Genomic DNA, 72089 nt, shown 5'->3' on the forward strand with positions numbered 1-72089 from the left:
AAAGTAGCTCCATAATGCCACTATACTTGGAGTCCCCCAACACTCCTCAATGCCTATATCAAGCTTTACTATTTTTCCCTTGGATTTTCCCAAAGGCTCCACCCAGGTGAGGAAAGAGTAAAATGTTCCATATAGCAAGGGGCCAAATAGTCACTGCACCATCAATAAACTAACCGGGGTATATTTTCTCTTCTTGTTGTCGTTAGATTCTGATACTCCTCAGAGTTATGTGTAGCACGAGCAAACACAAAACAGTCAAGGAAAAGCAACTGCCAAGAGATTGTGCTTTTTACAGGATTAAACAGAAAGATCATGGAAGATAAATGTCACTTTTCTTTTGAAATTTATTACTTCCATAGTAAAGCAGGAAAAGGAGAAAATCACTATTTAAATAAAGGTTTATTATTTCATCTGTGCCTACAAATACTTGCAATTTTCCAATATTTTTATATATGTGAGAAACTTGCATAGGAAAAAACACTTCTACTAATACTTTCTCTGAAAGGACAGGGAGAGAAAAAGGGAGAAAAGTGGGGTCAAAACAAGCTGTCTGCACTGTATAACTGCAGTATTCCTAAACATGCTGAATTTTGTCTAACACACACCCAAACACACACAAAGGTAGGTTGATAAAACTACTATATTTTTTCATCCCTTACAGTTATTATTTCAACAAATCCAGTTTCTAGGCAGCAACACGCATTTACCCTAACCATCCCAATACTTTTATAGCCTTCTTTATAGGTAGGGCTGAGCACCAGCTGATTTAATGAGAATAATGTGAGTGGATCCATTGCAAGCACTACACCAGGATTTATTACTGACACTTCTGTACAGCATTTGAACTTCATTGTTTTGGTCCTTTACTGCTTTTTTCCTTGCCATCTCCAAATATTCTGGCTTCTTCTCGATTCCTCTTTTATACTTGTGTTATGATCTTTTTTAATGTACAAGTCTTTGTGTTAAGTCTCCGAAACTCTTCTCTCTGTGGATTTCAGAGGAAAAATCTCTGTTTTGGGACAGAAGGGCAGGAGAGGCAGAGAGCACTTCCAGGGGAATTTGCTGCATGTGGAAAAGTGCTGCACTGACAAGTCTCCTGTGTTCCCCCATGGCAGACAGTGTCACATCCCGACTATGTACCCAAGAGTGTCTTTAGCACAAGGGGGTAGCTGTCCACTCAGCCAGAGGAAGGTGAGTTGAAGAAACAGGCAGAGATTCCCTGAAAACTCTAGGCTGAAGTACTGTCCACAGTGGGCCTGCAAGGATCAGGAGATAGCAAGGACAGAAGAGAAATCTGCAAAAAAAAAAGAGGGGTCTTGAAGAAAGGTAGTACCTCTACAGAGAGGATACTACTCAGCTGTAGGTTTGTCACAAGCCCTGCAGGACAGACCCCCAGGCAGAGAGTAAACAGGTAGCCATTGTTACGGAGCAAATCAAAAAAGCCATTAGGTGGCTCTGTGCTCTAGGCTTTCTACCAGATTGTAGCCAACATCATGTTTTTAGATCAATTGCAGTTAAACATTTTCAGTTCCTTTAACTTGTTTCCTTCCGCAGCCTACAAGAAAACTTTCCAAACAGGCATGAAAAAGTCAGCTCTTTTATATTTTAATGGACAAGGAAATTTTCCAATTAACTCAGCTTTTTCCCAACCCTGTTGGGACCAGAGTTTGGCAACATTATAATACGAGAGAAAGGAATAACGATGAGTGTTTTGCATCAGGTGTCAGCAGAGTTGTGTTCTCAGTGAACAATGGGAACATTAGGCACACATACCACTGGTCTAAAGTGCTTCTTAGGAAACAATGTAAGAGGTCAAATCTAAATCTTCATTTCTACATATTTTTCATCCGTTGTCTCAAATAATTATCTAAACCCAGTGCTTTATTAACAGAACAAAAGGCAGGCAGCCCCAGACTAGAAAGGGGAGATGGTCAGTGCTGCTCATCTAGAAGATTTCTCCTTGGTCTCAGAACTACTTGTTTGGTGAAATTGCTTTGTCGCTGTTGTGGGGAACTGACCACAGCAGTCTAAAATGAGATCTCCAAAGCCATCAAAACTTGTCTGAGCAGTAGATGGTGTGAAACGGTAGAGACAAAGGGATCCTACTGCACCTCATACATTTCCTCCTTCACAGGAAACACCTGTGAAATGCCTCAAAGGAATTAGGATGTGTTTCTCTAAAAAGGTGACACAGTTGATGACAGCCCAACTTACGTGCCTCTATACCAGTGTACACAGCATGAGTAACAAACAGGAGGAGTTGGAAGCCACTGTACAGCTAGCAAGCTATGATCTAATTGCTATCACTGAAACATGGTGGAACAAATCACATGACTGGAGGACTGCAATCGATGCCTATAAAATGTTCAGAAGGGACCTGCAAGGAAAGAAGGGTGAGGGGGTTGTCCTCTGTGTAAAAAAATTGATTGACTGCACGGAGCTGCCTTTGAAAATCAGCAATGAACAGCTCGAGAGCTTATGGGTAAAAATTAGGGTCCAAGCCAACAAAGGAAACCTTGTGGTTGGTGGTTATGCAGGCTGCCCGATCAAGGGGAGTTTGTTGACCAAGCATTCTTATTTCATACTTGTAGGCTCTGATCCTGCTGCGAGACTTCTGCTGGAAAAGCAGCACAGCAAGCTGTAAGAAATACAGAAGACTCCTGGAGTGCACCGAGGATAATTTCTTAATCTAGTTGATAGACAGCCCAACTGGAGGAGAGGCGTTACTAGACCCGTTGCTTACCAACATGGATGAACTAAACAGAGATGTCAAGATTGGCAGCAACCTGGGCTGCAATGATCATGACCTAGTGGAATTCACAGTCTTGAGGTATATGGGTCAGGTGAAGGGTAGAGTCAGGACACTGAATTTTAGGAGAGCAAACTTTTAGTTAAGGAATGAGTGGATGGGATGGGACCCTCTGGGCAACTGCCCTCAGGGATAAAGGCGCTGAACAGAGCTGGCTGCTCTTTAAGGACGTATTTCTTAGAGCGCAACAGCTCTCAATTGCCATGTGCAAGAAATCAGGAAAGGAAGGCAGGAGACCAGCATGGCTGAGAAGGACCTCCTGGTCAAACTAAAGTGTAAGAAGGAAATGCACAGGCAGTGGAACCAGAGACGTGTATCCTGGGAAAAATATAGGGATGCTGCCCAGCTGTGTAGGGTTGGGATCAGGAAAGCTAAGGCACAGTTGGAGCTGACTTTGGCAAGGGATGCGAAGAATAATAAGAGGGGCTTCCACAGGTACATTGGTCAGAAAAAGAAGATTAAAGAAAATGTACCCCCCCCATTAAATAAGACAGGAGAACTAGTGACAACCATCATGGAGAAGGTTGAGATACACAACAAATTTTTGCCTCAGTTTTCAATGGTAATCTCTCTTCCTACACCTCTCAAGCCACTGAACCTCAAGGCAGGGACTGGGGGAATGAAGTCCCTCCCATCAAAAGTGAAGATCAGGTTAAAGACCACTTGAGGAAACTGAATATACAAAAGACCATAAGACCCAACAAGATGCATCCCAGGGTCCTGAGGGAATTGGCTGATGTAGTTGCCAAGCCACATTCCATCATATTTGAAAAGTCATGGCAATCAGGTGAAGTCCCCAGTGACTGGAGAAAGAGAAAGGTCACACCCATCTTTAAAAAGGGTAAAAAAGAGGATCCTAGGAACTACTGACCAGTCAGCCTCACCTCTGTGCCCAGTAAGATCATGGAACAGATCCTCCTGAAAGATATGTTGAAACACAGGGAAGACAGCAAGGTGATAAGAGACAGCCAACATGGCTTTACTGAAGGCAAATCATGCCTGACTAATTTAGTGGCCTTCTACAATGGAGTGGCTATATCAGCGGACAAGGGAAGAGCTATGGATTTCACCTACCTGGACTTATGTAAGGACTTTGATATGGTCTCCCACAATATTCTTGCCGCTAAAATGGCAAGATATGGGTTTCACAGATGGACTATTAGATAGATAAGGAATTGGCTGGATGGCCTTTTCCAGTGAGTTACAGTCAATGGCTCAGTCTCTGAGTGGAAACCAGTAATGAGTGGTGTCTCTCAAGGGTCTGTACTGGGACCAATACTATTTATATCTTCATCAATGACTTAGTGGGATTGGGGGCACCCTCAGCAAGTTTGCAGATGACACCAAGCTGAGTGGTGCAGTTGATTCACTAGAGGGAAGAGATGCCATCCAGAGGAACCTTGATGGGCTTGAGAAGTTGGCCCGTGTGAACCTCATGAAGTCCAACAAGTCCAAGTGCAAGCTCATACACCTGGGTCGGGACAACCCCCAGTATGAATACAGACTGGGGGATGAAAGGGTTGAGAGCAGCCCTGAGGAGATGGACTTGGGGATACTGGTGGATGAAAATTGGATATGAGCTGGCAAAGCGCACTTGCAGCCTAGAAAGCCAATTGTATCCTGGGCTGCATAAAAAAAAGTGTGGCCAGCAGGTCAAGGGAGGTGATTCCCCCCCTACTCCACTCTCATGAGACCCCACCTGGAGTACTGCATCCCTTTCTGGGGTGCCCAGTACAAGAAAGACATGGACCTGTTAGAGTGGGTCCAGAGGAGGGCCTCAAAAATGATGAGTGGGCTGGAACACCTCTCCTATGAAGAAAGACAGAGAGATGGGGTTGTTTAGCCTGGAGAACAGAAGGCTGCAGGGACACCTTATTGTAGCCTTTCAATATATAAAGGGGGCTTATAAGAAAGATGGAGAGAGACTTTTTACCAAGGCCTGTAGTGACAGGACAAGGCACAATGCTTTTTAAAGTGAAAGAAGGTTGATTTAGATTGAATATAAGGAGCAATTTTTTTACAATGAGGGTGGTGAACCACTGGAACAGCTTGCCCAGAGAAATTGTGGATACCTCATCATTGGAAGTGTTTAAGGTCAGGTTGGATGGGACTTTGAGCAACCTGCTGTAGTGAAAGATGTCCCTGCCCATGGCAGGGGGGTTGGACTAAATGATCTTTAAAGATCCCTTCCAACCCACACTATTCTGTCATTCTATGATACCTCAACTGAACAATCTTTTTTGTGCCTCAGCATGAAAAGGAGGCATAAAGGGACACAGCGCTGAGAAAATAATGACTGCCAGCCCCTGAAACATAGCACAGAAAAAAATGACAAATGAAGAAAATGGGTGGCAGCTGTACAACACTTTTGCACAGGGATGAGAAAGGAAGCATTTGGAGCAAGTGCTGGTGCTCTTCCCTGCTTTTCACGCTTGGGTCCAGACAAGTCCACTAATGCCCTCGGGGTAAGCTTCATTGAGGGTAAGCTCTGAATATGCTGCTTTTGGAGCAGCTGTCAGAACTGTACAAATCAAATGCCCAGGGAGGCTGGTGTGACACTAGTTTCAGACTGGATCACCATGTTGCTGCAATACTATTATTGGTGTGGGAATGTTAAGTACTCTTGGTTGTCTTTGCTGCAAAGCACGAAACTAAAAACATGTTTGCCCTTTGTAATGTTGAAGAAAGAGACCCTTAGTAAGTGTACATACGTAGCTGTTGATAATTGCAGTCCATTGGAGTTGGATAAGGTCACGTATTGTGTTTTGAGTGATGTTTGAACATTATACTGATACTTCAACAGTTTTTCAGAAGCTGCCACATCCACACAATGCACATCTTAATACCTGTGACTAAATCATACAAGGAAAATATAACAGTACAAAAGTCAACAATAAGTTACAAGAGTGCTTTTATTGACACCAAAACTCCGCTAAACAGACTCTGTCGTGATAGCAGTTTCTGCTGAGCATGCAATGTATCAAATACAAGCTACTGTTTTGCATTTCATCCCGAAGACTAGTGCTCCGCTTTTGTAAATGGCATAGCTCCACTGAAATCAATAGGCAAATCTCTAGTCCTGTCACTTTCAAGCAGTTCAGGATTGTAAGTACTAAAAACTAGAAAAATATTGATAGCAAAATAGCTTATCCTTTCACTGTGTGCAGAAGGCAAACACATTACATATTTGAGAGCAAACTGAGCAAAAGTTAAGAGATTCCTACATAATAAAAAGCTAATGATTATGTTCATCAGACTAAGATTGCAAAGATAATTTGCAGTTTCATTAATGAATTGCAACCAAATGGATTTTCTTTATATCAGGATCTAGTAACTGATGTTTCAGCAAGGAAAAGTCAAAGATTTTTACTCCTTATAGATTCACTTGAATCAAAAGCAGAATGCAAATGATTGTTCTGAAATTTATTGACATATTTAAAAGGTGTGTATATAACCTCTAAGATCAATCAGTCCAACATTTGCAAAATGTAGAAGTCCTTTACCCAGTAATCTTATTACCTAACAGAAATTGGACTGGGGGGATAGAAAAGCAGCTTTCCAATGCTTTTCTGTACCAAAAAATCAGTACCTAAATGCTATGGCTACTAAGAGTATTTATGAGTTCAAGTTAATGACCAATTTCCACTATCCATTGAGCTTAGAGAGGAATTAGCTTCTTCACTGTAAATTACTGAATTACATGTGACCCAGACACAGCAGAATCTGTCACTGTGTAGGAGGAGTGCATGCAGCAATCAGAACCAAGGGGTGGTGGGGACAAGTTACCACACCGCTTTACTCTCCATCTTCTAACACTCTCACTGAAGTGGAGGTTTGGGGCAGCAGAGTGAAGAAGAGCATGCCAGGAAAGAGTTCTGCAGATGATTACTGTGCGCAAAAGATTTTTGTTCCAGTTTATCTAGCTGAACAGACTGTTGTTGTATCCAATGGAGCATGTAAACTAAACCTTTGCTGCTGCACTAATGGTAAGGTCTGGCAGCCAGGAAAAATTCAGCTCAAATTCGTAACTATTCTGTTGCAATTGGAGTGCTCTCACTTAGGTGGGCAGCACACTCTGTGACATGACTGCACAATCGTTGTGATCTAATTAGACAGAATATGTAGCTACCAATTGACTTAATTGGAGAAACATGGGCTGCCAGTAGCAAAAATAGTTTCATTTTTTTTTCTTCCATTGAGTCTTTGTCAGTTAAAGAATTTACAACCAAATCTCAAGCCTCATGCTGAAGAACACTCTGAGTAGGTTAAGCCCCAGATTCATGGTGCCTTTTCTTTATTTGGTGGCCAATACTTGTTCTCCAGCTTCTGTATACTTAAGGTGTTGCACAATTAGGTCTTCAATGTTGCTGCAGCTCAAAGTTTCAACCTCACCTTAAGTAAATAGTGAATTACAAACTGAAAAGGAGATCTCTCTAAGCGTTTGCTGATTTACTTCCTGGAATATTTATAGAAACATGCAGCTTGTCAATAGTAATGGCACAAGTGATGCTAAGATGGGAAATAGCAACGTGGCACAGTGGGAGAGCCAAATCTTGGAACTTGAATAGAGAACCAGGAATTCTTTCTTTTTTCCCTTTTATTTTATTCATGGAAAAAAACTGCCAAAATTCACTTCAACATGGAGCTGCAGTCACGAATAGTTCTTAGGACACCAGGAAAGAGTCAGATTGCTAAAAAAAAAAAAAAGGGGGGGGGGGATAGAAGCCTTTTACATACAACATTAATTTGGAAGAGTCAGTATTGCAACCAGTCATGACCACCATTGTGAAGAGTAATGAAAGCCAAATGCTGAGTGAAGACAAGTTTCTGTTCTCCATGTGATGAGACATGATCCAACTAGAAAAAATAAAAAACAAACTAATATTGATTGAGAAAGGTAATCAACTACCTTCCAAAGAAAGTAAATACATAGGAAAGAAGAGCTGAGTAGTTCCAGCATCTAAAAGGAGCCATTAGTTGAGACCCCAACATGATGTATAAGCATTATGAGCCTGACAATACCCTGTATGCCATAACCTCATTGCACAACCCCAGAATTCCCATTACTATCAAATATTGCAATCACCCGTGACCACTCATGAGAATATAATGGTGAATGAAGACAAGCCATTCTTCTCTCTGTGGAGAGGCTCAGAGGCTTCATATATAGGTTTTAATTTAATGGACCTAGATATGCCCTTCATGCTGGATTATGGCTCCCTAGTGGGAGCTGTATCACTGATGGAACTGTGCAGCTGCTGGAGCACTTCCTCTGGGTTCCCAACAGGCAGCCCTGCCCAGCCTTTGGAAAGCAATCAGAGCATCACCTTCACCTACAGTGATCTCCTAGGAGCTGCCCATAGATGTCTACAGAGGGTGGTCTCTGTAATGTAAGACTAGGGGAAATAGAGCTAACAGTGACTATTCAAGACTTTACAAGCAGATAGTTGGGACATAGTCTCCCCTGTCCTTTCTCTGTGATGTATATTAATCCTTATTGTACTTAGTGAAGAAAACTAAATTATCTGCAAATACCATTATGATGAGCCTAGTGAATTTTCTGTGGTCCAGGCAGCTGCATTGTCATGTATGAGGCCTCCATCAGGAAAGAGTTACTGACTAACTCTGGTAACAATGTCAAATAAGCCTGTTCCCAGGAACAGAATTAAATCAGATCCGCAGTAAACATCCTTGAGTTGTGAAGCAATGTTAGTTGTTCTTTTTCAGCAAGCCAGCTTTCTCACCTATCTCTCCTCCTCTTAAAGGAATAAACATACAAATGGTGATGAGTGGCTAGAACACACTCATTTTACAGAAAAAGTGCTGAATCCTATGGTATTCTGGAACAGTGTTGAATTCCCAAGTTGCAGAGGCAGAACGTGTGGTAGTGGTTAACACTCCTCAGAGCTGTCTTTTCAAACTTTCTGCAGGCACTTGTAAGCCCTGCTTATGCATTATCAATATTTCAAGCTTTTTATCTCTAACATCCCACTATTGTCTTGAAAAACACCCCCCCAAAAAAAAAAAAAAAAAAAAAATTAAACCCAAGCTTTTGCAGAAAGGGATAACTTCTGAAACAAATCAGCTTCTGAAGCAGATTTATAAAGAGAGTGGTAGTTTCTCTCCTTTATTATACTAATCCATGATCCAAACCCAAAAGTGATATGCTTTTTGTGGAAGTGGTTATTGGTGTTCTTCTAAGTGGTGTGTCATTTACTCTGAGACCAAAGCCATGAAGGAAGATGAAGAAGAGAAGGCTGTCTTCCTCCTCTGTAGTCTGCAGCATTTGAAAACAGGCAAGAATAGTAGGAATTTCATTTGTGCTTCTATGACCTTCACCCACAGCAAACAGGACAGGAGGTTCAAATACCCTTAAAGAGAGGATGCTCATCTGCAAGTATTTAACCATTTCAGGAAGAGACAACAGCTAAAAAAAGTAACTGATCATAATTCAGTACTTACATCTGGTAACCTGGAATCGCTAATCATAGAACACTTGGTAGCTGAAGTTGTCAGACTTGATTCTGAATTTGTATCTTCCTGTCTTCCGCTGATACTGGAAAATGAGAAGGCTTGCAACTCCCAGCACAAAACCAAACACAGCAAAGGAAATGAGGATGATGTATCCAACTCCCATCCCAGCCTCCTTCTCTCTCTTCAAATCAGAGGCTAAAAAAACATGAGAGGCAAAAGAAAGAAGTTTTGAAATTCCTAAATCTTTTCCTGGGGTAAGAAACAAGCCTTGCCTACAAATTAGCCAACATACAAGTTGAAGCACAGAGCTGTGACACAGAAGTGAATCAACCTTTTGGGGAGGGTGATTCTCATGGAAAGGTCTAGTGAGCCACAGTCCAAGTTCTCTTTTTACATACAAGAGTAAAGCCCCTGCAGACATGAATGTGATGTGTCTTTGGAATTTGAGTCTACAATTTTCTGTTAAAGTAAGAATTAAAGGATTGGTGACTTTTTGAAATGCTGCCTTACTTTCAGAATTACCCTAGACATAAAGCATTCTCCCATCTTAGTCCTGCCCCCATTCATCTATGATTATGAAAAACCACTTGATTTGCTTTTATCTCATATGTAACACTTCTTTAAACACAGAGTATTTAGGGAAGGATTCTCCATGTGTGCTGGGTCTCCCATCTCCCGTTCTAGTCAGCAGAGATCTGGCTGGGGCAGTCAGTGGAGGAAGATATGTGAGTCACTCTGTAGCCTGAGCATAGGCATATAGTGCCACCTGAGAAGCCCAAGGATGTCTACAATATCTGCACAGGTCTGGCAGACATGGCATGGGACTTGCAGGAGACCTATAGTCTTTTGGAAAAGCACCCAGACACTGAGGGGAAGTAAAGAATGGGGCACCATGGGTCATGATCACCAAATGCCTGTGTGTGGGCAGGAATCAAGTCCCTTGTTGCCAGCTGTCTCCCTAGGCTCCACTGACTATCGACAGAACATGTTTGCCTGGTTCAGATGTAGACACTTCCATGTATTTGTCCAAATCTGCAAGCAGAATCCCCTCTCCCTTTAACATTATGCCTCTCTTCATGTTTGTACATGTACTCTTGCACGCTTCTAATTCATTCTTGTAAATGCTTGATGCACCTACAAAAATATCTGTTTATCTGCATACATTTTCAGGACAGCGCTTATTTAGCCAAGCACTTGTGCAGTACCTGAGGTGCACAGAAGACAAATACTAATGCATACACGCCTATAATTAGAGGCAAGATCTTTGGCCAAAGGGCCCTGTTGGCAGCCACAGAGGTATGCAATAGCAGTGTCCAAGCTATGTAACATCCAGGAAATCACTCCAAGACAGGCCAAAGCAGTGTTGCATAATATATTTAGGCTTATTTTTGAATTTCAGTATGAAACAAAGGAATAAAAAAGAAGATGCACAGTGGAAATGACAGTCTGTATCCAGACACAGGTAGAACAGGCCTTCCTGAGCACATGTATCAGTGGTCTTTGCTATATAGCATGTGACCAAGCAGTATAGGCAGAGCAGGTAAAGCTTTTTTCATGTTTCACTGCAGCAGTTTACCTGATACCATAATTCATGTTGTCTCCTTCAACACAGAGATGCATATCACTGTCTAGGTCTAGCCTCACACTTAAAATGCAATGTGAGTGTCCAAATTGGAAATAGGAGACAACATCTAATAGTGCCACCTTTACCTAGGAATCGATGTAGTACAAGCCAAATAAAGCTCCCCTCACCAGAATTCCTTTTGCTGTACAAAGAAAGAAAGCTGTATTAATTGCTAAGTTTTAAAAAAAGAACTAATTCAGAAATGAACACTGAAGGCCTATTCCAACAGACTACTACTTGCATATAATGGAAGAAAAATACAATATGCTAAGTCAGAGCCAGTTTCGAGGTCCAAAAGAACATTGTGACCATCACAGCAGAGGAGAAAAAAATACCTTTAACCCACTAACTGTCCAGCATTAACTTATCTCCACGGTCAGAGGAGCGTTAAGTGACCAGCAAAACAGGCAACCAGCAGGAGGAAAGGGGGTAACTTCTGTCTATTCACAGTAGCCATGTGCTAAAACTCTGATATTGGTGTGTACAAATACTCTCAATGAGTGTTTTACGCCAATAAGATATGAAGGTAAATGGCTGGAGGAGGCCAAATGACCGAAGATGTTAGAGGCCACAGGTGTCCTTGAAAACATCACTTGGGGTAAATGCAGAAGGGCCAGATGCATAACAAATTAGACCTTGCTTGTACACAGTGCTGGTGTTTGCTCTCTATTAACCTGTACTGTACCACTCCACCAGATTAACCAAGGTGCTGTGCATCAGCTGTGCTCTGCCACTTTCCCTTACAGTAGTAATTAAGTCAATACCAGGGAGTCTAAGGAAACACAACAATACAATCTCTTATCTCCTCTGATTTTGGACTTCAGAGCTCAATATAATTGCGATCTAAAAACAGTGTAGAGTAAACACTTCAAAAACTGATTGCAATCTAAAAGACTCAAGCTGCTTTCACACTCTACAATTGTAATAAAGGTTTGGTTTTGTGGCTGTTGTACTTGCTACCCTGTGCAAATAGCTACATGAAGCACTTTATCCTCTTCCTTTTTACATTTCTTTGACAATCTGACAGTCACTTCAGCGAGGAGGGCACATGCTTTTCCACACTGCCACATGGCTTCAGTAAGAACGCCTGCTCCTCAGAAAAATATGCAGAAGAGGACCAAAACCTTGTATCACAGGTCTTCAGGTTCCTTTGACAGTAAAAAGGAATCTTGAAATGATAGTTACTCTGCGTCCACTTTTTGTAAGCATCTATTCATAACTCACCAGCCGATTTACATAGGGGTCCCCAGGATGTTCTGTACGTAGTGATGGTTTCACCAGTCTTCAGGGATCGAACTGCATGGCATCTCTGCAACAATTAATTCAAACCCCAACAAGTAATATGGCTTACTAATGAAAAATACAAAGCATTCTGATGAGCATGTGAAAGCCCAGTGGTATTCTCGCTCATTGGGGTTTTTGTTTCTTAATGTTATGCTTTGTTAAACTGAAATGAGCACCAAATGGAAGTTCAAAAGAAATGGCATTAGGGAAACATCAGTATAAAATCTGTAATTAGTCACACTGGAAAACACTGCTGTGAGCAGACATTTCACACACACATTCACTTTCTTTTCATTAACTTTCTGTTTGTTTTAGAGAAACCTTATGGGAGAATAAACTTCTCACTAATTCTATATGTCAGGGTTTTGCAAACATTTTTGTTTGGATGTTTCTACTGCCCATGGCAGGCATAGCAGATACTACAACCAGCACCAGCAAAAGCAGCAGCAACTTTCAGCCCCTGCCAGGCTGTGTGTCATTTTGAAGCAACGCACAACTCGTCGGTGACATGTGAACTACTAATCTGGGAACTACTAGTTTGAAAGCCCTGTCCTGTGAAATGCTGGGGATTAGCTGCTTTAGCTTTATGTGAGCAGCACTTGCAGAACACATAGTACACTCATCTTCTGCACGCTTCCTCGGTAGCACCATTCAGTTTGTTTGCTACTTTTTTGTTTTAAGTTGCAACCTAAAGGTCTTTGATGGGAACTGTTGCCTGTTGAGGTTATTCAAAAGATACTGTGGCTCTCCTGGAAGTGCACATAAACCCAGAGAAACTGCAGTACCATACTATAATCAGGAAAAGAAAGCAGGGAAGTGCAAGCGTGTCTCACCAGCTTGTCTACACAAGAATGTCTCACCAGTGCTACCTGCCTGGTTACACTGAAAAACCTCTACAGTCCACTGTCTTTAGCTGGATCAGCCCCCAGAAAAATACCCATGTAGCTGTGACTTTGACCTACCCTTGAATAGCTTTCCCAGCTAGGCAGATCCATTAGAGAATACGGTTAAATAGCTGCTCCCTGATGTCAATGATTTTTTGGTTCCACGTGGCCAGGGAGCAGCCACAATCCACCAAATATATGCATGGTGGTGATACATCGCTCCTTCTCCCATTCAAAGTCATGTTTCTTACTCATTTCTTACTACATTGCTCCCCAGCCTGTCTACTTTTTCCTACTCTAAACTTCAGAGCACCTTACTTTCTCTTGCCAAGAAAACAAGGAATAAAAAGACTGGGTAAGAAGAAGTAATACAAGAAGGAAGCCTCAATTTCGTGGGCAAAGAGCTGAAGCAAATCTGCCCTGAAGCAAATCAGTATTCTCCAGAGTAGCAGACAGATCAGAGGATCATATCCCAGACCCTGGGCACTTTCCCAGCCATCTCACATTATTTCCAAATATAGTCTGTTCTTGCTCCAATTTTCCTTGATCTTTGCACCTCCTGCAGCTCCCCCTCCCTTCTTTGTAAAAGCCATTGTCATCCTGTGTAGATGTGCCTAGTACTTGTCTTCTCCGCATAACATTTTAATCTCAATCTAATATACTGAATTCACTAACTTTTCATAGGGGGTAATTTCTGCATAGGAGAAAGGACAATATATCTCATGTATATATGAATAATATAGAAATTAATAATATAGAACACATGAAAGAAGTGGGCCTCACTGATCAACTCTGCTGTGCTTTGTTTGCTGCAAATGTCAATCTCCATCAAACCTCATCTTGGGCTAGCATAATTACCCCATCACAGACCCCTGTAATTCAGATCAAAGCCAGTCCTTTAGTTAACCATGTTCCTAAACTCTAATCCATACAGCTGAAGCCTGCTCTGACAACAAACTCAGCGGCTCCTAGCAAAGCAACTGTTTGATTCCTTACAGCAACCATACGAGCCCACACAGTCCCTGTCCTGCTCATCCCTCTTATTCCCCTGCCTTGCACCCACCACCATGTCCTTCCTCAGCTGTGCAGGACATACAGTGAACTCGGGGAGGGCACTGCCTACTCCAAAGGAGGCCATAGGCTGGGCCCTACTGAAGCACTGATTTTTAACACGCACATTCAGCTGTGAAAACTGGAGCCATCTTTCCATCTGTCAGTCGTATTTCCTGTCCCTACTTTTTTTTTTTTTTAATCTGGAGGAAGCTTTATACTTTGGGAAAGGAAACAAGTATCTTCTGCTAGCCATTTTTAATCTTTTAGGAAGAGATCGTTTGCTTTATAATGGGTTTAAACTGAGTTATTTAGAGCTAGAGGAAAGTGTTAAACAATGGAGGAACACCAAACTGCTAATGAAAACATCCTTGATAGAAAAAGAGCTGGGAAGGTTGGCAGAGGGAGAGGAGAATTCCTATGTGTCTGCTATCAGCAAAACCTATTTTTTCTTATTTCTATGGTAGCAACACATTTTTAGATGAAGCAGTGTGTATTACTTAGAAGTAAAAAGAAACAAAGCAATGCTTTCAAACACAGACAATTAGAAACTGAGGTTGTTATCAAAACATTGCTTTGTTTATTGCTTTAAAAAGCAATAGGGTTTTAAAAAGCCATAATAAACTCTATTAGAGTCACAGCCCTAGAAACTTAATGCCACCGAGCTTCCTTTCCTGGCACCTAAACTCTCACTTGGAGAAGCAAATCTCTAGGGAGGGAAAAAAGGACAGAAAAACAAATCAATTTACTCAGACTTCCCTGCTGACACAGCCAATTTGGGTGCTCGCTATTTTGTGACATGTCCATCTGAGGTGGCACATTTCTGAACAGCCTAATTCATTGTGACTTCTGTTCATTGCCTTATAGCCACCTCTATGCAGAGGCAAAAGGTTCAGTTCTCAGGTTCCCCAACTTTGATTTCCCCATTTCTGTGCAAGCTCCATGCTTTTAACTATGAGGATGAGGAACAGCAATAAAAGCAAACACTTCCATATGGTTGTAGTTCTTCCCCACCCTTCTCTGCTCTCAGCAGAGAATGAAGGAAAACTTCAAGACCTGTTTTAAACCCTGTTTGGAAACATTAGTCCTCCAATTCAATAGCAAGACTGCATATGTCATGTAGGAGAAAAGCAGCATATCGGAGCAAAACACTTACCGTCCTGCAGGTGCTTCCTGGTCTCTCCATACAAATGCGTATTTTGCAGTGCAGGTAAACCACAGAATTGTTGACAAAGGAAAAAATTTTCATCTTAAACTGCGCTTTGCTTGAATTCCCATTCTCTAGCAGTATGGTGTACGTATTTGGGATGGGACAGCTGAAAAGGAAGAGAAAAAACATACATAGCAGCTAGGGCTATAGAAGGCATGTTGTGGTTATAGTGCATAACTCAGGTTGTAAGGCTCCTTTAGAAAGCCGCAGCCAGACCTGCCATGAAGCAACTCTCCAGTAGTGCAGGGGTGATAAGAGGCTATTTGCTGCTTTATTCTCGCAGTATCCAAAAAGAACAGGAGATTCGCGAAGTGGTTGGAGAGTTGGAAAAGAAGGGAAGGAGTGACAGAAAGAAGGATTTAAACTTGGCTTCACCAAACACAAAGTGAAAGAACATCATATTAAAAGGAATAGCTCTTGTTACCGAGCAAAAGGATTATCCTGTATGTTAAGGTGGCAGGTGAGTCCAGGGAATATGATATCAGCGTGAGATCAGGGATCCAGACAGGAACAAAACTCCCCTTTTACCAGAGGCTGCATTAATATTGTCTGTGAGTCGCAACACATAGGAATCAACTAACATACACCTTCATTGACGCAAGTCACGTAAGCTCTTGGTAATATCTAAACCACAGAGAAATAGATAAAGCACACACTTCAATGTTCTTTCACTACTGACTGCCAAAACCACCTATTTCTTCAGGTCAAAAGTACAATTCCTTTACAAAACTATGGGGAAGACAGCCAAACTCAAACAACTACCACATGACCGTTTGAAAACATTTTCTTTTTATACCTACCTTCCTTGTTCAAAGAAGGTGTGACCGGTCAGAATGGTAAGGGACAGTGTATATGAATGATAAGAACACACATAAAAGGCATTTAAAATATAACACATTAGTAGTCAACGTCACTGGAAGATCTAAGGTATGGCACATGCTATTTGCAAGTGGCATTGCTGTACCTGTTGCTGATAAAAGCAAATGAGAGGGGATCCACTGAATTATTAGTTGGAGTCGCCCAGCAGTCAGTGAGGACCACCTTGAGCTTGCTGTCTGCTTTCTGGATCCCCACTTCAATCAGTACATCATCACTGACAGAGACACTGAAATTTTTTGGTATTGGGGAGTTTCCAATAAACAACTGCATTTCTGTTCTGAAGTGTCCAGATCCATGCAAATCTTCAAAGATGGTGTAAAGTCTGAAACAACAATTAACCTCCTTTAAAGACCACAAATTTGACTGTGTGCTTCTATAAATCAGTGCCTGTTTCTCCACCTTTTGTGCATTTAAGTAGTGAAGAGTTATCTGCAGTCCAGGATGTTAGGACACTGTTCAAGAGGAAAGGGTAAAAATGCATCAAGTTTTTACCTGGGAAGGTAGGCAGCATGGAAACACAAGTGGGAAAGTCTAAAGGGTGGAATGTCTTGGCAATACAAATAGGGCAGAGAGAGATACTTGAGGGGAGCTGAAGGAGAACATGACTATAAGCTGTCTTAAAGTTCAAAATAAGGAGAGTAAAAGCTTAGTGAAGAAGAGAAAAGCCAGAAAAAATAAGGAGAAGGGACAAATCTGAACAGTAAGTGAGGGACATGAGAAAATTATAGAGAAGGAGCCTGACAAAGACTTTGCAGGGGGATAGAAAGGAAAATACAATGTCTGGAGGGTTAGGAAACAGAAAGTGGATTTGGTGATGGTAGCTTAAGCATGGTGCTAGGCAAGAGAGAGGAGGTGTGCTTGTACGATGGGAGATCATTCACCATCAGAGCAAAGCCTGTGCTGCCACCTTTTCTGTGAGCATTTGGTTTGATTTTCTGTGAACAGTGGATTTGATTCCATCTTACTTGAAGATGGGGCCTTCCATAAAAAAGTATTTGCATTACATATCTTCTCTTTTTTCCAAGTTGATCAAATAAGGATTTGTGGGGGTTAAAAATTGCCATCCTCAGCACCCACACAGCAGTCTGCATGCCTACATCAGCTGAAAAGATACACCATTGTCATGTTCCAAAAGCAGGAAAATACTGTAATTGCTACATGTGATTGCCCAGGAAGGTGAAGAGGAGTCCGGAATTCTGGCTCCCAACCCTGCACCAGTAGCTCCCAAAGATTTATTTTCATCTATGGTTTAGCCAGGCAATTGCCAATCTTGTTGGCTGTTGGATCTATTGACACATTAGATGGAGTAGGCGAGAAGCCCATAGCAGGGATCACCTGAGCACAGGACTCACAGGATGGCAGACTACTTGGCATAGCAAGTACTGCCACTGGATACAGCTAAGGTCCCTGGAGATTTTTTCAATGCAGCAGCACTCGGCCACACAACAGCATTTCAAGGCAGAGAGACTTGTTACTTACCCTTCTGCAGTGTATCCAGAGGAAGTCAAGAGATCGTTTTGAAACACACAGTGAATGGGACTGGCAACTTTTAAATGGTGGATTACTCCCTGAGCAGAAACGTCATTCCGAAGGATGCTTTTCACTACAGTATTAGTCATGTTCTGGAACACAGAAAGAAGAAAGCACAACTTGTGAACATCAGTGTATCTAGGGATATAACAGAGGTACAGGCTTACCAGTTTCAAGTGCTTAGGAATTCTCCATTCTCCTGGCTGCAAAAATCAAACAGATTAAACCTCTAGTATCTTATTTGCTGTACAGGGAGTCAATGAAAATCTACCAGCCTTCCATCTCTTCCTCAGTCTGCTTCACAAGGGAATTTCTGTACTTTGGCATGGCCTGAGCCTAGCATTTGCTCTGGGATCCAAAGAGATGGCCATCACTCTTTGTCCCCATTACTGATAGCAGTTAGGGTATTTGTCTCAATATGATAATGAAATTGCTTTTAACAAAAGAGAAGCTTCTGACAGCTGCAGAGGGAACCCAGAGAGACATGGGAAGTGACTCTCAGTTTGGAGAAGCCCTTGAGTTTTGCTGCCTGACCCCAAAGATTCCCCTTCTCTTTCTTGCTTGCCCTCCTCCCCAGCCAGCAAGGTAACTTTCCACTCACAGGAAGAGGTTTTCTTTCTCCAAAGAAATTTCTTTGTCCAACATTTCAGCAACCAATAGACTGTACTCCAGTACAATCTGCCATTGCTCCCCTCCTCAACCCACCCCCAAGACCAAAAAAAATGCTCCAAGGCTTCTTTGCATTCACTGGCTCAGGGGACTTACAGTCTCAACTTCAGTGCCACAGTCGCTCCAGCCTGCCTGCAGCACAACATGAGTGCCGTTGCTGATGCTCACATTGCAGTGAGGCTCCCCCAGGTACAGAGAAGTTTCTGGGATAGACTCCTGCTGTAAAAATCTCTTCTGGACAGCAAGGACGATCTTCTCGATTTCACAGAACACGCTCACTGCATCTTTAATGGAAATGTCCTGGGCAGGTTTAACGAGGGGGACGGGAGATGCTTGAGGAGAAACATCGGAAGTTGACACAGGATCTGTGGTGGGAGGAGGCAGCACCATGGTGGAGAACATGGTGTCCTCCAGAGCTTTGTGGTCAGCGGTGGAGAAGTCCAATGAAGCAGGAGAGGAAAAATGAGCTGAAGTTTGCAAAGAAGTTGCAGGTAAAACTGTGTTGTGTACAGGTTTCTTATCCATCAGTGTTGCCTCCTGGCTGATAGGAAAAGCTGAAGAGTGCCAAAAATAAAGGTACTGTTGTAATTTACAAATTCAAATTGATTTTATAAGGTAAGAGCAAAGCCTTAGGAGGCAACTCACAGTTATGGGTAGGAAACAAGCTGCTTTTATTTTTCTAACCCGCTCTACTTACTGCCAAAGCTATGGATATTTTTTAAGAAAGAGCACAAGAGATACATATAGTGCCTGTGAGTAAAGCTGAATCCTTTATTTCCTGAGAGCTACAATAATTAGTGTGCTCAACCAAAACACGTATATATAGCTTTTGGAAGATCAGTGCTTGCAAGAGATCCCCAGCTGTAAGTTGCTCAGCAAGTATTCATATTTTTTTGCCTAGTATTGTAGGAGACTGCACACTTCTTGATGTGGGGTATAAACAGGAGCAGAGTTTGTTAAAAAACCTGGCCCCATTTGTGACCAGTTGGTACCCAAAAGATATGACACTGAGCACTTTGGAAAACCCATTTTGGGGGAAATGCAGGACAAACCTCCTGTAGCAGGCCCGCATTGCACATACGTGTCCTGAGAGACACAGTGGGGACTTGAACAAATGTGTTAGTAGCAATCTTTAATGGTTTCAGCAAGAAAGCAAGCAGGGGAAAAGGGTAAACACAGGTTGAGATCAATGTGTACATCGAATATCTGACATCCAGCACAGGCTCTGGGGTTACCCCATGGCTTTTTGCTGGTAGAAACAGCCTGAGTATTCATCCACCACTGTCTTAGAGAGCACCAAGATAATAAACTCCATTTGCAGTGAAACACAAAGGCTGTGTCTCATCACACAAAAATTCTCTTAAATAATTTTAATGGGTTGTGCATACAAATAGCATCAATCTCCCAAGCAACATGTAAAATCTGCACATATATATATACCTCTGGAACTCCCCAGCTTTTGGAAATGCCCCAAATTAAAAAGCTGCTGATTTGAATGTAAAAGGAAGAAAAAGAAAAGTCTGAGCTCTTTCAGAGCTGAATTTCCCAAAAGCTCATTATCGTAATACTAAATGTTAAACAAAACTGAGGAAAGGTTGGTATCAGTTGACAAATCCTTGTGACTTCAGCCAGAGTAGCTTATCACTGTGATTACAAAAATAATTATAAATTACTGAAGAAGCCTAAAAGAATTTAGGAGCTTAAAGACCCATCATACGTCAGCTAACAAATGATTCAAGGAAAGACAGAAGCTAGATGAATTGACTCATACAAAAAAGTAGTTTGTAATACCAACATTTCATCCCTGCTGCCATAGGGAGGTCAAACCACATACCTAGTGCTTTCTGTTACCTTCTCTATTATCTCTGCTGTCCCCTCTGCTACTGCTAATGAAAAAAACTAACAATCTTGACAATCCTATCTAATTTTAATGGCAAATATGAGAAAACAGTACTGTTAAAAGAGCCTTACAAAGACAGCATTAAATATTAATATAGTAAACTTTCATGACAGAGTATTACAGTCAGAAATACTTAAAGTCCACTGCAAGACTTTTCCCATTAGGATCCAGCTGAAAACAAAAAACCAAATAGATCCCCAAGAAAATTTCAAGACCTGTGACAAGTGTGACCATGATCCAATAGAGATCAGATCACTAAGCATTCAGTTAGCCATTAGATAATAATTTTTTTTTTTTTTTGCCTTCACAGCTTCTTCCAGGCCTTTCTGGATGCACATCAGCAAATCCTTCATTGCAGCTGCACTGGTAAAACCCAAGTGTGTTATGGCACGATGCATCCGGGGAGCAGTCATCTTCTTCGCTTTTGCACTCATCATAATCTATTTGGTATATTTAAGCAAAAGGCAAAGAAGGAGAGTATGTAAATGTAAATGAGATGGTTCTGAAACTGGAGCACGGTCGTATCATCATGATATCACAGTGGGATTACACCTCTTAGGTGTGACACTCTATTGTACGTGTCAGGAGGCTGCTGAGTCTAGAAGAGATGGGACACTGGAAGCACAGCCTAGAGAGCAAATTGCAAGGCACTGACAAAACCCTCCAAGAGCTGTGCTACCGATGATGCTCAGCAGATACTCACTGAAATGTAGGCACCATGCTGCAGAGCTCCTATCCTCCTAAAGTAATCAACAGCCCAAGGGGGAGCTTCTAACCCCAGGGGCTTCCTCAGCTGCCTCCCCCATTCCTGAGGAGATGGTTAGTAAATGCCCAGAATGAGTGAAGCAGGAGGTTTGTGTGACTGGTCCAAGTTGCAGTCTAGTTGCTTTCTTAATTTTAACTGGCCAAAATTTTCACTTTTGAAAGGAAAAATATGCTTTGCTTCCCTTTCTCTTCCCAAGGTCTAATTGGAACTGTGCAAATAAGGACATAACACCATAGGTGTGACTCAGAAATCAGCACTAACCACCTGGTCTATGGGGACCTGTCCCTGAAACAAACCATTTGTTTTGGCACAGGTTCGAGCGGGGGCAGGCACTCTACAAAGCACTACCACAAGATAGTTGTGATCTTACGATCTAATTAATGGGATACGTAGCTTTCCAGATTCACAGCTGTAAGTGTAACAGGCAAAGAGAATGTACAGGGCAGACCATATATGTGCTTCTGAAGTCATTTTGCGTGAGACTCTAATTGACAGCTTATAACAACATTCTTTGGACAAACATATCATGTTAACGTATCATGTTAATGTATCATTTTTCCAGAGATGACACATCAACTTGTGAAACAGAATTCAACTGCAGTTAGTCAGGAGACTAATGTTTCCTCTTAACGACTTACTTAAATTACATATAAAGGAAAAGTAGTTGTACAATCAGCCATTGTGCTGGTCTTGGTAAGGTGTGGACTTTCATCTGAACTCCTGACGCACAGGTGCGTGAGGAAAACACATACTCCCGGTGCAGAAGAATTCACATGTTCATTTATTTGTTTCTTGAGGTTTCTATCACATCCAAATTTATCAGAGGGTAATGTGTTTCAAAATGATTTTAAACAGAGCTAGTTATGTCTGTGTACAGGGACCTGTTTCCAGTACTAGCTTAGAAAACCCTCATATTTGTGACAACCATTTCTAACATCTCTGTATCTTCTTCTCTATAAAATAAATGCTAGGTATAGACAAAAAGACCAGCTGGTTTTGTCCTTTTTGATCAGGAGTACCGCACTTCTTATTTCATCTTTTGATGTTCTCTGAAAAAGCTTATTGGATGGATAAGCAGGACCAATATAAGGAGAGAGAATGGCTTTTCATCGATCTGTTTTACAGATACTTTCACCTCAAAAAATACAGATTAATAATACGCTTTATGATCTTTCTAGTTTTGAAGAACTATTGGGATACAAGCTGCTCCTTACCATTTATGGAGAGATTGCTCTTGTCAACTGTGAAATAGGAGCTGTGTTCAAAGGCATCACGAAAAGTGGTGATGATGTAGTAGATATCCAGATCTTCTGCAATCAGTAAATCGAAACTTACCACTGTGCTCCCATTAGTAATACCCTTTATCAACACTTTAATCAGACCAGCATCCATCTGCTGAAGAACCTCAGGGGGCAGAGATTTATGTACCTGGAATAAAAACAAAATGCTTGTGGAGATGGACAGATAGAAGCAATTACATTTTAGGCTTTACGCACTGCCCAGAAGAGAGCATTATGCATTACAGTTGTGCTTCATACTCTAGAGGGAAGCAGCAGAAAATTGACCTTTTGCTTTATAACATTTCCACTCTACAGCAGCTGAAGGATATCGTATATATTTAACCATGAATATTGAAGAAGTTAAGCAATTAAGATACCTCGTCTGTCATTTGGCACAGGTCCTTGCCTCTGGTAACAGCAAGGGAGGAGACTGCAGGGAAGCTCCCATGTTCTGCCTCTCAAAATGCCTCCAGGGAGAGGGGGCAACCCAATATGAGGAGGAGCTGCTAATGGAAGTGGAGAGGCCTCCTGACACTCCACACTGCGTCTTGGAGGGCTCCCTCAGCTCAGGTATGTTACAGCTTAGAGGACACCACCCTCAAGCCTTTCTTCACAGGTGATTGCTCACCAGAGCCAAGCAAATAAGCAAAATTCTCCTGCTTATTATTGAGTGCAAACTTCCCTCTTTTTAAATGCCCAGACCAGGGTAAAGAAAACAGAAAGGTGTTTCATGCCACCAGCACTGCCACACAACTCAACCCCCCATCAAGTCAGTCCCCTATTTGATTTCAGAAATATTTCATTAAAGTCTTCCCCGAGGAATATCACAACATTTCTGCAAATTCTGACTGTCATTGTGGCACACAGCCCCTACTCACGGTCCTTCCTGAGAGTCCAAGAGCAGGGCTAGGAGATGGCTCTGCACTATTTTGAACAGGAACTGTCACCCTCAAAGTATTGCAGCACAGCTGAACTTAGGGCAGTTTAGAGAAATCAATAAAATAAATGTTCACAATCTGTACACAGTGACCTTGGAATTCAATAGCGGACTAAGAAAGAAAATGCCACCTTTTTCAAAGCACACTGAGCCTTATTCACAACAGCCCCCAAAGCAGCCTCCTTTACCACACTGAAGGGCAGGACGGTCTGCTTTCTGCGGGATGGGAAAACACAGGGCTGTGTGAAGCTTTGCATCAGCTGAGCTCCTCAGCCTCTCTACCAGCCAGCCCAGATGGAAACACCAACCCCTCTCAAAGAGATACACAGACTGGAGCTGCATGTTTGACCTCTTCCCTTTCCACCCTCCAAGGCTGGGTGGTACCTCTACAGGGCAGCTGCCCATGGGAACATCTTCTCCTCCCACAGGAGGGCAGCCCACGGGGTAGGGCACCCAGGCATACACAAGAGCCTGGGGGGACATACAACAGCTTTTGCATGTCCAGCACTGTTCCCCTTCATCTCCAGGCCCAGCACCAGCCACAGGAGGACCAGACACAGGTCAGATGGCATCATCTCATGGGACCAACCCCAGACAAGACAAAAGGCTAATATTAATTCAGCTTTAAAGAACATGTTGAGAAAAAATTACACACATAAATACAGACCTATTTCTGAGAAACTCACCACAAAGAGAAACTGGTAAACATCCACAAGTGCTCCCCTCGGTCCTTTTCCTCTAGTCGCCCAGACAAGGGGCCCAATAAGTCTGCGCTGGACTCCCTTTCTACCTGCATGTCCCAAGCGAAAGGAAGGCACACACACACACACAGAGGTTTTTCATGCCAGGTCTTGCCCCAGCATCTAACCACAATGCAGGCAGAGCACATATCTGATGACTAGATGCCAGGGTAAGCACAGGCTGTGTGAGACCATGCATCAATGTCCTAATTTTCCCATTACAATTGTATATTTTCTTCTCTCCCTTTCTCCAGGAGATGCTCACAGATACTCTGTGTTTCTTAGTATCTTTCACGTGTGTCTGGGAAGTCTTTTTAAATTCTTCCACACCAAGAAAAAGTGCAGCAACAGAAAGTGTGGGACATATAACTTTCAAGCCTGCATCAAACAGGTAGTACAGGCTGTTCTGAGCTATTGGTATTAAAATTGCACTTAGAAACTGCCAACAAAAGTGCAACAGGAGACTGTCCACAGTAAAAGAGCAGCTCCCAGCACCACAAGAAGGACAAATCCCACACCACCCCTGTCCACCCTCCTGAGCCTGGGACACACACAGCTTCCTTCTACATAGCAGCCACTAGCTTCAATGCAGGACACAGAGAGATGGAAAAAGCCACAGAAACACCTAAATTTTTGTGATTTCTCAGCATACTTGCTCTTTGCCTTCACTCTCTCACGGCTGTCAGGCTCCCAGGAGATACCAACAGAGAGGACGGTACTGAGCTGCAGAGCAACCGAACCGTAAGGGCCAGATGAGCAGCACTTGGCCCAGGTGAAAGCTGGCACATCACTGCCCTGTGCAGGAGAGTCGCACCTCTTTCCCAGCACCTTGCTCTGCTTTAGGCCCTCTCTTCAGGGTACGTTGCTCACTTCCTTCCCTAGCTCAACTTTCCAAAGAATTAAGGGGGCAGGCAGGGGCTACGCTGCAGTCACCTCCAACTCCTTCCTCTACACATGTCCTGCAGGAAATATCTGGAGCAGCAGGGCTGGATTTCAGCCATGAGTTTAAGGCAGAGCTTATGTCAGTGGTCTAATACTCAGGGGTGCAGGCAGTGACTCCTACCAGGGAGAGCCCAGGGAAGAAGTAAGGCCAGGGTCAGTGGTGGGAGCCGACGGGAGAAGCAGTCTCATTTCTCTTGCACCCATGCACAGAGCTCATGCATTTTGTGCTGGATTCTCCCAGGTGATCACAGCTCTTGCACACCTACGTGCCAAGCCTGACTTACCTGCCTGCTGTGTGTTATCCAGCCCCTACTTACTTGCCTGCTATAAGTTATCCAGCCCTGCAGATGGCCCCAGATTCTGTAGGCATGCTGCAGCCCTTTTCTGAGTCGCCAGAGCTGATGTGTGTTGCATGCGCTTGGTGGTAGGGTAACATTGCACAGAGCAAAGCCCCTGCATGCATCTGGAAAGGGCTGCCACGCACCTGGAAGTGCCACACAGTGAACCTTGCAGTGCCCCACGGGGCACGCAGGCAGAGTTGGGAAGGTGGAAAGAGCTAACTTCCCTACGAAAGCCTGGGCAGACTGGGGGCTGTCCTCGTCAGCCCCAAAATCTCCCATTTCACCAAGCCAGGGGGCTCTTGGGCCCCTTCTCCTCTCTCTTTCTGCTGTTTCACAAGCATGTACTGAAAAGTTGGAGGTCAGCCCTAAGTTTTCATCTTTCATAGTTTTTGTCTGAACTTCTGGACATGAAATACACACACCTGTGACATCCTCTTAGCCCATTCCCAATTTCACCAGTGTTCCCTTCTCATCTATCTCCTGAAATTTTATTTTATCGGTGCTTCTCTTTACCTAAGGCTTGGGAATTTTTTTTTGTCTGTTTTTTTTGTTTGTTTGTTTGCTTGCTTATTTTATTTCTGTCCTTATTCATACTTTTCCTCACAAAGCAGGACTCAGAGCTTGAAAAGTGTCAGGGGGACTTTCCCTGTATATGTATTTAGCCACTAGGTGACACTACAAAACCCTTTATCCAGAAGGCTACATTATTTCACAACAGGTACCACACCCTAGGTTATCAAAATAATGGTCGATGAAGTGAGGCTAGTAAAAAAGGAAAAGAAAGAGTGAACTTTTTAGAAGGAAATATTCAATGTATAATAGCCTTGAGTATGAGGTTTTCTTACTAGACAAATAAATTATCTTGGGATCCGTCATTGTGTCTACAATTTCTGTAGCACACAAAGGAAACACTAGCAATGCCAGACCAGGAGAAATTGGTACACCAGAAGAAGAGCCACAAGAAAGGGAGAGAACATGAGCAGAATTAACATCAGCATTGAGGGAAGGGAATGTCCCTTGCCCAGGCAAGAAAAACAGGAGGCAGATAAAGTCCAAGTTCAGGGCCAGATGGAAGCCACACTAAGACTGATTTAACGGGATAGGAAAGGCCAATAGGTTTTTGAGCAAAAGGAAAGTGGCAGGCTCAGGCAGCCAGGCTCACCCCATGGGTGGCTGTGGCATGTTTGGTGGGTTTTCTGGGACCACCCATCCATGGGTCCCAGACAAAATGTCAGCAGCTCGTTGGAGCTATTGTGGGTACCTGCACAGGAGCCTGCGTGGCCAGCAGAGCAGGGAATGTACTGCAAGTCTGGAAACTGGAAATAAGTAAGTAAAAGGTACATTAATTTGAACAGAACCCTGCATGAAGCCTGGTTTTTTCACTCAAAGAGAAAAAAAACCCTCCCCACTGTGCTTTGGCTGCACCTTCAGAGAGAAGGTACTAGAGCACACACCTGCCCAGCCACTATCACCAGCAGCTTTAAGGATGTCCCAAATTGGGGATAAACTCAAATTAACAAAAGGGGTGAAAGTACACTGGAATAATGAAACTGCCTTAATGCCTATATCAACACTCATTCCACATTCAGATAGCTTTAAATGCAATCATTTTAAGTGCATTAAGCTACATCAAACAAAGGCTACGTCACTTCCAAATGAGAGGATCACCTTGATAAGGCAATATCGTTTATTAGTTTCACACTTTTTCTCAATCTGTTAAGACACCCAAATTCAATATGACCTTTTCTATGCAGGAATTTAATGCACCTCAGTGAATGCATTTTCAATTCAAACCTTTTGTTTTCCTGATTCATTTTCTTGAGGACAATCCCTAGCTGCCATGATATTCTTCTTGGCTGTTGCAAAAGACAGGCTGAGCAAAACCCAAGACTAAAATACTCTGTCACCCTTAGCTATGTTGTTTTTCAGTTGCATTGCAAGGAGGATGGTGAAACTAGTCTGGACAATGACAGTGCAAGTTGTCACATCAAGTTTTTACCTCATTCTCATCTACACATTATTTAAAGGATGGTATTTCCATTTGCTGTGCTGCCAATTTAACCACATAGCACTTAAGTGCTGGGGCAGCTCTATGCTGAAGAACATCATACACATTAGGATTTATAAATCCTCTGAGTTGTAGATGGTGGCTCCTAAGAGGTTTAAAAAAGAATCTCTGGCAAAGTTTATTTAACTGGAACCTTATAGTGCTTTTAAAGCCCATGAAACTTTCTTCACTTACTTTAAAGGATCAATTTCTGGCCCTTATAACCTGAAAAGAAAATATGCAGATCTTTTTGTTTTCCTGAACTTCCTTTTCTTTGGCATCTAGAAACACAACGTTTGTAATACAACACTCACAACGTATTTTGCCATGTAGAGTAGCTTTGATACTATAACCTATATACAGTGTCTCAGAGGTAGATGGAATCAACGCTAACACCTCTCGCCGGCTGAGCCGCAAAACTGGTGCACTGGAAAAAGTAGTTAGTTCCTTATAATCACAAGTGTTCATTTTCTGCCTGAAACTTTGAGAATTGGGTAAAACTGACACAAAAACTTACTTTAGTTCCTTTATGTAATCATTTTACAAATTTTCGAAATATATTTGTATCGATGATTTTCTGGATTAAGGTATCTGACTGAATAGCCCATGAAGAAAATATATTCATTTTACTCCATTTTAATATTATGCTATTCCAAAATAGCCTCGGGCAGAGAGATGCTGAATGAGAGTGAGGTCAGTGGAAAATTGTTCCCTTTTCACTTTGCTAATCATGTCACTCTCATTTTGTGACTGTTTTTCTGATGTGACAGCTTGGGGCCGAAAAGACTCCAAGAAAGCTGTGCTCCGCTAACGCATCCAGAAAGGTGCAAACTGGTAACAACCGGTGGGAAACTTATTTGGTATCTAAGAAAACATCATGCACAGCTAAATGGATCACGCTTTTCCCTCCTTGCGGTCGTCTCTAACTCCATGCTGGCCTGACCTCTGCCCGAACACATGCCGTTGTCAGTGCACCCGCTGCGGACAGCTGTGCTTCAGTGACAGGTTGCAACTCTGTACACAGTGAGAGTTTGGGGAGGCTTCTGCAGGATTTGAAGATTCATATGACTGTCAGAGATGGGTTTATCATCACAGTTATCAAGGCCTCTAAAAACACAGACAGTTAAGAGGAGATAGGGAAGGCAATAAAGCAGCCCAGCATAACCCGTGGTTTTCCAAGCACAGGTGTGTTTGAGTAAACACCAGCAGGAACAAACTTATAAACTCACTAAGAAATTAGGAGAGTAATACTGTCAAAGGCAATGCCTGAGAATTAGGAGAGCATTAAAAGCGCAGCTGATATAGCAGTGTGCTTTGATATCCTGCACTCTAATTGTAAGTGAGGGCAGAGGTGACTTACCAAGAAACCACTCCCTTTCCAGATACAAGGCTCCAAAAACAAGGACAATTATAAGAAATGTCAGCCTTAAAATAATATGACAAAGGGTAATAACAATCATACAGTTCATTAATATACCACTGTGCAGGGCAAGGATATGAGAGCACTTTGCAAATATCCATTAACTTTTCACCACATCCCTGGAGGAAATCAATAAGCCAGTATAACAGGCTAGGAGAAGCAGAGGAAATGGAGGCACCAGTGAATCCCTAAATCCTGATCTCACTCTAAAACATGGCTGCATGCTCATCCTGCAGTCTCAGACAGTCAGGGGGACTCAGATCTTAAAGGTGTGTCAAGGGATGCACATGTGACATACAGCCTTTATGGGAAAAAGATCATACACATGGTTTCACTGAGACCAGTAACAGGTCACGTCATTCTTAGCCACTTACTTCATCAACAAAGAGCTGTGCAAAGGATTGGTATTCCTCACTGCTTGTATTGTTAAAGCCCGGAGAATATTTCACGTTGGTTATCCGTACTGTGCCACTAAGTTTCTGGACAGCTGCAAAATAAGAAAAAGACAATGTATATACATGTTCCATGGACTGCAGTGCATGGACAAGTGTGTGACAGTCACTGGCATGCCTAGCCACACAGGGTATGCATCAACTCGTAACAGCAGAAGGCCAGCCCTCTGAAATGTAGCCAAAACCCCAATGCCTAAACACAGGCATCCAGCACCTTAGTCTGCCCTCTCTGGCCCCTGGATGCCTCTCAAGAAGGGCACAGACCTTTTGTAGGTCTTATATCTGCCAGCTCTGCCTTCGATGCTCTGGGGTATCTGAAATGTTGCTCTACAGCTATGTTCAGGCACCTGAATTGCTCTCCTAGACTCAGCTAACTGTCCCAGCTCCCTCTACATGCAATAGAGCAACTCCACTCCCTCCAGAGAGCAAAACATTCCAGCACCAAGGTTGTCCCTCCAATCTCAGAGGAAGGCTAGACTGCTGCCTGAGATTAGACATCTACGTTTAAGCAGTAAAATGAGATGAATCCCAACAGAGTGTGCGCCTCCTCCCTGAAGTTGTATCTGCTGAATCATATTAAGGCAGTCTTAAATGTTTTAGGTCATTTCTCACTATCACTGGTTTTGGCATTGTTACTACAGACACTGAAGGTGATCACAAACAGGAGAGAAGGGGCTTCTCAGGACATGATTCATACCCCTAGCATCCTTTTAGTGGCTAGCCAGGCAAGCTAACTGCCATCACCCAATACCATGACCGTTGCCAGCCAATTGCCTTCACACCACCTTCCAGCTGCTAACAGATCATCACTCCTAGCATACCAAGATCTAACATTTCAATGTTTTATATTAATATAGGATAGTCTTCACCAAAGACCTCAAGAGCTCTATCATCTGGCTAAGGATTCAGTTTAAAATTGTTTCTGGATCAAGTTACCAGTCTTTACTTTCTGGTGCACCAGCTTGCTTTCCTCCCTACACACATCTGTCCTGATTTCAAAAGTATATAAGGCACCAGGTTCCAGCTCTGAGACTGTCAGACTCCTATACTGAGTTTTAGTCTCCCATATTAGCTGCTTTTTCTGAAGCAGCAAGAATTGAAAAGCAGGGCTCTGCATAAACTCTGTGGACCACATTGCATCAAAGTTGGTTCTAGTCATACTGGGGACAATAATCCTTTGAGCCAGGACAGGTACTGGAAGAATAGAAATAGTCATCAAGTAAAGCTCTGCAGGGGAGAGGAGAAAGTCATGCCTGCGTAAAGCAAGCCGCTGAAGCAGACTTCCTTTATCCTAGCATACTTCTGATCCCAAAGGAACCCTCACCACCACCAGTCAGATCAAAGGATTTGGGCTTTCTTTTTGCTATGGCTTGTCCTGTCATGTGAACATATGTATTTAGCAGACGATAAACCACATTCAGTTATCTGATGGTGAGAGGGGAGAATGTTCTGAACAATTTTTGAATGGAAAAAAAAAAAATCAGTATTTAAAAGACATGACAGACTATGAAGACGTGGCTGAGGTTGACCCTCCAGGTCAGAGATGTTGCCACAAGGAGGAGCTACATATTAAATGTTACCAAACATGGATTTTTGCCCTCTGAATTTCCTGCCTCGGGCTGGTGAGATACCACTATGGTGGTTCTTCTTCTTGTTCCCCAGGCATAATCCCTTCACAAGCTTCTTTCCCAGCAAAAGCACTTGGCTGAAGATTTGATTCACCAGGAAAAGAAAACAAGTTTTTTATAAACTGAACTTGTTTGTGTAGAATTCTTCAATTTGTTTTCCATCTGGAAGAAAATGACCTTTGGGTTTTTGTCATTTAAAATTAGCTATTTTGATATTTTTTTAAAAATGAACATTTTTTGTTTTCATTAAAAAAAAAAAAACACCTCACATTTTTTTACTCTTCCCTACATTGAAAGGGGGCTGGGGAACAAAAAGTAAAGCAGTAAATGGAGCTTTTCAATTCAGGTCAACATGTTGTTCAGTCCAAAATAATTTGTTTCTTCCAGTTGGCCACTGAGGTCCCAAATCAGCTATTTGCCCAGCTCTGTTCCCAGGTTTCACCAATGCCAGGCAGAGTGAAGGATACAACATGAAGAAGAGAGAAGACAAAAGCTGGATGGGGGCATTGGCATGGCTGCCCAGAGCTTAGCAGGACGGGAGAAGTGGACACTGTGGCACTGGTGATCAGGACTAGTGGTACAAGAGAGGCTGGAGAAGCAGCAGAGCTGGCCTTACACGGCTGAAAAAGAGGTTTTCTAGGGAGAAAGGAATGAGGGAGAACCAGAAGTGGGGCTGGATGAGTGGAGACCCCCAGGAACAGGAGATCATAGGGGAGGGAAAGAGGAGAAAAGAGCAGAGGGCAGTGCAGTTTGGGATCGAAGAGATGTGGAGGGCATGAGAGGCAGAATAAAGACAGGCAGAAACAAAACTGAAATAGGTATCACTTACTAACACACTGAAGAAAAATGCATTTAGTGATGGGCAGAGACAGCAGCATTCCTATCCCAAACAAAACTGTAATTTAAAGACCAAATCTGACTCTCACCTTGAAATATGATTCAGCTCCAATCAACAGAAAAATCCCCTAATTAGCTGCAATACATCTGCCCAAACCCAAGCAGATGAAGCCCTCCCCGCCAGCCTAGTTACTCTCAATTACAGCTCTTGAAAAAGTGGCTCACGGGTTTCCAGGCAGCTCCTCCCTCACAGGGGATTTGCAGGGCTCTGCCTAATGCATCCTCCGCTGAGAGGAATAGGAAGGCAGGTTGTTTGCCTTCCCGGGTCTCTAAGGTGGCTGCTGCTGCAGTACCCTGGTGCCAGAGCGTGGAGGAGAAACCAAGGTGTGTGGCAAAAGGACAAGCAGCATGTTTCAATGAGCCACGCTCAGAGCACTGTACAGTTTGCTTCATCTGCTTTGAGATGAAGAAATGTAACATCAATAAAACTGCCAAATTACCAGAAAGAGAAATTATTTTGACATGCTGGTTTAGAAAACAGTACCAATTCCTGCAAGAAAACAATTTTGACATAGACAAACTAGTTTCAGATGCCCTCATCCCAGACCACTGATTCCAACTGTGCATCTTTCTGGACTCCGAGTGCACCACGCGTGCAGGTCCCTGCCAGAACCATACTCACTGCGATCCACGGCTGGGCCTGGCATCGGGCTGGGAGCTGGAGAGGCGGCGGGCAGAGCTGGTGACCCCAGGGCTCCAGCGTGTTTCTCTGACCAAGAGCTGTTCTCTCTTCCTGTCTCCACATATGCTCTGAGAGTGGTGTTGAGGGTGGGAACGCCAGCATCCCCTGCGGCTGGCAGAGCTGTACCAGGACCACCCTGAGAGCTGGCCTGAGGCACACCAAAAGCTGTGTGACTTCTAGAGGTACCAAAGGCCGTTTGATTTGGAAACACCAGCAATGGCGAACTGAGTTGCTCCTGCCCAGCTGTGCCCATGGGCGCATTTGTGAGAGCAGCCCCTTGCTGCAATGCACCGGGGGAAGCCTCTGCCACAGAGCTTCTCTGCGACGCGCTCATGGCCAGTTCCTTGCTGGCTGTGACCCCTGTGGCCGTGGGACTGTTGTCCCTGCCAAAGCCCATCTGTGGTGCCAGGCCTTTTCTCCAAGCGGCTGGAGGAGCTCTGGTGGCAGAATGACCATGGGACACTTGCTTGTCACCCAGGGGCAGTGCAGCAGGGAGGTGTACGGTGGTGCTCATCTCGGAGCCTACAGCAGCCACCATCTCAGTGGTGGCAGGGGAAGCAGGGGCTGCAGGGCTTCCTTCTTCAGGAGCAAACTCTGTGCTGTTTGTTAATTCAGGAGCTGTTGTTTCAGTGAGAGGGTCCACAATCTCACCTGCAACACAGCAAATGCACATTGAAACGGAACCTCAACTGGATGAGGAGGCACCAGGGCCTGACCTGAAAATGGGGCTGAGACCACTCAGCCACATATAATAGTGTTACAGAAACAGGTCTTGGTTATTTCATTAACACATTGTAGCATACGTGATTTTTACGGTGTTGAATCTGGTTTGTGCCTACACAAAGAAGCAGGTTTGATTCCTGGGTCTCCTCTTCTGGTTGGGAGGGCATGGATCATTACAGTGGGAGGAAATTAGCCACAGACATACCAAAAGAGGAAAAAGTATGTGTCATGTTTCTCAGCAGTCAGTCATTAGGCTAATCAAGAGAGATTTAATTTGAAGACACATATAATGTTCACCTTCACGTTCAGAGACAGATCATATATACTCCTTCAGCCAGAGACTGCAAAGGTGCATCTCTATACACATTGTGTGCTATAGAAAGAGTTGCAGTAAAAGCAGAGGTGGAAAACCACAACTCATTCCAACCTTTCATGGTGAAGAGGAACTACATGCCAGTCTTTTGCTCACCCTCACAGTTTCTTCCAGGTCGGGATGGATTAGTATCCATGGTTGTCTTGCATCTGCACAGGTACGAGCCCATCAAATTGATACACTCTGCAAACACAGAGCAGTCATTCTCGGCATGAGAAGCACATTCATCCCAGTCTGTAAGAATAAAACGAGAACATCGGTCAGACAGCCTCCCTTCTGGCTGCATTAAGCTAGAAATAATCATAAAGTAGTCTTTTCTTCAGTTTTTGAATTTATGAATGTGGTCTTCCTTTTTCATCATTTACCTGATAGCCAAGCTCTGAGTGATGCAGAACACTATCTGTTATTGGCACTCTCTCACATAAAAATAAACCTGTGTCCTTGTGCTCTGAAAAATATTTTCTCCAGGTAAAGACTTTTTTAATAATTTTTTTAGAAGTAAACATTTATTTGAAGTGAAAAAAATATTGTAGGTTTGTACTATAGGCATATCAAAAGCATCCATTATACTGCGTACAGTACCTCCAGACACATCAGGTAATGAATAGATCTGTTACCACTAGCTACCAGTAGATAGACTATTAAATAGAGACTTAATCCAAATAATTTTCTGCTTCAAATAAAAGGTAAATGCAAGTAAATCCCACAAGAAACACTCTTCAGTTCTTAACGGAGGAAGTGCTAAGGGCAAAAACTCTTTTTAGAGAAGATTTCTTCTCAAAGGTAATACTGTAAAACCATGACCCTCTTTCTGGTAGTCTCAGAAAAGAGATCCTGCTTCATCAATGCATGAATATGCTCTAAGGGTGTTCCTTATGTCTAATTTCAGCTGCTCTGAATCAGTTAGAGATGCTTCTTTCCTGGAGTTAAAGACCTATTTTATTGCCAAGTCTCTTAACTCTTGAGGGATTTAGATCTGGAGTCTTGTATTACTATTTGCACCCTGTTCCAGCAAACATGCAAAGGCCAAGTTAACGCTTTGAACATGAATAATCTCAGTGAATCCCATGTGAGCCCTCCCTGTTTGCACTCCCTTGTGCATACACCTTCACTGCCTCAGGGCTGTAAGCGAGGAAGAGCAGAAAACTAGACTGAAAACTGTGCCTTGGGACAAATAATTCTGATCAGAGGCTGGAAAACTGTTTTGAACAATGCATTATCATAAGTGCTTGTTCTGCAAACATGCAGAGATTAATCATTGTGATTATTTCTCCTAAACAAAGTCCCATTCTAGAAAGAGAAAGCACAGAGCAGGTGTGTGCATGCACATACATGCATTCATCTTTCTGCTTGCAGACAGTCTTCCCTTTTTAATTCCTTCCAGCTAATATTTCAATTCTTTTTCTTTTCTTCCTCATTAGATAATGTTGTATCCATGATTGTTTTCATTAGACAATTTCATGTGCCTATGGCCAGCATCTGCATATTATGTTACAGCCCAAGCCACTCAGCGGGAATACAGAAGTATGCAGGATTGACTAAAGCACCGGCAATGAAAGTGCTCTCATTAATGCCTTATGATGCTATGAGGTAATTGTGACTCTGGATGGCTTCAGACACCATCTGAGAGATGCTCCCGTGCTAATTGCCAAATAACTTACATTCACTGGCTCCATTGTCTCTGAGGGTTTCTTTCTCATCACTTAGCATGGCTTTTTAAGCAAATTCCTTCACCTCTGATGGCCACATTCAATCACGCATCAGGCCAAAATACTTATGCTCTCTTCTCAGCGTTCACTGGTGCTAGTACATCACTCATGCACATACATGCAACACACATGCTGCACTTTTTTCCTCTATAACCATTACATCTCAGCCAAGGTGCGCTCTGTGCTCTCTTTCTGCACTCTTGATATCTCTCCGGCCTTTCGCGTTTGGCAAGTGCCTTCCCCACACACACCCCCCTCAACAAACAGTCCTACTCCAAGAATTATAAAAAAACCCCCTTTGTGTTCACTCTGCTTACCTGTAAGAGGCACATGCAATGGGTAAAAATCTGTGAAATTCCTTGCCTAATGATGTTGCAGATGCTAAAGGTTTGCATGACTTCATGGGGAACCCGTGGAGGAGAAACCCAAAGAAATCACTTTGGATTCAGGGAGTCCTGGAGCTGAAAATACTTGGTAGCTAAGAGAGTTTTAGTGAGAGGCATCATCTACTCTTGTCATATTCTTACACTTCTCCAGGAATTGGCTCCTGGCTGCTGCTGAGGATGTGATAATGTGCTAGGTGGATTTTGGACCTGACTCGGCACGCATCCCTTTCTCTTTCCTTACCATGCCTCACACAACAGACAGCCATTTTAGTGACTCTATTAATCATGGCAGTAAACTTAAAAATTTATGAGTCTACAAAGAGAGGTGCAATTGCTCCGCTGCCTTCATTTGTGCTATCCCTTCTGACTGCTCATCCTTGCTGTTTCAAATTTGAATTACCTGATCTGCCACTGTCACTAAACCAAGCACATAGCGTCCTGATGGCCAGGCTCCACAGAGGGTCCAGGAGGCATTGCTCCGCTGGTGCAAGAGGAGCTGTGCAGGCTTACTGCGAAAGGCCACATCCCAGGGCTCTCAGGGATCAGGAAGCAATACAGCCCGTTATACAAACCTTTCCTTCATGTGCTGCACTCGTTCACCTTATTTTCCACATTTGACTTTAGGAAACTCATGTCAAACAAATGCTTGTTTGGGCAGAGGTAAGAAATAGAACCCTTTTCTCTACCCCTAAGGAGAAGTTGGCTGTGCTCCTGGCTAAGAGTGGTGCAACTGGAAGCCACCTGGCTTTCTGCAATTAAAGTAACAGTCCAGAGCTATTGCTTTCTTCCTCCGTCCTCTTTCGGTCCCAGGATCAATAATATTTGTAAACTATTTTGTCACACATCAGCATCTTGCAATTCAGTATCTGCTACCACTGTGATATTTGTAGGCTTCAGGAGCAATTTGTCTCTTCTGTTGTTTTCCTGTCCTGCTCCCCTTAACCTCCATACGTCTGCAACTCCAAAGGGCATTTTCCCTGATCACAGTAAAAAAGCTTTTAAGGGCTCAGTGCACTGGGGGAGAAGAATAACCCATTCTGTTGGCTTTGGCAACAGCTCTGCCAGCTGGGAAACCTGAAGCCAGAACTTAGTCCTTTGAAGATAAAAATGGTGATTACTGAAGATCAAACAAAGGCCTAGTTTAAGATAAATTCCATACGTGCTTCTTTAGTCCTATTCACTGAGAGGACATTTGGGAATTTCTCTGGCTGGATTTCTATAGTGAAAATGTTAGATTTCTTTTCTTAAACCCTGTCCCAAGTACAGCCCCACAGACTTGAAGCACAAAACTGTCTAGAGGGCATGTGTATGCTAAAGGCTACAAATATTCCACAGTAATTCTATCCACAATTCAGTGAGAGAAAGATATGGCAAACTTCCAATGGCTCACAAGGAGGAGAGAGGAAAATTAATAAGGAAGTCAAGGGCTCCGCTCCTCCTTAAACACAGTGGAGGGAAGCAGTGCCTGCAGGTACCTGGGGACAGCCAATGTTCCTTCTTCTGACCTCTTCTGGGCTTATGGATAAAAGCCCACGGAGGAGTTCTCATGTCACGGTTTTCCCTCCAACAAACCGCTGTAAGCTCCACATACTTTGTCTCTCTATAAGAATGCTGGTGATACTGTGTATGATCAAAATACAAACCCTGTTTTGTTGTTTGGAAGAAAAAAAATTAAAATTACCTTCTACTGCAGTGTTTTGCTGATCCACCAAGAGTGCAGAGCCATTGTATAGGTAAGAAAGCACCAGGGCAAATGTGGAGGCATCAACTGGGAACTCAGGGTCCTGCACAGTGATTCTGAGCCTCACAATGATGCTTCCAGCTTGCAGGGATTCTGTCTGCACTTTCAGCTTCCCAGATTTGTATAAAGCAGAAATGTTGGCTGGAAATGAATTTTCAAGCTGAGCAAAGGGAGAGAAGCATCAACAATTAGGAGCCCAACAGGAATAGCTCCTTTTAAAACTGAACTATAGTGGTACCACTGTAAAGATTTATATATGCACAACATCATAGAAAATGTAAAAAGGTAAGTTTCAAAGTGTTTCATAAATCTTACTTTTCAGAGATTATTGAGGCACAGAGAAGTATGAGTCTCCTTGGTGCACCTAGTTACCCTCCAAAATGGTACCCATCTGACCACTGGTTTTGTAAAACAAATTTCATTTTGGCTCAGGGGAGCAGAATTCCTTCTGCCCCTGTTTGCATGCATCACAGCTGAATTGGCCCCAGTAAGTCTGCATGCTTGATGTTAGCTCTGTAAGCTTTTTTTCCCCAAGCTCCCTATGTATTCACCTCTGCACTCCCAGACACTGGAACTTGGTCATCTCTGCTGTTGCTGGAGCAGACTCTGGCTTGATTTTTGCTGCTACGAGCTAGCAGTCCCCCAGGCAGTACCCAGGCAGAGTTTGACACTTAGCATCAGCCAGGGGCCTGTCCCAACAGGCAGTCTGAATGTGACCGCCATACTTTGGAAGACCCAGCTGCATGGATGCAGGCTGGTTTGTGCCAATTGGTGTCAGTGTCAGAGAATGGTTCAGGACGTTTCATTCACCAGTATGGGCATAGCTTTAGCTCCTAGGGATTATTTGAAACTCACCAGTCCAAGTCCAGCCTGCAGCTGAGTCTAATGACAAAGAAATCTCAGGAGGAGAGACAAGAAAAATGGGGGTGCATAACTTCAAGAAAATGTGTTTGAGACAGCCCAGCTTCAAGGCAGTATCACATTTATGGTTGATTACCAATCTGGTAAGTAGACACATCAGTTGAACAAACGGTGTTACTCCGAACATTAAAGCTGGCATACTGCTGTCAATATTTGAACTGTGCAGCAGTTGGCAGTTTTGCCTTATATCTCTAGAAGGCATCTCTGTGCTTGAGCCTTTTGTTCCTACACACACCTCAAAGTATGCCTTTGAGCACGCAATGCAGCATCACAAATCAACACAGCTTTGCTCCCTTTCAGCCAGAGTTTGCTCCAAAAATTCCTACAAATAAGCTGTTTAACTGATCTAAGTTCAGATCAGGGTGGGGAGGCAAGAAAAAGAGAGGAGAGAGGAAGTGAGAGGATGTTGTGCTCCCAAACACCCAGGGAGGCAGAAGCAACACAGATGGGCAATGCTCCTTTTCCTTCCCAACCTCATGATGCCAACTAGATCTGCATTAGTCTCAGAGAGGATTCACTGACAAAAATCCTCTTGCACAACAAAAGCAACTAGTTTGCAGCTATGGGAAATAAAACCATGTCAGGGAGTTCAACTTGCAATTTCTCATGAGCAAACAACTCTTCTGTGCTGCCTTTGAAAGTATAGCTCTATTATTGGTATTTTTCCTTGGATTTATAGTCATGTATGTTTATGAGTCCCCCTTTGTTTTGGGAAAGTCTAGTTTTGGATGGAGATTCCAATTCCTCTGTATGGACCCTGTTATCCACAGTAAAACTGTAAGAGATTGCTGAGTCTGAAACGTCCCCCCTGTTTGGGAAGCTGAGGGCTGGTAACAGACTTCATGACTCAACTTTTATTTATGGTTGATTACACCTGAGCATGGACAGTGGCTACATGTGTGCATGCAATGAATGGGGCTGGAGAAGAAAGCCTGACCCGGTCACTTTTCCTTAAGAATAAAGAGCTTTGAGAGCAGTCAGACATTTATTGAGAGGACAGCGCTGAAATGAATGCCAGCAATGTCATTTCAATAATCCATTAAAAAGCCTCAAGCCAATTTAGTGTCAGTTTATTGCCAAACTAAAGATCCAAGGAAAGGAGTCCCTGTTGCATGCCTGCATTTTTAATTCCTTTACTCTTCTGTAGGAGAAAATTCTCATTGGCTCCATTGCTAATAAGGCTAAGGGCTTGTTCTGTTTAGTCAGTTGAATTTTGTTTTAATTATAAAGAAAGGTCATAGGAAACAGTATGATGATTTTCAAAGGATATTTCAGCCAGGCATAAAATCCACTATTGCATTAAATAAATTCTAAATTAAAAAAATATATATTACACACAGATATTTTAGCATTACCTCTGTAAGCAACAGTCTTGAGAATTCTTCATATGCTGAGCTGCTGGCATTATGGAAATCATCAGTGAAGTTGTAGTTGAGAATCCTCATAGTAATACCAAATATCTTGGCCTCTGTAGGACACAATATTAAAACACACACTGACAAAGCAGAAGAGGAAAGGATTCAGTCAAACATGATGTACCCAAACCAAAATCTCAGATGATGGAGGGAGAAGGGGGAAAGAATTTGAGAGAGTTTGGTATTAAACTGAGAAAATAAAGCCAACGTCCTGCTACAAGCGTCCTATACATCAAGGAGATGCACTTACATCAGGTCCATAAAGATACTTAGGTGCCTCATTACAACTGCAGAACTGGGTATAGACATAGCCTTGTGGACCTGACCCTACATAACTCCTGCATTTAAGTTACATCCAGGGTTGAATTGCCTGTGAGTTCACATCTGGTCCACCCGTCACAATTATGTTTTCCTGATTTTGGTAGTGTGGATAGTATGACTGAAAATAATAACAAAAAACAGCGTGTGCCACTTGTCTGGTAAGCCCTGACAGATAACGTACAGAGCACGTGAGCCAAAACCAAGAGCCAAGGAACCTATTAACCACTTTAACCTGTATAAACAATCTGAGGCTGTTACTCTTTGGACTGATCTTTGGAAAACTTTTCTTTTTCTCAAGGGCTCCAACTTCATACTCTGAAGTTCAGCCCCCTGTTTCTGTAACCACTAGACCTCCTACTTTCCCTCTACAGAGGGAGTAATTTCCTTCTGACCCAGAGTGGAGTCATCCCTCATCTGATCAAAGGGAAAGCTCTTATGGATAAACATAAACAGCAGCATTCTCACTGTGGCTAGTATTAAACGGTTCACTGCCTGCTTTTTGAAGAAAATGTGGAGAGATTTTTTTTCTTTATTTGTGTGAAGGTTTAGGAAATAGTTTAAGGATAACTGAAAAGCAAAATTATATTTGATCAATACACTAGGGTCTCAGGGAGCTAGCATCACTAGCTAATTGAACAAAATTATGCAGGTATTCTGCAAGCTTTCTTACACAGCCTTTGTTACTCCCTTTAATCCTGGTCACTCACAAATACTCAACCAAATCTGGCCTTCCTCCGGGCACTCTTGTTAACTCAGCTGAGCCCTTGGCAAACCGGATGATGGGATTTCTCACTGGTCACAGCTGTCAACCAGGAAAAATGGGGCCTGATGGGAGACGGGTGGCAGCAGAATGCAGTGCCAGGCACCAAAAAAAAAAAAAGTGTTCTAGCTTAGCCTGATATCTGTAATAGTCTGAGTCAGCTCCAGCACTGCTTTATCAACTAAAGCCAGAGCTCTGCTGCCTGGTAGTCGGGATTGCATAAATGCTGGGGTGGAGGAGAGAAGAAGTGCTGAAGGAGGTGGAAAATGGAGTTCCGGGTGGACCAAATGGATCATTGCTGAGCTGCAAGTGAGTGGAGAAAGACAGAAAGAGAAAGAGAGAGAAATTATATATATTTTAAAGTGACTATTTACCTGTTTTAACATTTTGATGGGAGATGCTGGTTTTTCCACAGGTTTCATAGCTGATCTCTACTGAATACATCACACCTGCTTCCAGTCCAGACACATCCATTTTCATTTCCCCTGTCTTCAAGTTTTGTATAACCTCTTTGCCCTTGAACACTTGGACTTGGAAAGTATGGTTCAGAGAAGAAGCGACATGCCAGGACATTTCAAAACTGTTGCTAGTAACGCTGAAGATTCGGTGGTTTCTAACTGCAGAGGGATCTATTGCAGTCCCAGGAAGAGTCATCACAGAAAAATCAACATTTCATGTTTAAAGCATTGTGCTATTCTAAATTCATTATAGACAAGCACTTTCACAATCAATATGGGATGCTCCTTCTTACATTACATCAGGACAGACTCTGTCTCTCTCACAGTACGAGGTACCCTTATCCATGAACCATCCCATTAGGGTGATTAATCGGGTGCTTACTCTTTTTACTTCTTTTTGCTATACCTATTTGTGTTGAATCTCTAGTAAAACTAATAATTAGCCAGTGTTCAAGCAACAGAATAACAGGAACAATAATTAGCCAGGTTCAAGCAACAGAAATAAGTTTGGAATAGTGAATCTCTGTACTCTACATTTGTTGACACCTTCTGTGCCTCTTGTCACTTTAATCATCAAAATGCACCTCTTCAGGCAAAGGCTGCCTTGATTTATGCCTGGAAAAACCCCACAGACACCTGCTTTTACAGGCTGGGGGCAGAGTGGTGGGCAGCAATTCACCTATTTACTCCACTCTAGTCCAGTGCAATCATTGTCATGTCAATGGGAAAAGACAGGAGCCTTCAGAGATGATTCCTTTCCTCAAAGGCAGAGGAGGTGTCTAAATTGGGTAGGATGAATTGCCCTCCAGCAGAACCTGTCTGTCTCTACTAACTAGAGAGAGACCCCAGACTTGACACCTCTCCTGTAGACAAGCTGGGGTCAGGTGAGACGAACATCATCCCCCACGCTAACCTAGAGACCATGGCATGCTGCTGCCACAACTTCAATTCTTTCATGCTAATGGTTAGCCTGAGAAAAAAGTTTGTTTTCTTAAATTGTTTCAATAGGACACAATCGTTTCCAGGCCTCTGAGCCAGGTGGCTGCCAAACACCCCAAAGCCATACCACCCCTGCTCTAGAAAGACTTGCGCTTCATTCCTCTATCTTCAGCTTGGATCAGAAGTTGTGGATGAAGATCAAGAGTATCCAGCCTGTCTCTCTGAACTAGGCAAAGAACTACTTAAAGCTATTTCCTCCCTCAAGAAGAACAGGAAGTTATTATAAAAGCATTGTGATAACTCTCACCTGAAAGGGCTGAAGTCACCCATATAAAGACAAATCTACTGGGGTTTGTTCCCACCATAGTCCCTCAGACAGCTATCATGTATAACAGGGACAGTATTCACAAAGGCTAACTTCAGTGTAGAGTAGCTTTGGCCGACCTCCCTGATTCATGTTCCCCATCAACATCTTCAAAGCAAGAGTCCCTCATCCTGGTGGCTGTGGCCAGGAGGAGCTCCTGTGAAGCTCCTCCCACACCTTGTCCCAGGACAAGCCTGCGACATACAGTGATCTGGGTCCAGGGCAAATGAGTGGCGCTGGCCTTGCACAGCCCTCACTGGCATACTTCTTGCGCTGGAGGATTATCCAGCACAAGCCATATGATGGAACCTGCACTTGAATGGTTCACCAGGCACAGGTGGCTCAAGAAGCCAGCGCGGCCAGCTCCACTTCCAGGAGGCCAGTTCCCTTCAGTAGCCAAAAGAATAACAGTGGCCTTCTTCAGTGGTCACAGCACTACAGACCCCGATTCAAATGTCTTGTTGGGGGACCCTCTCTCTTTCCGTTTCCATAGGTGGAGATTCACTCCAAAACTCTTACCAGCTTCTGTGAACACCCTCCTGTAACTCAACCAGCCCCAGGACAAAGGGAATAAAGAGTGGCTGAATTAAAAGCAAGACAATATTAATGCAAATCCAAGGTTACTTACAGCACCCAGCATCTGTAGTTTGGTTTGTCATGGAAAAAAGACTTGAATTACTTATAGACTGAGAGCTATTGCTCGTGTTAATGAGATCCAACGCTGAACTTGGAGTAGATGCTGCTATGTCTAGGGGAAAAATAGTATTATCAAAGAGTTAAAGCATTCCTAACCAAGCAAATCCAAAATAATACCATTCATGTTTTCTGCAGGTGAAAAGCAGCAATAGAAATAATATAGAAATTAAAATAAACGTATTATCATATCACAAAAGCATAAAGTAATACATTATCTTAATTTTTGAGATTAAAGGATTGTAAAATTGTTTTCTAACCAAAGCATTGAATCTGCAAGCACTTATTTATCTCATTATCTTTAAGCCTGTTAGCATGCCTGTTGATGACTGCAGACTGTAAGTACATGCCTCTATAATTTGCTGAACTGGTGCCGCAAAGTATTATTTCACCCATTGCCAAACTCCACCTGCCTTCAGCAGAGGACCCTGTATAATCCAGGGGGGGATTATACAACCACTGAGTCCCAGCTGCAGTCACGCAGTCAAAATGGGAAGGAGAGTTCATGTACAAATAGTGTCACTAATTGGATTTCCCCAGGAGGCTGGGGAGGTGTACTGACACTGAGTGACTTGCTCTGAGAAGCAGTGAGGGTCTGAAGCTAGAGGGTTTGGCAGGTGAGTGAGGACAGCTGAGGGTGAGGTAAGAGAAACTGCCAGGTACTGTGAAATATATACACTGCATTGCAATCAGGAATAGCTAACAGCTGGCTTATGTGGCATCTTCTCCCAACAGGAGGAAAAGGGGCACTGTGTGCTCCAGAAATCCTTGCCTTGCAGGTGGCTCCTGCGATAGACCACAAAGACCTGCAGAAGCGTTCTCTGTATTTCCCAAGGTGAGACCTATGTTTCTTACCTTCCTTTCTTGGGCTCAGTTGGTGAGGGTTGACATCTGCATGTTCGTGTTGAGGGTCACAGCTGTAATAACCCTCCAGATTTACACAGGTGTTTTTCTCGGGACAAGCGTTGAATTCAGCATAGGAACATTCATTGACATCTAGGAAGAAGAACACACCTTGCATAGATATTGATAGCAGTGTGAAGATTTTTCTGCAATGTGTAAATCTGAGTGTAAATCTGCAGTAATTCTGCTGAAGCAATTCTGAGTGTATATGGGTGCAATGAAATCAGAATGCTGCCCTTCCCCAAAACTAGCCCCCATTCAGTTATAACCCCATCACTTTTTACTCCAGATCGTTGGAATAAGAGGACAGTTAGTGGCAGCTCTTGCTTACAGTTGCAGGGTGTCATCCAAATATAAGAGATGTCAATGGCAGGGAGAAGGAGATCTACCCAGGGATTTCACTGAAAGTTGGACTGAGTTTTCAAAAGTAAACACAGAATAAGAAGTGATGACAACAGTGGTTATGGATGCATTTCAGGGGTGAAAATGTTCAGAAAACTACACAGTAATAAGTAGATAAAAATAACTTAAACCAAATATATTTAAATATTTACCTAACATTTAAAAAGCAGGTAGTAATAAGCTATGGTAATTGACAGACTATAAATACTCCTTGTTTCATGCAAGCTACTGGAAGTAATACATGTCTATAAAAACAGACTATATCTACTTCCTAAGTATACTTTAAACACTTTTTTTAAGAGCCTATTTAATACATCTAATGATTGTGCTACAAATTTTGAACACCTTTGTTTTTTCATATGGTTAGGACCATACTTGCAAAGTTTACAAGATTCACTACACTACTTTTGAAAGCAAATTGATAGTCGTACAGATGAAATCACAAGTGAAGATGGATGAAGCCCCCTGAAAAAGCTTCCCCTGTGACAGGATTATAATAATTAACCTTGCACTTCTGTGTCAATCACTTCATACACACGCTTCACAATGTCCTTCAAGGAAGAAGAAACCTCCGCTAGTGGAGCTGGCTGATGCAGTCCAATGAGAACCTGGGAGGCCACTGTCCCAGCGTATACTTCTGCACGGTTACTCTGGATATGGTGCACAGAGGCATTCAAGGGCTGTAATGCACCAGTAATCTGGAAAACAAGGGAACAAAATCTCATTTCCTTATCAGGACAACTGTATGCCAATGAGGCATAGCCTATGCAATGCTTATCATTATAATCTGAGTGTAGAAAGCACCAATTCAGAACCCATAGCAAAGTGGCAACATTTAGGTCTGTATTTATGCAAGGTGAGCTCTTCTTATTATCACATTTCACAACAGAGTTACAGGACAGTGATGCCAAGCTGAGGGAGGTGTGGAGCTTCATGTCAGATCTCAAGTAGTTACGCAGGAGGATGCAACCCACAAAGCTAAGGAAAAAGTCTCTTTGGCTTGTAATGCTTAAACATCAAAATCTCAATAGACGGAATATACTTTAGACATGCTATTACAATTCATAGGTAATAAAGCTGTCCAACACTTCTTACATTAAGCAACTAAAAAGACTGCTGGCAAAGGGAATAGAAAGAGAAAGAAGAAAAGCAATAGACTGAGCAAGAGGGCTGGGACTAAGAGCCGCAGAGAGACCCCAGGACTGACCAAGTTGTCACAGCTGCAAGTCAGGGATCAGAGAAGGGACATGGTGGTGGCCTGAGCGTTAGGAGTCAGTGAAACAGACAGGGCCTGGAAGACATTCCTCTGAGCAGTAGCTCATTGCAAAGCTTCAGTTTATATTTCCTATTTTTGAGTTTTGACTTTGCCATAGCTTGCTTTAGACCGAGATATGAAAGTCTCGTCGATCATTGCCCTCTATTCCTTACTATACAGCAACAGGACCTGGGTTCCCCACTTTTTCTAGGATATGAGAAGGGTGAATTCAGGTAGGAGGAAGAAGTAAATTCATGCAACATCCCCATGCTACTGCTACCTTCTATTCTTTTGCCCGTCAGTGCTAGCTGATGATGGGAGAAGGGTTTCTTTTGCTACTATCCCACTCCCAGCAGGAAACTGGGGAGGAGTAGAAATAAAAATGGCGGGAAATAGGGAACTGCCCTCTTGGGTACCTTTCAAAGGCCACATCCAAGCCTGGTTTTCTCCATGGCCTGGTGATATGTACTAGGGAAATGCTTCAGGTTTATGGCCTGGAGGGTCTTTGTCCTAGTTTATTAATCCATTTCCTAAATACCGCTTAGAGGACAGAGCGAGCCCCCCCTGTCTGAGCGTGACTTTAGTTTGCAGCCTGGTTCTTCCTGCAGCTGCTCCTTTCGGGAAGCGTGCCTCATGCCTCTGCTAGGGCTGTGTTTTTCTTGGTTACCTCGGACTCTTGCCACCCGCTGTCTTGGGGATAGGGAAAGCAGGCCGTGCTGCTGTCGCATGGCCGTGCACGCATTGTTGTCAATGCTGCTGCTAATCTGTGCACAAGGCAGAGCCTCGGTCCTACAGCAAAAGCAACACCCTGCTGTCTCCCCCAGCACTGCTTCTGTGGCAAGAATGGCAAAGAAACACCCTTGACCCAGACACAGTTCCCAGCCATAATCCTGGGGTTTCACAGTGAAACTTCTGGCGCCGCTCTTATGAGGAGCGGCTGAGGGAGCTGGGGTTGTTCAGTCTGGAGAAGAGGAGGCTGAAGGGGAGACCTTATCGCTCTCTACAATTACCTGAAAGGAGGTTGCAGAGAGGTGGGTGTTGGCCTATTCTCCCAAGTGACGAGTGACAGGACAAGAGGAAACGGCCTCAGGTTGCGCCAGGGGAGGTTCAGGCTGGATATTAGGAAAAATTTCTTTACTGAGAGAGTGGTGAGACACTGGAATAAGCTGCCCAGGGAAGTGGTGGAGTCACCATCCCTGGAGGTGTTCAAGGAATGTGTGGATGAGGCATTGTGGGACATGGTTTAATGGGCATGGTGGTGTTGGCTGATGGTTGGACTTGATGATCTTACAGGTCTTTTCCAACCTTAATGATTCTGTGATTCTGCCGTTCTGTGCTGAGTCCACCTGCCATGTAATTCCCAGTGCCATAGATCAGGTTTGTCTCTTGAAAGGTTTAACGCAAAACTCCCTATCAGAAAACATCTCTCTTTGCACGCCTTGAGATCTGCACCCTGTGGGTCATAGACCCAAAACTGAACTGAGCCAGAGCTGGAGCAAGCAATTCTTAAGCAGGAAAAAAACCCTATATTTCAGAATGTCTTTAAATTGCCCTTGGAAGAGACCAGAAAAATTTACTAAAGAAGCTGATAAATCAATGTTACTTGAGCTCCTTGAGGATGAGGCTGACATTCACCAATTAAGGATAAATTAGGGCCCAAAAAATTACCTGGCAGAACAAAGGGGGAGCGACTGGCTGGCAAGGTTATGCCCAGCACAGAGGACTATGAGACCCCTCCTGGGCTGGACCAAGAGGTGGTTACTGAGTAACAGAAACGTGGACGCAACAAGCAACACACGGGAGTGTTCGTGTTTGTACATACCATGGAGTGCAAAAGGCGCGAATGATTCAGAAGGTGGGAATCCACTCTGATTAATTCAGTAAAATCCATTTTCACAAGCACTGTCACGTTGTACCAGAATGTTCTTCCTGAAGCATACAATATAAAAGAGTCCCGTCATCTCAGGTCTGATGCTATAGAAAGCAACAGAGCTATAGGAAGGCTCTGAGAAGCTGAAGCAAGCTTTAACTCGGCAAATATGAAGGGCCCATGTACAGCCATCAGCTACAGCCTCATTCACCATATGCCACAGGCAGTGGTGCCAACGAGGAGAAAAACCTGAGCAAGGTCCACTGGACCTGCAGCACCCACGGTTCAACAATCGCGGGTGCAAGTACTGAAAATTAATATCGTGGAATCAATCCAAGGCAGATTCACGTATTTGTTTTATTAAGAGCTATGGTAACAGTTTTCCTGCCCACTCCCACCCTCAGAAGGAAAAATTAAGCGTCTTTCTATTAGAAGCAGTCTTAAGTTTATCAGTAACATACCCTCTGGCATTGGATCCACACAGCCTGCTCCTTTGGATGAGTTGCAGCATTTTTTAAGCCCTGGACATTCAGTATCGAACGTGCAAGGATAATCAGATGTTTCCACGTTCTCCATTGGACAAATACCAGGTCTTGAGGCAAATACACTGGATCTATTGAGTGCTAAGTAACAAAAACATTTCTGAGAACAAAAATACAGAAAATTGTTTCCATAAAATTGTGCTATTTAATTTACAGCAAACAGCTCCTCCTTGTTTTAGAAGTGTGTCTGTTCTGAGATTTTCATGGGGAGAAAATAGCAGCCTAATATACTATTATTTCATTTCAAGAGTGTAAATTTTCTCAGATTTTTCTCTCGTTCATGACATTTCTGTTACAGAAATTTTGAATTTATAATTTTCCATTAATAATTATTTATGGATGGATAGGTAGATAGATAGATAGTTAGTTAGTTTCTGAATGTGGAAACGTTGTAGCACTGCAAAACAGAAAATGTGCCTGATGTCAGCTATGACTAATCCAAATAATATATAATGATCAAAGGAAACAGGTAATGTCTAAGCTAGAAATTGGGAGTTTTCATTTAACCTTTTGTTGCGACAAAGTTAACCTTTAGTTATAGTAATTGAAGATGTTACGTGAGAGCGGAGACAAAATGCTGTTCTTGAGTACAGTTCAGTGGGTTACAGAGAGGGGCAGGAGATCAGAACTGAGCCTGTGATCTGCAGCCTGGCAGCACCCGCTCCATATCAGCCAGCCAGCCACCCCGGGAGGTCAGTAGCCTGTGCCGGATAGCCCTGCAGAGAGGGCAGCTAAGGCAGAAGGTTACTGCATCCCAAGTCAAGGGCAGACAGTGGTCCTGGCTCAATGCCAGCACATACTCTTTTCTGGAGGAAAAGAAAAAAATATTTCTACGAATATTGCTTTCACCCACACTCTCAAACATAGCTCCAAGTAATGCTCAACTCTAGCCTTTCCAATCAACCTAAAAGATTTTTCTTTTCTATTCATTTCGTGCCTACAGGTTTTTGATCCTACAAACTCATGATCCATTCCTGGGCAATTAAAGTCATCCACTGGACATGCAGTCGTATTTGCATAAAGAAATAGCCTATTAAGACCAGTGGTTTTAAGTCTATGGTCCATGCCTTTTTGGGCGCCCCAAAGTATGCTTGTCAAGGGTCTCTGAAAGGTAATTAAGAAAAGTAAGCATAGCTTAGGAATGGTGGTCCACACCTCTGCTGGAAAACCTGCCAAAACCCACAAGCTGGACAACAGTGCACTGAGTTGAGACCTCTCAGCAGCACGCAGGTTACCTGCAGGTGTAATTTCAAAGATATGCATGCAGAATACATGGGACAGCACTTTCCCACACTCTTTTATATTGTATTTGATACACTGTGTGTGTATACTTTGTGTGCACACAGTCAACAAGCACAAGCTTTAACAGAGGTGTGAGCATCTTTCAAGTAGAGTTGGTGTTAGACCCACAAGAGCTCTGGGCAGCAAATTAGGAAACACGACCCCCATCCCCAACCCCAATGACAGGCTGACTGCCCTACAGGGAGCAGGATTAGTCCTGCTACCTAATGCAGCCTAGTGTGGGCACCTTCACGCCTGCAAACCAAGGGCCGTTAGTCTTCCCCAGGACTAACTCTGCCTCCAAAGTTCGTTTGGAGTCATAGGCCTAGGTTTGCAGTGGGAGGACGAGAAAAATAAAAAAATCAACCCTGTGGAATCTTACTCAAGTTACTTATGAGTCCAGCAAGCGCCAGTAGTCTTACTCTACTTCCCAGCATGGACCAGGAACCTCTGCTTCTGGCTCTGGGGCTGGGACTATGGGCCATTCCCCCAAACAGGTCCTACTGCTAGAAAGCCTCTTCCCAATTTCTAGTCTAAAGCCACAATAATGTGTGATACAACCTCAGTTGCCCTCAGATGAGTCCCACACACATTCCCAGTCTCACACAATTGCTCTGTCCCAGCCTCCCATGCAGAGAGGCTAAGCAGCATCTTTCACTGGGAGCTTGCACAGACATGACCACCACAGGATTTCCCTGCGTTAGTACATCACCAGTGCTCCTTACTATTCAAACCAGGTGGATCTTGGTAAGCTTGACACAAGCATCTAAATCTCTCCAGCTCTGAGATTCAGGTGCAGTTCAAGCAGGTTTGACGTTCCAAGCAGTTTTTCCCACCTGGGTCTTTTTTGGCATGTTTAAATGCAATGTAAAAGATTTAATGAGTCACATGCAATCTCAGAATACACTATTGAATCCTGGCCATGTGCCATACTAGACATTTATCTAAAATCAGAAGGTCATCATTTTCACATCAGCGGAAACAGAGATGGATTCACATCACATTTCTGCCTAATTGTACAGATACAGATGCACTTTGAAAATTCGATTTACACTCTCCACTTCAATCATCTTGGGGACAGTCACCTAACAAGCAACGCTGCCAGCACTGGGGAGCAAGCCAGCCAACTCCTCTGTCAGTTGGATAAAGTATAGGCTTTTCTCCTCCCTTATTTGCATAAATGTACAGAAGCAGAAATGCAGCACCCAGTGCTTAGCAACGAAAGCTCAGTTACCAGCCTGCCAGCATGAGAGCTGCCCGGTCTGCTGTGAACGCAGGATGCAGGGATCTCCCAGGAGACAGATGCTGAGGGACACCATTAGCTCAGCCATAACCCTCTTCCTCTCTCTCCTTCCACCTGGAGGGGCTGGGTTTCACCCAGAGGGTGCAGCAGAGCCAGGGACCAAAACCCTGCATTTGTCTCAGGCATCAGAAGGTGGAGACAAATCTATGATATTATAGAAAGAGCTCCTGGCACAGCCTGTTACAAAGGCAGACTGTCAGTTTTCATCACATGACGCTGTTTTGCGGGGTTGGGGTCTTTGAGCAATGCTAGTCTTTACCTGCTCAGATGGATGCTTTCCATCCCAATTGCCTGTCCGAAGGTAAAATGGGATGCAGGGCATGTGCTGGTTTAGCATCTGAGAAATATTTAATACCTTTTCCTGAAAAGACCTATCATTCACTAGACATATTCAGGAGCCATGGAGTGAAATTCGGCAAGGACACAGCTGTTGGACAGTGGAGGAACATGGCTGTCAGAACACAAAATCAGACTGTGCATGCTCAGAATAAACTTAATGAAATTTAGCCACTGCCACCTCCAACAGGTTCATCCCACCGGCACCACCGCGATGTGGCCATGCTCTGCCCCATTGGCACTTGCACTGGCAATCGGTGGAGAGCTGGCAGTGGCCTCCGGTGAGCCCGCAGCTCAGATGCAACTCTGGGTACCCCTGCTTTCCCTGGGGCCTGCTGGCGACAAGTGGGGTACACCTGTCTCAAAGGGGGAAAAGGATCTTTGCGCAGGAGTTAGCAGGGCTCGTGGAAAGAGCTTTAAACTAGATTTGAAGGGGGAAAGGGATAAAACCAGGCTCACTAGAGATAAGCCTGGGGGCAGCACGCCAATGTTTGAGGGATGGTGTGCTAGCCAGATCCTTCAGTCTGCCATTTCAGTGGAGGTGAGGGATGGAGATCCACAGGGCAGCAAAGACACAAGGGTTATTGATGTGTTAGAAGCCATGGAAGCACCTGAGAATGGTCACATAGGAATTAGGGCTTCTGCCCCCAAAAAGGTGGCGGGATTAATAGCCCAACTAAAGTGCATCTACATCAATGCACGCAGCATGGGCCACAAACAGGAGGAGCTGGAAGCCATTGTGCAGCAAGAAAACTATGATACAGTTGCAATCACGGAAACGTGGTGGGATGACTCTCACAACTGGAGTGTTGCAATGGATGGGTATAAACTCTTCAGAAGGGATAGGCAAAGAAGGAGGAGTGGTGGGGTAGCCCTATATGTTAGGGAGTGTTTTGACTGTCTAGAGCTCAATGATGGTGATGATAGGGTTGAGTGTTTGTGGGTAAGAATCAGGGGGGAGGCCAACAAGGCAGATGTCATGGTGGGAGTCTGTTATAGACCACCCAACCAGGATGAAGAGGCAGAAAAAATACTCTATAAGCAGCTGGGAGAAGTCTCATGATGGCTAGCCCTTGTTCTCATGGGGGTCTACAAGTTACCAGATGTCTGCTGGAAATACAATACAGCAGAGAAGAAACAGTCTTGGAGGTTCCTGGAGTGTGTGGAATAACTTCCTGACACAGCTGGTGAGCGAGTCAACTAGGGAAGGCACTCCACTGGACCTGTTGTTTGCAAATAGAGAAGGACTTGTGCATGGGTGATGCAATGGTTGGAGACCGTCTTGGGCACAGTGATCATGAAATGATAAGAGTTTTTGATTCTCGAAGAAGTAAGGAGAGGGGATAGCAGAACTGCTACCTTGGACTTCCAGAGGGCAGACTTTGGCCTGTTTAGGAGCTTGGTTAACAGAGTCCCTTGGAGGCAGTCCTGAAAGGCAAAGGAGTCCAGGAAAGCTGGACATTCTTCACGAAGGAAATCTTAAAGGCGCGGGAGCAGGCTGTCCCCATGTGCTGAAAGATGAGCCAGCAGGGAAGAAGACTGGCCTGGCTGAACAGAGAGCTTTGGCTGGAGCTCAGGAAAAAAGAGAGTTTAAGACCTTTGGAAGAAGGGGCAGGCAACTCAGGAGGACTACAAGGATGTTGTGAGGTTTTGCAGGGAGAAAATCAGAAGGGCCAAAGCCCAGTTAGAACTTAATATGGCTACTGCCATAAAAGACAACAAAAAATTTTTCTATAAATACATTAGCAACAAAAGGAGGGCTAAGGAGAATCTCCATCCTTTACTGGATGCGGGGGAAAACATAGTGACAAAGGATGAGGGAAAGGATGAGGTACTTAATGCCACCTTTGCCTCAGTAAGACCAGTTGTTCTCTGGGTATCCAGCCCCCTGAGCTGGAAGACAGGGATAGGGAACAGAATGAAGCCCCCATAATCCAAGGGAAAATGGTTAGTGACCTGCTACACCACTAGACACACACAAATCTACGGGGCCTGATGGGATCCACCCAAGGGTACTGAGGGAGCTGGTGGAAGTGCTCACCAAGCCACTTCCCATCATCTACCAGCAGCCCTGGCTAACTGGGGAGGTCCCAGTTGACTGGAGGTTAGCAAATGGGATGCTTATCTACAACAAGGGCCAGAAGGAGGATCCAGGGAACTACAGGCCTATCAGTCTGACCTTGGTGCCGGGGAAGATTATGGAGTAGATCATCTTGAGTGCCGTCACACAGCACGTACAGGACAACCAGGTGATGAGGCCCAGTCAGCATGGGTGCATGAAGGGCAGGTCCTGCTTGACCAACCTGATCTCCTTCTGTGACCGGGTGATCCCCTTAGTGGATGAGGGAAAGGCTGTGGATGTTGTTTACCTGGGCTTTAGTAAAGCCTTTGACACCGTTTCCCACAGCATTCTGGAGAAACTGGCTGCTCATGGCTTGGACAGGTATACTCTTCACTGGGTGAAAAACTGGCTGGATGGCCGGGCCCAAAGAGTTGTGGTGAATGGAGTTAAATCCAGTTGGTGGTCGGTCACAGGTGGTGTCCTCCAGGGCTCAGTATTGGGGCCAGTTCCATTTAATATCTTTATCAATGATCTGGACGAGCGAATCGAGTGCACCCTCAGCAAGTTTGCAGACGACACCAAGTTGGGCGGGAGTGTTGATCTGCTTGAGGGCAGGAAGGCTCTGCAGAGGGATCTGGACAGGCCGGATCGATGGGCCGAGGCCAATTGTATGAGGTTCAACAAGGCCAAGCACCAGGTCCTGCACTTTGGTCACAACAACCCCATGCAACGCTACAGGCCTGGGGACGAGTGGCTGGAAAGCTGCTTGGTGGAAAAGGACCTGGGAGGGTTGATCAACAGCCAGCTGAATATGAGCCGGCAGCGTGCCCAGGTGGCCAAGAAGGCCAACGGCATCCTGGCCTGTATCAGAAATAGTGTGGCCAGCAGGAGCAGGGAGGTGATCGTGCCCCTGTACTCGGCACTGGTGAGGCCGCACCTCGAATACTGTGTTCAGTTTTGGGCCCCTCACTACAAGAAGGACATTGAGGTGCTGGAGCGTGTCCAGAGAAGGGCGACGAAGCTGGTGAGGGGTCTGGAGCACAAGTCTTATGAGGAGCGGCTGAGGGAGCTGGGGTTGTTCAGTCTGGAGAAGAGGAGGCTGAGGGGAGACCTTATCGCTCTCTACAATTACCTGAAAGGAGGTTGAAGAGAGGTGGGTGTTGGTCTCTTCTCCCAAGTGACTAGCGACAGGACAAGAGGAAACGGCCTCAAGTTGCTCCAGGGGAGGTTCAGGCTGGATATTAGGAAAAATTTCTTCACCGAAAGGGTTGTCAAGCATTGGAACAGGCTGCCCAGGGAAGTGGTTGAGTCACCATCCCTGGAGGTATTTAAAAGATGTGTAGACGTGGCGCTTAGGGACATGATTTAGTGGGACTTGGCAGTGCTAGGTTTATGGTTGGACTCAATGATCTTAAAGGTCTTTTCCAACCTAAATGATTCTATGATTCTAATGCAGTCAGAAAAGGCACAGAGTGAGTAACTGAATGGAGCAGATAACTTGCAAGGACAGACTACTAAAAAGGCTGGGACTTTTTGCTGTGAGACAAGGCTGAGGGGGATGCAATCAAGGTTTACAAAATCCCAAAGGCAAGGAGTATGGTGAAAGCAGAGCTGGCATTCACCAGGGCCCATAATAAAATAGGTAAAAGTACACACTTCTTTAGCCAAAGGGGATTGAACTTCTGCAATGTGTCAGCCCAGGAGGGTGTGGAGGCTGACAGCTTCGGTGGGCTCAAAAAGGGACAAGGCAATTCCTGGACAGAAGGCCTATAAGCAGACACCACAAGGAATTGGCAGGGATGTACCCTCCAACTCCCATAATCCCATTTCTGTGGCTGCTGGGGACACACGAGGGACGCAAACCACAGGACAGCCATACACCTGCTTCTGGGTGAGATCCCCCCTTCTCACCCTGGGGGTATGCCGCAATGCTGCCCGCATGCCCCCGGTGACACCCCTGTCCCATGGCTTTCTGGTGACAGCCCAAGCAGGCGGGACAGCCGTGCCACAGCTTCCCACTGCTCTGGTTAGACCCAGCACGCAAACATCTGCACACAGGCTCTGAAAGGTCCCAGCCCTGCTGAGGAGCTACCTGGGCACCTAAAATTAAGGGGTTTTTACTTTACTGTTGTTTTTCTGAAAACCTTAGGAAGTTACGCACACAAAGCTTACCCTGATTAAAGTGTGGCCTTAACATTGCCTATTAAGTGCTCTCAAATTAAGAACCTCCAGGATTAAGGTTGTCTGGGCCTTCTTGTTTCAATGCGTTTTTGTACATGTGTGCTTAAAAACCAGCCTTCATCACATGCTGATGCACTCTCTTGCTCCCTGGCTGGGTATCAAACAGGGTTAGATGGCAGATGAGGAAGCCCTCTGGTTTCATCTTATACAGTAAGGTGGAAGGTTGGCAGCAAACCAGTCACCAGGAGAAGTAACGATATCATTGATTCAAGCAGCTGGAAATTAGCCTGGAGAATTGGACCCCGTCTTTGCTTAAAAGAAATTCCTGCAAGATGCTGGGAAAGTCTCCTAACAACGCACTCGTAAGAACCTTTCAGAGCCCTGGGTTTTGCAGGTCCAGGAACCTGACCTGCAGCCCTGGGACCTGCTTAGCAATCAGGGGACTGCTCACAGACACCATCGAGGACACAAGGCTCTGTGCTCCAACCACACAAGTTATTAAAGGCAGCGCTAAGCACTCTGAAAATCAAAATAAAAATAATTTTTTAAAAATTTAAAACCGCACCCTAGGTGTCTGAGAGTGGGCACACAAAATGGTTTCATCTCAGCCTCTCTGCAGCTCAGTTACCCAGCTGTGAAAGACAGAGAACCTTCCTCCCTTCCCGTAGACTTCATGAAGACAAATTGCTGTGAATGGCCGCAGGATTCACCTCAAGAGGTGATAAATAATTCTGTGTTCAGAGAGGGGCTCAACAGAGCACTGAACCACGCACCAAACACAAAGTCCAGGTTGATGCACTGCTGGGAAGCTCCTTAGAGGGTCTCCATCGTCCCTGAGCACCACATGGAAACGTGGTCCTCGGGGCAAGGCAGCGTGGGATCAGGTCATGAAAAGTTTACTAATCTGCATGCATAGGCATAAAGAGAAGAAACAAAGATTGTTTTTATTTCATTCTACCTTTATAATTAATTATAGCACTTTGTAACTTTTAGGTAACTTTGCAGTTTTTATTTAAAATAAAGTTGAAGTTGTTTGTGTGTGTGTGTGTACTACTATTCTAATGGATTGATGGGCAACTAGTGAGAACTACCAGAGCAAGTTGATGAAAGATATAGACATTTTTTCCCCAACAGTAAAGAAATAAGAAAAGTGGGGCCTGCCTTATCCCATGCAGGGGTAAATGTTTCCTTCTAGGAAGAAAATGTGGGGAGTGGCCAGGAGCAGGTTACCATGAAAGGTCATGGAGACCTTTCCACTCCTAGCAGGATGGAGAGCATGCCAGCATGAATAATGTCAAGAAGAAAATAACAGTAGTTCAACAGCATGCTGTGCAGTAATTTCAGCAGTTCCACTTTCTCTTTTCATCATTTATTTAAGACTGTGTCTAGACAGTGCATTACCGTTCACAGAATTTATGACTAATGCCCTGAAAAGCAAAGGTACCAGAATAATGTAAACACAGAAATCACCTAGAAGCCATACAAATCCTTTTATGGTTTAAAATATTCCCAAATTAACTTTGACAGGAAAAAGAGTCAAGGTGACCACAGCATTTCATGGACACACCTGTCCAGAGTGCCCATCAACCATGTGGCAAGGGCAGAACAGAAATTCTGCAGCTAAGCTTTACAAGGGATTTACCAATTTGTTAATGTTGGATGAAATAAACTCATCAACAGCTCTCAAGCCTAAAATATCCCTAGAGATATTTTTTAGAGGCATAGAATTATACTGGGAAAAAATATTTAAAGTGTTACCAGGATGCCTTTTTTTCCACTGAAGAACACGGTCTTGATTTTCAGAGGTTCTGAAAACCTTGAAAATCCTGGTCATTCATAGAGTTTCTTGTGCAAATAGAGACAAACATAACTAGCTAGTGACTCTTCAACATTTAGCTGACACAGCTATTTCCTTGTACTGCAGAATTAAAAAGCAATTTTCTCCGATTGTTTCTCAGCCTTATCATTTGATACATATGTGCACACATGTATGCACATGCATTTATATCAAAAAGACCTTACTGAAATGACTATTCAATACTAATTAGATCTCCTGGAGATTCTCCCCAGCTTGGAAAATACATATGATCAACAGCGGGTCCATTGTCAGTCTGAGAAGACTGCCTGGACATACTGTAACCTGCAGGTCAAATTTTGCCCTGGCTGACACTCCACAACAGTCACAGAGCCAAACAATTGCAGGATACAATGAGCGATGATGTGTATCTAATTATGCTTTCATTCCTCTTCTCTAGCAAATCACTTTAAGAACAAGTAAAACACAATGACCACTTCTGTGGTCTCATCTTTCTGTTAAAGGATTTTTCCTGCTAGACACAATATTCTACTAATAACCGTTGAGAAATTACCTTGCAAAAATTGTTTGGAGGTTCATTTTCCAATGCTCTGAAGCAACTTAAAAGAAGGATGAACACATTGTTCTTTATAGATCCCATGACAAGACATATGGCTCATACCCTCTCATGTCACGTTATATGATCTGATGCAGGAGCAGGTTCGGGGACATTCCCATAGAACTGAGTCACCCAAGTCTTATGACCCAAAGCGAGGACCAGGGCTGTAATAGGAACTTTCCTTTTCGATCTATTGTTACAGTGTTGAGACTATGTAAATTCCCAGGATGATAACTTGAAAAGGGGAAATGGAGAAAATGCAATGTCATACTGAAAATAGGAGACAAAATTATGTCCTGCAGATCTTTTCTGGATGCTAGAACAGTTCAGTGCTAGCCTAGCTAATCCAAGATGCCTGTTCAGCTTAAAACCGTGTGGGTTTATCCATTGAAAAAAAAGAAAAAAATGTTCCTTTTCCCCAAGGAATCCCTTCCACCTACGACTCAAGTTCTGCTAAAAAATAGCAATTTCTTGTTGACAACTGGTAGCCCTGATGTGGGAAGGGGAAAAAGCTTCCAACTTGAGTCGAAGTCTTCCCAAGTAGAGACTTGTTAAAACTCAGAAGTTAGATCAGATCCACCAAAAGGTTCACCAGTTTCCAGTCCTCCAACATAGCCCTAGGTAACCAAAGAAGCCCTGAGAAAACGGGCCCTAATGTGGGTTTGATTGGAAAGCAGTTGGTGCCAACTTGTCCTGTGGCCACAGGTTGTTTTAAATTAACACTAAAACTGGGTTTGTGTCCTGGGAATTGACCCTGCTCCAAATCAAAGGAGATGTTATTCTAGTGCATCTTGAATTACTTTTGAGAAGAAAACTCCTACTGTAAATGCAGGCATACTAGGCAGGGCTACAGGAGCTATTGCACTTTGCCACAGATACTGGCCTGAACCAGGACAAGTAATGAGCCCTTGTACGGGGAACAAGCAGGTGCCTTCTTCATGCTTACCTGGAACGTTAGTGAATTTGTGACTAGGGGTGGCAAAGAGCAAGAATCAGGAGCATTAGTCTTTCATGTCTACTCCTTACCTTGTTGGACCAAGATTACTGTAGATTTTTGCAGACTCACTAATGTCAGTGAGCAGGAACCTATTGCCCAGAACTGAATTAAGCCTTTAGATGTCTCAGTTCAAGTGAGTGAGTCCTCTTCCATCAGACATTCATTTCAACTATTAATTTGACTAAAACTTACCTAAAGAGCAGTAGAGCCCAACTTGCTCATATCCTTCACAGCAATCTGTAAGAGTGATGGTTTCAGGGACTTCAACAGTATGATACCAGGTTTTATAGTACGTCCGGGGACACACCATCCATGGTATCCATCCTCCACAGGAAGTGCTTTTCTCATACGACTTTTGGTAGGCAACCATTTTAAACACATTTTTGGTCAGGCTATAGTTGCACAGATGGTACCCTAGCAAAGAGAGGCCTTTTTCTAGGGAGGAAAAAAAAGGAGAAAGAGGGTTCAGCACTAACTTGTCACCCCAGAGCATAAGTTCCCTGCAGTATCTGGTTAAAAATAGTTATGAGAAAGGAGTGACAGAACTAACACAGATGAATGATTTCCAGGAAGGCTGATGTTAGGAAGAACACCACTTCAGAAAACAGACAGAAGAAAGAATTAGTAGTGACTGCTTGTCATAGTCATCACTTCAGTCATAAAATGATGCAGATTGGCAGAAAATTCAAAGAGCTCTCAGTGCCTTCAGGTGCAAAGCAGAAAAAGGGCAATTTAACTCAAATATAAAGGAAATTAATATACATTAATAGAAATTAACAGCAGAGCAGAGCAGGTACTTCCAAAGCAGAGTCATCCAAGTACTTTAGATGTCCACTCCAGGCTCACACTGCCAAAGTGTTCATCTTTCTCCACTGACTATAAAGGGAATGAAGGGCGAGGAACTCATGGGCAGATGAGTCACAGTAGATGTCTGGAATAAGACAACCTTCAGACATTGCCCTAGGCTAAAACTGGGTACTCATGCATCATTGGGAAGGACTTTCAGGTATCTGACACAAAAAGTATTCCTGGAGCTCCTGTGTTGCGTATCTGCATTTGTAGCAGACCATATTAGACCAGGCCCTTTGAGAGCTGCTGTGGGTCATTGACTTCAGTATAAACAAAGTCATTCATAAGTTTGTTAACTGCATAATTTCACACAGGTCTGGGAATGGGACTCAGTTTCTGGAGTTCTGAAACTTGTCATGATGAGGAGCAAACTTGTTACATGCTTTACTTAAAACTGAAATACTTGAGCAGGAAAAAAACCCACACCACAAAGAAACCCAAACAACAACAACAGCAGCAGCAACAAAACCAGAAGGAGTTTAAGAATTAGCAGAAAGCAACCTACAATCATGTCACAGACATCAGGCTGTCTCTTAATGGAATGTTACAGAAGCCAGAGGGGCTGAGTCACCCTGTGTCCCATTTGGGAAATAGGTGGAATAGAATTAAAATGCCTATATCATCCTTTAAACAAAGCAAAAGAAACTTTAATAAGGATAAATATGAATTAGCTGCAGGGATTCAAATATGGCAGGATTGTTATTTGTGAGATTCTGAGGGGACCAGGACCAGTCAACAGACAGACTGAACTAACATAGTATACACAACAAGCATACAATTAAAGTATTTACAGTTTATCTTATTTGTACAGCTTATCTCCTGCCTGAAAAGCTGAAAAATGTAAAAACAATTCAAGAAAAAAAAACTGTCAGGTACTTAGGAATCATGTGCTTTTATCATGTTTAGCTTTCCAGCTAAACAAAAGATATCTATGCAATTTGAACAGGACTGGTAAAAGAGCTTTGAACAGGACAATCCATTTGTAGTGCAAGGACACTCCAGGAGAAAGCATGGGATAGATACCATAGGCCACAAGATGTCCCTCCAGCTGGCTCAACCAAATCACCCAGGTGGTCTTTCTCCAGCCCTAATCCTAGCAACTGTTCAAATAAGAACAGCCTGAAAGATATCCCCTGCCTTAGATATTCAAAAGGCCATGAAGAAAAATGGATTTGCTTGGTGCAGTTCCCAAACAGAGGCACAGACAACTCCCTGTGGACAAGGGCACTTTGGAAGAGCAGAATGAAGGAGAGGGTAGCTGGGACTGACCATGGGCCACCCCCAGTGTTCCCTCTTGACTATAAATAACTTGTGTCTGACCAGACCCAGGGAGAGCATCAGGCCCCTGGGAATCCAGCCCTGCTCTGCCTAACCCATCTGTGCCTTCATCCTGCAGCAAAAGGCAGATTTTGATGCCAGGGTGTGCTACAGAGGGTGAGTGTGAGAGCAAGAGACCTCCCAGCAGGCTCCAGAAAGCCCTGTGCTGTTGCTTAGAGCAGGTCAGCAAGAAAATATCAAGGGCATATCTGGAAATCCCACTCCCTGCTTCCTTCTCCTCCCCAGCCTCAAGCAGGGCACCTCTGTGTCCGGTCCCTGAAGCTAGCTCCAGAGACAGCAGCTGAAAGCCCTTCACATCACTAAAAAGCACCAGGGCTGCTCTTTGTCCTTAAGAAGAGAGTGAAAGGAGATGGTCATGAGGGGCAGGAAGGAAGACACCTGGCCTGTCACAAGCCGAGGGGCTGAAACCCGTACCCTGGCTGACCCAGGAGAGGACCCTGAGATAGAGGTCTGACCAGGACCGTGAAAGCCCATACCCAGCCATGGCATGTAGGTTGCTGTGAGGAGGGAACTGAGGGTGAAGTGAGCCAGAGAAAGTAAGGTGGCCTCCCTGCCCTGGTTAAATTTAGGACATCCCTCTGGGAGAGGGGAAAAAAGACCAAATGTGGGTTCTGGAGCAGAAATCAGAGATCAAGGGCTGCTTTTTATCCAATGCATTTGATTGATTACCACTTCACATGAGGCACAAGTGCCTTACAAGAAACAGGTAGCATTTTGTGAAGCATTCCTTCGCCACATGTTAGGAATGCTCCAAGAATACCTGCCCCAGCAAATGCTTCTAGACATGTAGGCGTGGGGGAAAAAAAATCTTGTTTCAGCTTTTTTTTTTTTTCATTAGTTTGGGACCTGAATGGCTAAATACCCAAAGTGGGATGGAAAGAGTACCTAAATCATTTTTGGATCTAGCCTCTGTCTGGAGAAAGTGCACAAACATCTATTGGTGGTCAGGGAAGGTGGGAGGAGCAGGACAAATTTTGTTCTATGGAAATGAGAAAAAGAAACAATTGCACTAGGGAATCATACTGTTACAGTATAAAATCATGTTAGAAGGGGGAAGGACAGGTAAGGAAGAAGAGCTCAGCCTGTTTCCTTGTCACTACGATCCCTCCATTTCTCCAGAGCTCACATATTAGCATGGTTAGAGCAAAGCAGACACTGGAAGAGAACAACTGAGTACGCAGAGCACTGAAGGTTCGTGTTGTCTGTGCAGAGCTGCGGCTGCAGTGAGGACATAGCTCTGGAAAGCTAAAAATTCCAGAGTCAGCTGAGCTGGCTTAGGATCTACAGCAATGTGCAACATAAATACAGGTATGAAACTGAGAATAAAATGCTATAGAATTAGACACAGTTTATAATTAGAAGCTACAGCTGTCAGAGCAGATATGAAATCATATTTCATACTTAAACATTGATACTAGGTATAGAATGAGGCTGCTAAAGCCAAAAGAGAAGGTCTGAGATATGGCTATGGTGGTACAAAAACATACCCTCGCTGGAAGAGGTTAGACTGAAGGTGACAGGGAAAAGTGCAGCACCATCAACCTTACCATCACCCATCATTTCCATACAGTTTAAAACAAGCTTTGACACTCACAGAGTTCAATTATTTGCTGACAGCAGTTTCCTGCTGAGCAATGTGGCTTAGATCAATTTGGGCTCTTTAGCAAATTGGCTTTCTGTTCTCATTACCCCCATCTATGGGATTATGGTTCTATCACACGGAATTAAAATGCACTGGCTGTTGTTTCCAGCAACACAAAGCTGAAGTCTATTGCAAAGCAGGAGAAGTCAGTCACCTGACATTGGTAGGGCTACCTTACACCTATCATCTCTGGACTTTAGGTTTTTATCTTAGCAACCACCAGCTTTCAGCACTGTCAGGGAAAGTATAAATTTTATTATGTTAAGCAAGAGCAGAAACAATTGAAACAAACACTTTATTAATAGAAACAAATACTGGGAGGAAAGGCTGAAAGGAAAGTCTGCGTAGGAGCAGGCTGCTTATAACTCAAGGTCAAACCCAGATCAGAACTGAGAGCATGATCAAAAAATCAGCAATAAAAAATGCTTGATAGCATTTACGCCACAGACTTAGCTGCAATTCTGGAAACTTCACTGCTCAAGTGCCAGAAAGGCCACTGTGAGCTGTGATCTGCAAAATCTTTTCTCACTGGAGAACAGCAGGAGCCAAAGACAAGCCCCTTTCTTGTCTTGGTGTAGCCTTAAAAGTAATCCTTTGGAACAGGTTCATGGAGGGCAGATCCAAACTCAACTTTAAAAGGTGAAGGCTCCGAAACATGAAGAAAAATGGATTAACAGCTCAATTTTTCTGGGTATTCTAAATTCATTTTAAAGTCAGCACCATTGACTTTAAATGGCACTAGAATGAGGGTTCTGCTAACCCCCAATCTGTAGAAACCTGTTTTTCAGCTGTGACTTTGACAGAATAACAGAAAAGTCTGCAAGGCTTTAAGAAATATGGTTTGTATTTTAACTGAGACTTGCAAAACCACTTAAGTAAAAAAATACAACAAAAATCAGCCAAAAATCACAATCTTTTCTCGTCTAAATAAATCAAACCAAAAATTAAGAGCAAATTAAGATTTAATTTAGCAGTTACAACCTAGCAATTCAGTTAGGTTTTTCCAAACTATAGCCCATACCATAGATGAAAGTTAAACACATCTTCTGCAGCTTCATTTTATGCATCTCTAGGAATTTACCAGGTACATTACTACTTAATTTCCTCCAAAAGTTTGTTTTAAAGACAATTTTCATAAAAATTTGCACGTTACTGAACACAAAGCAGCAATCCTACTCATTCATTTCTGGCACAATGGAAATGACAAATCTTTTGCCTGGGGATGAAGAGTTGGGGACAAAGGTTGTATTTTGGCTTGGTTAGATTTTCTTTGTTTAATTATCAACAGAGGATTCTTAAGTGGTTGCTGAGACATTGCCAGTTCTCCGGAGAGTGGCCAGCTTGCCTGGTTTATTTCAAATAAAGAGGTATCCCACATCCAAACTAAGCTGTCCTACATAACAGCCATGGTCCTCTGACCAGGTTTGCATCACTCACCTGTAATTTCGTTTCCCCTTCCCTGCCATGTGGCTGCCCAGAAGATGAGAACAGAAATAAGAGTGATCCTGGCCATTGTATCGCCCGTCCTGGATAAGCCCTTCTTGTCGCTTCGTTTCCGAGGTGGTAGAGCTCGATCGTCCTCACATGCAGGCTTTTGGATTAGGGGAAAAGGTGCTCTCTTTTTTTACCTTTTGCAGGTGGTTGATAACTACTGGCAACAGAAACAAAGAGGCTCCGGTGGGAATTTTGCCAGTTCTCTCTTCTTCGCACTCTCCCCAGGGAACCTGCCTCTTCTACCTGCTCAGCTTTGCCCCCGCTCCCCGCCTCATTTTGAGAAAAAGGCATTTCAAAATTGCTGGTTTTGTCCATGTTTATCCTTCTGAGCACTTATTCCCTCTTGCACCTTGAACACCTGACAGCTAGGAGCCAGATTTACATACCTCGAATGTTAGGTATATGCATCTTGAATTTTGTTTCTGTCCACACCTCAGGTGATACTAATTTTTAGGTCTTTAATTCTGCACTTTGAAAACAAACTAAGAGTAAAAGCAAATGTCTATGTCAATGTTTTTTCCTGAATTTAAGCTGTTTCACTAGCTGCTCTCATTGTGTTCCTCATTTCATTGCAATTTCAGCATCACATAAACCAGAGCAATGCTAGGCAAACAAGAACCTTAGTAGGCAGGGCATGAATCAGGAGATTTGAGAAACCAAAATTCCTTTCTTTTCGTTGTGTAACACATGAAGGCATGGTCCCAAGATAGATGTGCCTGTAGCATTACAATGCAGGACAGTAACTTCAGTGCAATATCACTTGGCTCATGCAAAGAAAAGGAGTAAATGCAATATGATATTTTATGAGGAGCTGACACTGAGGTATGGAAAAATCACAGGTACAGTTCTTGGACCTGGGGAAAGATGTTCAGACCAGCCTTTAAATACTTATTTCAGTATTGTAGACAATTTCATGTGGATGAAAGAGCCAGATGTAAGGCAGCCAGAACCCCACACTCTCTCCTTTGTGTATGTTCAGAATATGAGCAATATCGCTTCTGTATAACTGTTGGGCAATCACCGTATTAGCACTCACAAGGCAGGAGAGCTGGGGCCCTGGAGAATATGCAGGGCCAACAAGGGAGTTACTGGATGGTTCAGATCCTCTGGCAGAGGGCAGAGCCAGGGGTCCGTGTAGTATCGAGGCACAGGTGAGCTGTTCTTCTGGCTTGGAAAATAAAATATCAAGCTCATCAGGAAGAAAGAAAAAAAAGAAGAATTTGAAAAAAAAAGAAGAATTTGAAAAAAAAAGAAGAATTTGAAAAAAGGAAAATTAAAGCTTGCCCAAACTTCAACTGAAAAATGGTTTTGCAGAAAATGGGAAAATGGGTAGAGGAGAGCATTTCAACTACAAAAAACAAAATATATTTTGGTTTGGAAATATTTCTGCTATGTCTAAGGAGAATGTGTACCTTAACACCCCTTCTCCTGCGCGCACCAGGATGTCTAGTCAGGCTGTATCCCCCAGGTGCACCATTTACATCTCCTGTCAGCACAGGGAGGCAACAGGGAGACCCTGGCTGTAGGCTGTACAGAGGATGCCATCTGACTTAAAAACCCCACTAATAAATAAATTAAACAAAGAGGACTTGAGTCAGTGAAGTTCAATTTGCAAATAGAAATATTTCTCTTCGTGGTCTGTATTTTTTTTTCAATGATCTAAATTTTCTGGAAAAAATACCTTGATTGAAACTTTTCAACTAGCACTCACAAAAGAAGTCTTTAGCCCTTAGAAATGACTTGGCACCTTCTGCAAGAAGTGTATGTCCTGGCCAAATTCAAACATAGGTAGTTCCAGACTGGCATCTGAATTGGATTGCATTTGGGGTCTCCCATTTACAATCCTAAATTGCTGGATAGGGTTGCCATATGTCTTAAACAGCTGCTGCTTTCCAGACTTAGCTATAAAACAAATGTCATCATCTTCACCACTGAGGACTTCTATGACTGAAGTATTGCAGTAAAGGACTAACATCCCTGTTCTAAAAGACTGAAGTCTAAAGGACATGCTCATCTTCAGGACTATTAAAAAATGTGGATAAAACTTTGCGTATTTACAGCTCAGTCTTATGGCTGGCAGCTGGAGCAGGCTTATGTTCAGAGTGAGGCAACCACCAGTGAGTTGCAACTTTATTGTAGTAGTGAATGAAATGGTTCCTAAATACGAATAAGCAGAACCCCCTTTTCAATCAAAACTGTAAGTAAAGTCAATGAGTGTTTAGTCTAAATAAGAAATAGATACAAAAATCATGTGTATTTCAGGATTTATCTTGTAATTTGCAAATTCTTTGAGGTTCTGATTCATATCTGCGTTATTTCCTCAGTGTTACAAGCATTTAGGCACACAGCAACTTTGCTTTTCAGCAATGCAGATATTGGAAGAGACCACCCGGGCAATTAAGCATGCGCCCTACATCCTGTACAACCATTTTCACAACTTCCAGACATATTCTAGCGCTGCATTAACTGCAGTAAGTTTAAGATGATGCCCTGCATCCCAGGCAGTAGCATGTGCTCTTTCTGCATCTTACTGCAGTTGCTGTAATGAGTTGAGCTTACTCAGCACATGTCCATACAGAGTCTTCTGCAGGGAAACTAGGTAGATTCATCAGTCATTTCGGAAAACTCACCATCTGTACGTGCATGGCTGATTACATAAAATTGTATTTTTGGTAACCATTGGTATATTTCATAGGTGAAGTTTTGGTCTTTTATCCCTCGTTCCTTTCAAGTAGGTGTTACCTTAGGACCCCGGTGCAAAATTCGCTCACTTTTACTTTTGTGGTGAGGAAGGTCAATGGAGAGGAACGGAGAAGGAGGTGTTCAGTGGAATAAAAGCCCTGGCTGTGTGGTGCTGGTAGTGAGCTGGAGTGCACTCTGGAAGGAGCTCCTCACAGACCTTCTGGCCCAGCCATCTCGGGCTGATCAGTTCTCCTGGCTCTGTTGTTTATGTTTTCTGCAGTTACATTTGTAATGTCTGAATTGATCTAAAGTATGCAATTTATACAAAGAAGGGCTATGCCAATAAAAGCCATGCCAAAATCCATTCATGGATAATTTTACAGGATCAAGAAGCAGATTTTTAGAGATGGGATTTGACTCTCCTAGACTGTACTATCAGTAATTGGAATATTGTTGCTGACAGCAGGCTTTCTCATCATATTTTTTAGGCATTTATTTCTTTAGACAGATTCACTTTTGATTTAATCAGTCACTTAGAAGATCCTGACCTTCTTTAGGCTAGGAGTTTGACACAGAAAGGTCAGTTGCTGGAACATTTCTTTTTGCTTTGCATTATTTTGTCTATGAAGCAATCACTATTTCAGATGCCCAAAATGGTCATGACATTACAAGATAGACTGGTCTGCATGAAGGAAACAGGACTATGCATTTGGGCCCCATGGCTATCGGACAAAAACTGTTCTGTGCTCCAGAAGCCAGCACGCCTTCCTGTAGGTGTATAGGACCTAAAGCTTGAGAACCATTAAATCATTTAACCTGACCTCTCAAAATCAGCTGTCAATAAATTTGTCCCAGATACCTTTTCCAGACTCCCACCATTTCAATCTCATTACAGCCTGTCAGTCTGAGAAAGCCCAGACTATGGCCACAGCAGACTGTGGAAATGGATGGAGGTGCCACCAGTCCTGAGGATCTCACAGTGGAAATAAACTGATCCAGGTCAGGAACATGCAGGCGATACCATGCCGCTGGCTGCCAATGAAGGTGACAAGAAGTTCAGATGGACCTGATTTCCATTGGATTTCTGCCCCATGATTGCGTTCCCTGGTGCCTGTGACTCCCACATGAATTTTGTCTCATCATCAGGGCAGTCTTAAACACATTTCAGATGTTTTGTAAGGGTTGAGCTCAAACCACAGTCTTTCCCTTAGTGGGGCATTGCTGAAGTTTCTTTCCTCTTCTCCGCTCCTGATCTTTGTGAAGCCTGCAGGAACTTAATTGCCTTTGAGCCTGCAGCTGATCTGTCAAAAATGGCTTAAATCGGTCAGCAAGGCCAAAAGGTGTTAGAAGAAAGGAACAGGCTGACTTAGCCAGAAATAACCCTTTGCAGCTAAAGACAAAACAAAATAAATCACTCTGGCCATCAGGATACAAACTTATTCCAGCTTCTGAAAATCAATATGTATAACGGACACCTTAATGTCTACTCCTTACAGAGGCATGAACTTCTCAGAAACTTTAACTACTCATCTCTGAGTTAAAAGGCTAGTGTGCTATTTCAGGGAATTGAATTCCCTGCCACTGCCATGGTCCTCTTGTGCAGCCACAAGCAAGTCACACAGGTCAAATTTGCCACTGCAATGAAGTCTTGGGGGGCGGGGGGCAGAAGCCATGGCTACAATACTATAAATATGCTTTTGCTTATGTTACCTGAGAAAAAAATAGACTAGAAAAAGCACTGTTTTGCCAGCATATGCTAGGCCTATGTTAGGATGGACAACAGCTAAACTGGCAATTTTTTGAAGGGGTCCTTGTTTCCCTGAGCTTCAGATGCATATTCAAAAAGTGGAATAGTAACACTTGCTTATTTCGCTGATGTATTTCAGAGAAAAATGCATTAAAGATGAACGGACATGCAGTGCTACATGACAGTAAAAAAACATTCACTTAACGCCCTAAGAGTTAATTAGCTCAACTGTGCAGGCAGAACAGACCCTGACTGTATTCAGTGATTTGTTCTGTCTCATCGACAAACTGTTCCTCAGGAAAATCTTTGAGTTTTGTTTTTTCCCTGAACACACACAAACTGTTTTAAAGTGACTCATGGGGAAAAAGTTCTTATTGGTAACAGGAGGAAAAAATATGAGTCAGGCGGAGGTCATGCTGAACCTCTGCCTGGCCTTGCTCCTCCGATCGAGCGCTGGTTGTGCAATCTCTGCACAGAGAAGCTCTTGTTTGCTCCAGTGCTTTGATGGCATGGTCCCCTTCCCAATGCTGAGTTTGGTACCAGATGAGACTGTTGATCACACCTCATACATGATTTAGCAGTGGTGCAGGGAATTAAGTTCCATTTAAGACATTTCGTAGTGTGCTTCTTGTTTATAACTCTAAAAACCAGGCGTTTTTAAAAGAAAGCAGTCTGGGCAGTGGGTATTGCCCTTTGCTATGAAGGCTTACTCGGAAGAAAAGTCAGAGGGTCTCCTGCTCAGCATCACCCCATGGAGTACAAAAGCCAAGTCCACCTGAAGGTCCTATTCAGGAAATTGCATCATGCCTGGCCTGTATCAGCACTTGGTGATGGGATCAGAGCCCTTCCTCACTCTGTCTCGCTGGCTGGACCACTGGCTCCCTGCAGCAAAGGGCTGAGAACACAGCGCCGACACCGATCTCATACTTCTTTGCTGACCCGATGCCACGGGGCTGAAGAATGGCAATGTCTTGCAAACACCAATGACCAGCCCACAGATGTGGCCAGGCTTCACTGGTCTGTGCCAATGCCGCTGCCTGCAACCCATTTTTTACTGAAGGCACCTGCTGCTCCTCTTGAAAGAAGGATGACTTCCCACTTCTTACCCCTCCTAAACCCATCTGACACACAGCCAGGATACGGGTAGGAAGGACAGAGGACAGTACATTCAACTGGCAATTCCCTTCGTGAAGCCATGTCTTGCACACACATGCAAAATCTGCCTCTTAAGCAGATTTGAAGCACAAAATAAACCAGCCAAAACATACAATCTACTTTTCATTGTTAGGCAACATAAGATTTGGCTTTTATTTCCAGCTAAGAGATATAGAGATAGACACACAGACCCAAGAACACGTTTCTGATGAGAGATTTTTCTGAATTGTTGCAGAAGCTAATCTATAGTCCAAACCCCAGAAAATGTTTCACAATTTGTACAAGAACTTTTATTGATGCATTGGATTTAAATGCTTATAGGAAGCTCTCACTTTGAAGGACCTAAAGGAAAATTGTTTCCATGTCCTCTTGAGCCAGCTCAATTAAAAGCAGAGAAGCCCATGAAGGAAAAGGAATCTTTCAAAGGAATCTTTCACTGGACTAAAGGAACCTACTATACAGACAGGGCAAGTTATGGCACCCCACTTCTACTGTGTGAATACTGAGTAAGGCTTCAGAAAAGGTTTGCAAAAAACCAGCACATTTTAACCTGGTTAGAAGGTACCAATACTTGAAGAGATTTGTTTAGAAGAAGGAATACAGGAAGTTATTTTGGGGAGGTGTATGATTTCTTTTTTTCCTCCTGTTAATACCTGTAATTGTGGTCAACCCAGACCACCCAAACACTGGATTACTAAGTACAAAGGAGGCAGGTAGCTTTTTAAACAGGCAGAAAAACACCAAATTATTAAAAACTATATGAAGTGGAAGTTTGGGGTAAAGGGAAGCTTGGGCTGCAAGAAAAATAATAAGAGATTTAATCTTTGTGCCAAAATATAATGACCAGAAAGTTATGAACCCAAATCTGTGTCTCTGAGGGAATCTGGAAAACAGAAAATTCATCAGTAGTTTCAGATATCTCACGGTATCCAATGAGGAAATACTTTTCTTTTTTCTTCTCTCTTTTTTTAAAGAAAATCCTGGCCTGCTGTCAAGTGTAGCTGTTGTTTTGAAATTATTTCTGGTTTGAGACTGATACTAAATCATCAGTGTGATAAAAATCAAAGGATCTATGGGTTTTCCATGCCCTTGCTCATACCCTTCCCCCAAATAAAGATTACAAACTACTTGTGAGAACCCTTGACCAGGTGTCTGTCAGAACCAAGCCAAGTCTGAACAAACATTCAGACTTGCCCAGAAGGCACTACAGGGCTAAACCACCCTCTGAATTACTCAGCAGGAGGCTATTAGCATCTGACTCTGCATTTTGGCACATATACATTCACCATGGTCTCGCCCACCAAGTGACTTCCGTCATCTGAAGCATCTGTTGAGTTCAAGCTTTCGCTTAAACAGAGGAGAGCAAAGCTCCAGCTTGCACAGTGTTTTCCAGCACGCTAGCATGATTTATTCCATCGGTACCTGTGAATTAAGTAATGGAAGACTGGAAGTCTGATATTAGCCCACAGGTCTCTCGCAAGGGGGGCACTTTGCAGGGCTGTGCAGCCAGAGGGAAGCCTCCATCCTCAGAGCAAGAGTTTTACATTATACTGGGGAAGATACGCGCTCCGTCTCAGCAGAGTTTCTTAGCACTGGTATTTCCACTTCTGATGCCAGGGAAACTGCTGCTCTTTCTACACCCTATCCTACATGCACCCCCTGCCTCAGTTAGATAGCACCCTCTGCTTCTCCAAGTACTCAGGAAAAGAAAATCACTCCTACCTCCTAACAGCATCAACTGCTGACATAAACATTGGCAGCTTCTCTACAATACCATAGTGCTGAAAGGGGAAGTAGAAATCTAAATGCTTGGCTTGGAATAAAGATTATATTGCATCACTGGCTTGGTAATCCATAAAAGAAACAATCGATCACCTTCTTTGCTAATCGAGAAAAAGGAGAGATGCCCGGCAAGGAGGTTCGATGTTTGGAACGCAAAGAGACTTCACACCAGGTTTTGGCATTCTCAGGTGAAGAGAAATATGTGGTCATGCACTGTAAAATAGGAGGAAAATAATTTTCTTGATTTTTCTCTTCTTCCAGTTTTCAGACCACAAAAACCCCAACTAAAATTATCTCGCTCTATTTGACTAAAAAAAAAACCAAAACACATTTTGCCAGATATTGAGAGTTGATATTTAAAGCTCAAAAGGAGATGCTTTTCAAAATGTTTATTGGCTTGTGAAAACAGTGGGTTATTTACTGAATCTGTTCTGCACCCTTAATTAGCACAAATACCAGTAGGGAAACTTCCTGCATGCTTTCTCCCATGCTGACCTTCCGCATGAGAAAAACTCCCTAGTGAAAATAGATTTTAATTCCCTCCTTGAAATCAAACATCTGGCTTTGGTTAAGGAGTCACATAGTCCTGTCCTTTGTGATATTTGG

General features: G+C 43.4%; 1 protein-coding gene across 1 annotated transcript; it reads right to left on the reverse strand.

Annotated features, from left to right (window-relative positions):
* Positions 1 to 9290: 9290 nt before the first annotated feature.
* UMODL1 (uromodulin like 1) lies at positions 9291 to 59750 on the reverse strand. The gene is made up of 20 exons (XM_059818161.1): positions 59672 to 59750; positions 58987 to 59229; positions 47631 to 47737; positions 45059 to 45251; positions 44104 to 44244; positions 41169 to 41423; positions 39654 to 39766; positions 37318 to 37537; positions 33638 to 33775; positions 32920 to 33096; positions 29161 to 29273; positions 22294 to 22507; positions 20616 to 20753; positions 18510 to 18745; positions 17694 to 17836; positions 16300 to 16536; positions 15282 to 15441; positions 12128 to 12216; positions 12042 to 12045; positions 9291 to 9464 (listed from the first exon to the last, which is right to left on the reverse strand). Exons 1-20 carry the CDS (start codon positions 59748 to 59750, stop codon positions 9291 to 9293), a joined length of 3174 nt encoding a protein of 1057 aa, XP_059674144.1.
* Between the last annotated feature and the right edge of the window lie 12339 nt (positions 59751 to 72089).

Source organism: Gavia stellata, chromosome 1, assembly GCF_030936135.1.
Source record: "Gavia stellata isolate bGavSte3 chromosome 1, bGavSte3.hap2, whole genome shotgun sequence".
In the NCBI taxonomy this organism is placed as follows: domain Eukaryota; kingdom Metazoa; phylum Chordata; class Aves; order Gaviiformes; family Gaviidae; genus Gavia; species Gavia stellata.

Coding starts and splice junctions, on each gene's coding strand:
- UMODL1 (XM_059818161.1), bottom strand. CDS start 59,750: ATGTCTGAAGGTTGTCTTATTCCAGACATCTACTGTGACTCATCTGCC. Junction 29,274..32,919: donor CCCTGCTGCACTGCCCCTGG/GTGACAAGCAAG, acceptor CTTATTTTGCAG/CTGTCCAGAAACTTAGTGGC. Junction 15,442..16,299: donor TTTGCTTTTATCAGCAACAG/GTACAGCAATGC, acceptor CTTCCTTTTCAG/CTGTCCCATCCCAAATACGT.